Genomic DNA, 72,089 nt, shown 5'->3' on the forward strand with positions numbered 1-72,089 from the left:
TTAAGAATTAGTGGAGAAATTTTTCAGAAGTATATAGACAATGGTTCTAGTAATAGTAAATGGTATTTTGATATGCCCTGTATCTAGGGAATACCGGAGGAACGATTGAAGGATAACCTTAGAGGTTTTACAAGGAGAAAGGTAATATTCAAAATTCTCAAGAATAGAAATGTTGATAAAGGAAATATGACGTCATTATAATGTTGCCAAGTGGGGCACGTGTTAAACCACGAGTAAGTATGGATCGAACCAGTAATGGTCGAAATTGTTCAGGGCAATTTGGACTTAAGATAAAAGATGTTCTAATTATGATTGAGAGTCAGTCATGACAGTGATTAACCTCTAAAGACTGAGGGGATAACTTATGGAAAAACGGTAATTTTTTTTTTACTCATCAGATTTTAAGGAAAGCATTTTCACATAAGCTGTGATTGAAATAAGGTAGAAAATTTATTTGGAGGTGGTTAAAATGACATTAACTGTAAGGAAATTTTACTATCAGGAAAGGCCAAAGAGGTGGCCGACACTTTAAAGGTAAGAGGATAATTATTGGCGCTTGTGCCAAAGGAATACAGTGATGATGGTTAAAGCTATGAAGGTTGTATTATGGTTTGGAAGATTGACATTCCTTCTGATGACTGTGCAATATCCAACCGTAATAGTAGTTGGTAAAGGTTTAATTCGTGTAATCGCCATGAGCGGGCTATCTATCTCAGAAGATACTATCTTGAGATAAGCCAGGACCATGTTTCAAAAAGGACTAGATGAACCCTTGAGTTAAGTCTTCAATTTAAGGCGAATGATTTAGAATGGTATTAACCTGCTATCATTGCTTTGATTGAAACTCTTCTGCAATTTTATCTGCTTCATGTCATGTATGTATGTCAGGATCAGGAGTGTCTTCATGAATCAGAAATGGTGATTATGTTACCTCCTTAGAAGGATTTGATACGACATGTATGGACTCCGTATGGTTAGCTATTAAGACTTCATGGAAAATGAATGACTACAGTAGGTCAGTGGTGGACCATAGTAAGGCAGCAATGATTCTGCGAGTATTGAGCTGATTACAACCGTGAGAGTTGTATTGGAATGGGTGTTGAGATTGAGTACCACTAATCGGGTCGTGGTAGTGTATAAGTTATCATTGATAGAATAATTAAGTAGAGTATCTACCTATTGTATATTTATTCTTTCTTATCAATAGAGAGTCGTATTATTATACGAGGAGGGTTGCGGTGCAAGCATAGAACTCTAGTAACGATGATGTCTAGAATGAGATCCCAGGTTCGATTTTCGAAATCGAGGGAGTTTCAAAGGTAATTGTGTATAAGCTCGAGGAAGAGCATGGGTCCGTAGAATGATGGACGGAATAGAAAATATTTAGGCATGTGAAATATGATGCTATAATACTTGATGTTGATATAAATACTCATATGTTTCGTTCTCCTATGACAAACCTCTATAGTTCAGAGGTAGGTTCCAAGCCAGATATTTTGTGGCAGTATATTTTTTTCATATATACAATTCTCTTCAATTCGTTCTTTTCTCTTCTTTTCATTTCATGTAAGCTGAGAAGAACAACCCTTCCAGAAAGGGGAGGTATTGCCGAATGACTATCTATCTGTGTGATAGAAGCCTAGTAGGATACTATCTATTATTTAATTGCTTGTCAAGTACTAAAGGCTGGCTACCTTCTGTACTAACTATGCGATATAAAAAGTGTTCATGATCATAGTGATCTCTCAACAAATTCCTTTACTTCTATATGAAGGATTAAGCTTTCGAAAATAGAAACAGCTGAAAAAGGAGTAATAAAGTTTTGGTGGTATTCGGAATGGAAACACATTCGTGATACTAAGGTTGACGTGGTTATTAAAAGGTTATAGAACGCTAACGAGCCAAAGGTATAACCAGTATAATATTAGGAACGGAAGGTAATAGCGATTACGAACTGGAAAAGAATGGGTATTGAGAAGCAAAAGCTCTAATGCTAAAAGCTATAATGAGAGTCTGTGCATTAGACTTGAAAGAATTTGGAATGATCACTTAACGCGGATTAAGTTATCTTACGACAATAGATCATATGTCATTATCGAGATGTCGCCTTATGAGATACTTGAGGGAAGACAATGTCGATCTCCCTTATGTTAGGATGAAGATGTAGAGCGCAAGATGCTCAGACCTGCAGTAGTCCAAAGGACCAAGGATATGATAAATCTAATCAGAGGATGGCTGGTAGTAGCCCAAGATGGGAACACGAAGTATGTTGATTTAACACGAAAGGACAAGGAATGGGAAATAGGGGACCTAGTAATGTTATAGGTATCCCTTGGGAAAAGGGTTGATGAGATTCGGAAAGAAAGGAAAGCTAAGTCCACGAATTGTTGGACCCTTGGATATATTAAGACGTATTGGGAGGATAGCATATGAGCTAGCCCTAACCCCGAACATGTAGCAGGTCGTAACATGTTCCACGTATCAATGTTAAGGAAGTGTAATTCAGATGCCAGATAAATATGGGCATATGAGCGCATAGACATGCAACCCGACGTAACCTATATGAAGTGACCAGGAAGGGTTATAGAGTGAAAAGGAACAAGTGCTTAGGAGAAGGATTATCAAACTAGGCAGAGTTTGGTGGTAGGACCACAATGTGGGAAAATTTACTTGAGAGTTAGAAAGTGCAATGCTAAGAGGGTATCCCTATTCATTTTCTATCTGATTCCGGGACGGAATCCTTTTAAGGAGGGGAGACTGTAATAACCCCAATTTTTGGAAATTTTTGAAACCCTTATGAATAGTGTGTTTGCTGAATGAGAAAACTTTTCATGCCACACTATGTAGGGGTTCTGATATGGATATTCTGAGATTTTATTAGTACTCTATATGGTATATAAGTGTATGTAAAGATCGTCAGAATCCAATTCTGAACACTTTGATTTTTTCCCGGAAATCCACTAGATACGGAGAGAATTGAGTATAAGGTAACATGATGAAAAGGATTTAAATTAAAGGATTATAATAGAGGATCATAAAAAGGAATATAATGTATTGAGAAAGGTTAAGGGAACCTAAGTAATAAGATCCCGGGTATGATCCTTCAAACGATAAACGAAAACGAAAGTTAAGCGAACTGTATAACAGATCAGCGGTCATTAGGCAAACAATTAGGAAGTTAATCAAAAGGATAAGAGAGGATGGTGTCATCCAACCAATAGAAAGAGGACAAAGGAGGGGTGATGACATCACAAAGTGATGCAAGCATGACATAAGAGGGAAGGAATTGTGGTGGAATATTAACCACACAAAATCAAGGGTAAATGGGTAATTGACCTAAAACAAAACAAAAACCTAGCAACCAAGCAAAACAAATCACAAAACACCAAACCCTCCATTTCTTCATGAAGCTCTCGGCTTCTTTCTTAAGAAATGGGAAGTCCAAGCTCCTCCACTTGCTATTTTACAAGGTAATTATCCTAGCTTCTCCTAGTTAAGTTACATACTTCCTATAAGTTTAAGCTTCTAATTCCAAGCCAATCTTTTTCTAGAAATCAAGGAAGAAGATGGTAAATAGTACTTTCTTGAAATTAATTTTTGTGTTCTTGATTTCTTTGAAAGAACAAGCTTGTAGAAGGTTAGATTAAGGCTTCCATGGGCATTCCAAGGATCTTTCAGGGATTAAAAGCTTCAAGGAAGGTATAACTCTTCATGATCTTAGTTTTAAGTTCGTTGTTTAGATTTCCTAATGTTGAGATGATGGGTTAGTGTAATGGGTTTGTAATCATGTTTAAAGCTTGTTATGAGTAGTTTAGTTGGTGAGAGGCATGATTATTGTGTGTTTAGAGATGGGTTGATTTTGTGATATTTTTGGAGTTGGAAATCTTGGTTATTAGTTAATGAACCTAAGTAAAGCTTTTAGTTCATGTGGGGAATAAGTATAAATTGTTAATGTGGATTTGTTGGGGCTGTTATGATGTGGTTTGGATGGATGTTGGTTGTATGATTGATTTGAGGTTGAATTGTGGTTGGTTTTAAATGGTTTAAATTTGGGAAATCACGTAAACATAGCCGTCGTAACGTCCGGTTTTCTTTAGACTGTTTTTGTGCATAACATTAGGACCCGAGAACCCCCTGCTAGATTATGACCATTGCCATTTCTAGATAGCTCGTGTTACGAGCTTCGTTTTGATATGTAGTTCGTTCGATTCCGATGCACGGTTTAGGAGAAACGACCGTTTTAAGTAACGGCGTTTCGCGAATGAAACATTTCCCCTCGCCTTACTTTGAAAGATAGGTTAAAGACCAAAAAGGGTTAATTAATGTATGAAACAATTATGGTAAGAGTGTTAGGCAGTTGGTAAGACACTCGCGAAGGAATCGCCTTAAAACTCGTAATGGTTAATTTATTAAAAATGGTGGAGCCGAGGGTACTCGAGTGACTTAAGAAAATCAGTAAGCGCAAAATAAGCATTAGAGTCTAAGTTAGTTAAAGTATAGATTTACAAGTGACTTTGGTTTAATTCCAACTTACTTGTTGTTTATAGGTTACCAGACTCGTCCCGAGCCATTCGTAACCCCCAGTCGCTCAGGCAAGTTTTCTACCCGATATACTGTTGTTGTGATGTAAATATATGTATATGCATTATCTTGTGATAGTGCATGATTGTTATTAGCAAATTTTGCGATATATTGGAGCATGCTAATATGGTATATATGCATGTCTGTTTCGTAATCTGGTTATCTATCTGTTGATTTCAATGCTTATAGTTGCATAATACATATGCTAGAAATAAGCAAGTAGTTGCGTATACCCTTGGTATAGGGGATAAAAGGTGAACATATTTCTAAACCGGGAGTCGATGTTCCCGAGTATATTATATATATATATATATATTTATTTATATATATATGGATATAGTTTTTAAAACTATTGATCGAATAAGGTTTATTCGATACCTTTATTTTACTTAATTGAATATTAATTTGAGTATTCATTCGAGGGCTTATGACTCAGTTTAGTTTATTATTTGAATATTATTTGAATATTCATTCGAGGGCTTATGACTCAGTTTATTTTATTATTTGAATATTATTTGAATATTCATTCGAGGGCTTATGACTCAGTTTATATTATTATTGAATATTACTTGGATATTCATTTGAGGATGTATGACTCCTTTATTTTATGAATATTATTTATAGTATTCATTCGAGGTATTATGACTCCGCTTATTACTTAATAATATTCTTTATTGTATTAAAGAATAGGGTGTCGATAATCAAACTTATTTTTGATTATTCAAATAAAGATATTACTTTCGTATAAGTATATCTTTGATTATTTGCTATTCATTCAAGTATAAGTTTTCCAACTTCTACCTCAATTATTCTTATGGGAATATTATTTAAATAATAATATTCAGATATTTCTTTCATATCGGGACTGATTTATTTTAATAAATCAGTATTACTCCAAACATTCTAAAAAAAAATGTTTTCGAGTCTTCAAAATGATTTTTAAAAGTTAGAGCGGATCCCAAAACTCATTTTTATATTTAAGATCTTCCTTTCAAAGGGGATTTAAATATTCGCTCAAAACCTGGGGAATCCGGCTCAGTGGTGTATTTTATATTCGCAACGAGGTTGCTGTTTTGGTAAATGAATTGATTACTTACCCAACGTTCGGGAAGTAAGTCCATCTATCGAGTCGGCATAAGCAACATGGGCTCAGTGGGCGTCCATGATAGTGTAAGTGGCTCAGTGGGAGTCCATCAAACGCATAAGTGGCTGAGTGGCAGTCCAGCATAAGGTCCTATTGCGACCAGGATGATGACCAGTGGGGAATTCGTCCATCTACTAGTAGAAAAGGTTACTTATTGGTATCTTTGCCAGATCAGCAAGATATCAGGTTTATGCCAAAATTCTTTCCTTTCCAAATTTATTGGATATTGCAATTCTGTTCATACTTTACATGACAGAGGTTTTCAGGAAACGTATGTATACATATAGGTGTATATATATATCGGGACTTAATGAAGTATATCATAACTTCATTTCCTTCAAAATATTTCAAAGATTGAATCTATTCAAGTCTTATCTTGTAGTCTCATCAGTGTGATGAACTTTTGAAATTAATTATAACTTGAACGGTGGTAGTTCAAGTAGTATTTGGAAAAAGATATAAGTATATTGGAGTATCTTGTAACTTCATCTTTTAAACTTATATCTAGTAAATGATTATCTTATATATGACAAAGATTTTCAGAAAAACGTTGAGACAAGGTTAGATGTATTAGATCACCTTGCAACGATATTTTTATACAGTTATAAACTGGAACTTTGTGTATATTATGCATGGAAGAGGACTTCCAAGATTTTGAAAAGTATATATGTATATATACTAAATATTTTGCGACTTCATCGCATTAAAATATCAAACTTGGTTCATTTCTTTTGACCAAGACTTTCATGAGTACTATGAGAAGGCTCATATATTATTAATCATTATACATATTATTTTGGTGGGCTTGCTACTCACCCTTGCTTTCTTCTTTCATCACACAACATCAGATAGACAAGATGAACAGGACCAAGCTCCCAATTCGCGAGCGGATAGGAAATATTCCGCAGTTTCCTATAGGCGTTGATGTCGCTGTAGCTGAGGTAGGAACTACCAATAGGCTAGGCTTTCAACTTTTGATGTACCAGATTTATGTATATTTATGAATTGTAGTAATGGCAAAGAAATGTAAATTTATTCAGAAAACCTTTTAAGGTGTATTGGCAGATAATTGTGGAATAAAATGACTTGTGGTTATTTTTGGATGTTCATCTCTGAGACTATAACGTGTGGTGTGTGTGTTTATTGTGGGGTCACAGTACAGAGTAGTTGAGTAATTATTAAGATTGGGCGTTATTAAGGGAAATGGAACTCGTGACAACCCGGATCCCCGACCCCGGATTTGGGGGCGTTACAGAACCCCTAGATCTTTTACAAATTTACCTTTTTCACGAAAAATGACTTTTCCGGACCCCTTCGAGTACCAAAAACCCCACAAAAATCACATTTTTATTTTTATATGATCATGAAATTATCATACATCATTTTTCTTTACATTTTTGTAATATTCACAATTTTTGGGAATTTTTGACATTTATTTCGTATTTATTGGATATTTAAAAAATTCATTATAAATACCCAAAAATTATAAAAATTGGGGCCAAATTTTTTTATTAGGAGTGTAATTAGCCCCTTAATTTTATTTGGGGGTATTATTTTTCATAAATATAAATAGATAATTATTAGTAATTAATTAGTTAATTAATCATAAAAATAATCAGAAAATTCAGAAAAAGGGAATTAGGGTTCTTGAGTGTTCTTACAGATCAAAGCCAATTTGATCGTGATAGGAGTGTCAGAAATCGAAGTGTGAGTAACCGATTTAAAGCCTGAAACCTGTTCTATCAGATTATCACATCATAATCATCATAAGAGGTATCGATTTTTATTTCTTTATTTTTTGAATTTAATTCGAATTTGGGGATTTTTATTTTGTTGATCGTTGCTATGAATTGATGCTGTAGAATGATAGATCGTTGTGTTTAGAGTCGTTTTATGTTGGTTTCGTAATTTTTGGGTTTGGTTTCGAGTTTTCCGGAGTTGAGGCGGCGCCGGTCGACCCCTCTACTTTCCGTCGATTTCGCGACGGGGTTGACGGTATTTTCTGTTACTAGAGTTAGGATGGAGGATGTGAGGGAGGTTCTGAGTTTCCAAGCGTGCGAAACGAGAGCGGTGTTCGTTGTGGGCCGGTTTCCCGTCGTCACCGGTGGCGTCGTTTCTGGAAAGGAGGCGGAGATCGACGGGGGGATGAGGAACGCCAAGCCTGAGTCGGTGATGCTGCAGTTGAAGGCTCGAAGTTGGGGAAGGGAGTAATCGAGGTTCTGTGGTGTTCGTTTGCTGTGGTTCTGCCGAAAAAATCTCCGGTGGCGGTGCCGGTGAGAAAGCGATGAGGGGGGAGGGGTTGTTTTTGGACGACCCGGGTTCGACCCGGTTCCAGCCTGGTGTTCGACTCGGTTTCGATCCAAAAACCCCCAAATCTTTTCCAGAAATTGTGTTTTTAGAATTTAATTAACTACATTATTTTGTAATTTAGAAATTAGTTTTAATAAATTCTAAAAATCTAATAAAAAAATTAGATTTAAATTCTAAAAATGATTATAAATAATTCCTAAATTATTTTATTAATTTAGAAATTCGAATTTAATTATTTATGTAATTATTTATTTATTTACTTATTATTTAATAATTAAGTAATTAATTAATAAATAAGGATTAAAATAATTGATTAATATGAATAATAATTCATTAATTAGTTAAATATTGCGAGTAACTCGTAATGATTATTCGTATCGAATAATTAAATAGAAATAATTAATTAATTAATCGTATAGTAATAATAATAATAATAATAATAGTTCGATAGATATACGAGGAATGCAAGTAGCTCGTATTTATACGAGTAGTTGATCGTTGAGTTAGATTATGATTCGAGTAATAATTATTTGTTTGATAAATAGCATATCAGTTAATTGAATCGATTGATTATTTATAAATAATCGATCTAATCGAGTAAGTGATAATAATTTGTTATAATTAATCCAAATAATTAAGGATTAATTATTTTAAAATACAATAATTATTAATTAATTATTTAAAAATATAATTAAGGATTATTTATGTATAATTAATTATTTATAATTGATTATTAATTAATAAAATCTTGTTTAATTCATAATAATTAAATTGTTAGTCCGATTTGAGTGAAACGAAGACCCCTAGACTCAGAAAAATGAAACGAATCCAATAAAAATAATTGTAAGTCATAATTTCTCCCGGAAGAGAGTGGTCTTGTGTTAGTTAATTGTTTATATGCCCTAATAGGGTTAGAATCGAGTCAATTAAATCCCGAAAAATTATAATAAAATCAAATAGGGTTAGTTAATACAGGTATGAGTCTAGTATCGATTCTAAAAGCAATTATGAGGTTAAAATCAATTATATGCTTTGTGTGCTATGTGCTTTACGTAGTTATGTGAACCTTATATGTTATATAATTATATGTGTATATATGCGAGTCAGATAGAAACGCATGGGTAGATTGATAGTGTAATAACCCCAAAATTTTGGACTTTTTGTAATCCTTATGAATAGTGATTTTGCTGATTATGCTGAATAAGAAAAATTTTCATGCCACACTTTGTACATGTTCTTTTATTGTTATTCTGAGATCTTATAAGTACTATATATGACATATAAGTGTATGTAAAGATCGTCAGAATCCAAATTCGAACACTTTGATTTTTCCCGAAAACCCACCAGATACCGAAAGAATTAAGTATAAGGTAACATGATTAAAAGAATTTTAATTCAAGGATTATAAGAGAGGATCATAAAAGGAATATAAAATATTGAGAAAGGTTTAAGGGAACCTAAGTAATGAGATCCCGGGGATGATCCCTCAAACGATAAACGAGAACGAAAGTTAAGCGAACCGTATAACAGATCAGCGATCATTAGCCAAGTAATTAGGAGTTAATCAAAGAGGTTAATGGATGATGATGTCATCACACCAACAAGAAGAAGAGAAGTATGGGAAGATGACATAAGTGGATGACATAAGCATGGCCAAATGGGAAGGATTTGTTGGTTGATTATAAGCCACACAATTTTTACCATGGTAACAATTTAATTAAACAAACAAAAGGAAGCAACCAAGCCAAAAACAATTCATAACACAAAAAACACAAGTTGAACTTCATTTTCCAAGCAAGAAGCTCTCGGCCCTTTTCTCTTTTTCAAGAAGAAAAAATCCAAATTCAAGTTCCAAGATTTGATAATTAGTGAGATAATTATCCAAGGTTCCTTGTACATAGATATAGATATCCTATGAATCTAAGCTTCCATTTCCTTCACAATCTTTTCCAATAATTCAGGGAAGAAGAGGGTGAATAGTGTTTTCAAGATCTTAAAAATTTTGATCTTGTGTTTTTGTTTAGATATAGCTTTGGTAAGGATTTTCAAGGGTGATTCCAAGCTCCTTAGTTACTTTTACTCACCAAGGAAGGTATAATCTCATACCCTAGCCCTACTTTTGTATATTTAGAGTTTTTATGCTCGGTTTAGTTCTTGGGAAGTATGATCCATGTATATTTAGAGTTGGGTTGGATTTATAATGAGTTTGGAGTTGTAAATCTTGATTATTGATTAATGAACTTAAGTATAAGCTTTTTGTTCATGATTGAGAGTAGTATAAATTGGAAATATTGAGATGTTGGGGCTGTTGTAGTAGAGTATGGATGGAGTTTGTTTGTAGTAATGATTGTAGGATTGATTGTGGATTGATTTGGAGTTGTACAAATTTGGTAATCGCGTAAACATAGCCGTCGTAATGCCCGATTTACCTTAGACTGCTTTTGTTCTTAACATCAGGACCCGTGAACTCACTGTTAGGTTTTGACCATTGCCATGATTAGATAGCTCATGTTACCAGCTTCATTTTAATTTGTGGTTCGCTGGAATCCGATGTACGGTTTAGGAGAAACGACCATTTTAAGTAACGGCATTTCGCGACCGAACTATTACCCCTCGCCTTACTTTGAAACCTTGGTTAAGGCCCTTAAATGACTAATTGGAGTATGAAACAATTATTTAAAGTGGACTAGGAAGTTGGTAGGGTACTCGAGAAAGAATCGCCTTAAAATTCTTAATGGTTAATTTATTAAAAATGGTGGAGCCGAGGGTACTCGAGCGACTTATGTGAATCGTTAAGCGCAAAAGCGAACGTTAGGGTCTAATTGATTAAATTATAGATTTTTAAGCGACTTTGGTTTAATTCCAACTTATACGATGTTTATAGGTTACCAGACTCGTCCCAGGCCTTTTATCACCCCCAGTCGCTCAGACAAGTTTTCTACCCGTTATACTGTTGTTGTGATGTATATATGTATATGCATTATCTTGAGATAGATGCATGATGGTTATTAGCAAATCTTGCGATATATTGGAGCATGCTGATATGGTTTTTATGCATGTCTATTTCGTAATCTTGATATCTAATTGTTGATTCAATTTCTTATAAACTGCATAATGCCTATGCTAGAGATAAACAATAGTTGCGTATACCCTTAGTATAGGGGACCCAAAGGTGAACATTTTCTAAACAGGGAGTCGATGTTCCCGAGTATATTATATATATATAGTTATAGTTTTCAAAATTATTAATCGAATAAGGTTTATTCCATAACTTTATTTTATTTAATGAATATTATTTTGAATATTCATTCGAGGACTTATGACTCCGCTTATTTTATTTAATGAAAATTATTTTGAATATTCATTCGAGGACTTATGACTCCGCTTATTTTATTTAATGAATATTATTTTGAATGTTCATTCGAGGACTTATGACTCCGCTTATTTATTTAATAATATTCTTTATTTTATTAAAGAATGATGTTTTGATAATCAAACTTATTTTCGATTATTCAAATAAAGATCGTACTTTCGTATAAGTATATCTTTGGTTATTTATTATTCATTTCAAGTATAAGTTTTAAAACTTGTACTTCAAATTATTTTTATAAAGATTATCCTTATGGGAATATTATTTAAATAATAATATTCAGATATTTTCTAATATATCGGGACTGATTTATTTCATTAAATCAGCATTACTCCAAACATTCTTAAAAATGTTTTCGAGTCTTCAAAATGATTTTTAAAAGTTAGAGCGAATCCCAAAACTCATTTTATATTTAAGATCTTCCCTTCGAAGGGGATTTAAATACTCGCTCAAAACCTGAGGGATCCGGCTCTGTGGTGTATTTTATATTCGCAACAAGGTTGCTATTTTGAGAAACCATTTTTGATTACTTACCCAACGTTCGGGAAGTAAGTCCATCTACTTGAGTCGGCATAAGCAACATGGGCTCAGTGGGCGTCCATGAAAGTGTAAGTGGCTCAGTGGGAGTCCATCAATGCGTAAGTGGCTGAGTGGCAGTCCAGCATAGGTCCTAATGCAGCCATGGTGATGACCAGTGGGGAATTCGTCCATCTACTAGTAGAAAAGGTTACTTATTGGTATCTTTGCCTAATCAGCAAGATATCGGGTTTATGCCAAAATTCTTTTCATTCCAAATTTATTGGATATTACATCTCTGTTCATACTTTACATGACAGAGGTTTCCAGGAAATGTATGAGAGATATATATATGGATATATATATCGGGACTTAATGTTGTATCTCGTAACTTTATTTCATTCAATAATATTTCAAAGATTGAATCTATTCAAGTCTTAACTTGTGGTCTCATCTATGGGATGAACTTTTGAAACCTATTATACTTTGAACAGTGGTAGTTCAAGTAGTTTTCTAAAATGGTATAAGTATGGTGAAGTAATTGGTAACTTCATCTTCCTTTGAGCTTATATCCAGTAAGTAATTACCTTACACTTGATAAAGGGTTCTAGTAATATATCCATTTAGATACTTGCATTATTGTTTACACTATATATTATCATGCGAGCTGTAATGCTCACTCTTGCTTCATTTCTTCATCACACAATAACAGTTAGGAAAGATGGCCAGACTCAAGCAGACCCCGCGCAAGCACTTGGGAAGCGTCCCGCGTCTTCCCGTTGATATCGTAGCTGCTATAGCTGCAGAGGTAGATCTATTTGTAGATCAGGCATTCTACTTTTGGGAATCAATTATGTATAATTATAACTTGTGGCAGATAATGGCAATTAACTGTAAACTTATCAAGTAATCATTTTGGGTTGTAATAACTTTTAAATTATGGATTCAAGGACTTGTACTTATTTCAATTTCATCTCTGAGACTATAACGGGTTGTGGTGTATGTTATTGTGGGGTCACAACATGAGGTTATTTTTTTTTGATTAAGTTAAGTTTTAATTATGGAAAGAAAGACCGTGATGACCCGGATCCCCGACCCCGGATCTGGGGGTCTTACAGAAATGGTATCAGAGCTAAGCGTTATAAACCTTAGAGATGATGCGACGATATAATAATAAACTCACAAAGATAATAAGAACTCTTGCCAAGTTCATAGTCGGACTATCTAAAGTAGCACTAACAGTTAAAACCCTTACAGGAAACCTTATAAGTATCGTGATAGTAACTTAGCTCGTTTAATGTGTAGGCACATGCGATAGAGGACCCAGAGATGTTCGAGCGTGAGCATGATGAGGCACTGCTAGATGCCGAGGATTAGGAGGAGCTTGAGATGGAGGAGGAGGAGGAGGACCCCTCAGAGGAGTCAGAGACGGAGGTTATTGCGATTTCAGATGAGGAGGACCCGGATGAGGTCCCAGTAGCTAAGGAGCATATCAGAGCTATGGTAGAGTACACTAATACCCCTTTACCCTCACTTCCGGTGGTCAGAGCTCCTACCCCTCCACCACTATCTTGGAGACCCTATTATGACAGCTCTGAGACCCATACTACCAAGCCTAGGCAGACCGAGGAGGCACCCCCAGCAGTTCCGGATTCACCACCTCTCGACCCTGCTCATAGGCAGTCTTTGTTAGCTCACGGCTATGTTCAGGATGTACTGAGGACTCGAGTGGCTGTTGCTGAGGCCCGACTGGATGAGGTCAGGAGGGAGTTGGAGGTGGAGAGGGCTGGTAGGGTTGCCCGAGCTCATGAGGCTAGAGCTACCATACCCCGATCCCTGAGAAGGGAGCTGAATGGGATAGATCTCACGGCCCGTGCGAGACTCTGATCACTCCAGAGGGACAGACATGGCAGGATCTCTAGGAGGCATGCTGACTATATTTTCCGTCGTGTGATGGAAAGAGTGTGGGAGCTGACCCGCTCCGGTGTGTGATTCATGACCAGTGATATGGTAGTCTAGTCGTCTAGTTAGTTGAGGCCATAGTAAGAGCCAATTTTCCGGGATAGTTGACTTGTATATAGTATCCCTTTCTCTAACTAGATAGATAGACTCTTGTATATCACTTTTGGGCAGATGACTGTAGCACGGTTGTACTTTTGACCAGATCGAACTATGTATTTCTCGCATTATGTATATATTTATTTCCTTTCAGTTCAGTTCTTTAAGTGACGAGATTACTGTTTTTATCATTATTATTACTGCACTTCTTTTTGAACTGTCGTAATATAATAGAATTGCGAGATACGTTCTCCCCATTATAGAACTGTGCAAGGCACAATTTTATGTATGATTGTGACCTAACGTTGAATTTTCCCAAAAAATTATCAGTATCATGCCGCCAAGAAGGATTGAAACTAGGGCGAACCCTGGGTTTGAGGACCAGGGAAGCCATAACCAGGACGGTAGGAACCAAGAACACAGTGAAGAGGAAGATGAGGATTATGTTGAACAGGATGACTCCCTGTATGAAGAGGAGGAGGAAACATTTGATGTTGAAGGATTTGAGATAGCGGCTGAAGAAGGAGAAACTGAGGTTGAGCAACCAGTACCAAACCCAGACATGGATCCCATGGGACAGTTCATGCAACTACTAAGGTAAAACTTGGAATGTCAACCCAACCCACCCCCTCAAGGAAATAACAATATTGTGGCAAACTCTTTCAGGGCTTCCAAGTCCCTTAAGCCTCCTGAGTTCCACGGATCAGCCGACCCAGTTGAGGCAAGGGCATGGCTAAAGGAAATGGAGAAATCCTTTGAGATTCTGAGTACCGATGAGGCACAAAAGACTGTATTTGCTACCTACCTTCTGAAAGGAGAGGCCAACTACAGGTGGGAGGCCAAGAACAACATGGAGACAGATGCTATCATAACCTGGGAGAGGTTCAGTCAGTTGTTTTTGGGAAAATATTTCCTGAGGTTTATGGAGAACCAGATGGAGCTCAAGTTCTTGGAGCTAAAGCAGAATAATTTATCTGTGGCAGAGTACGAAGCAAAATTTATTGAGTTATCAAGGTTTGTGTCGGAGTTTGTGAGCACCGAGGAAATGAAAGCTAGGAGGTTTCAGCAGGGACTGAAACCATGGATTCAGAATAGGGTGGCAATCCTTGAGCTTACAGATTTTGCCACTCTGGTATAAAAGGCAACAATTGTAGAAGCCGAAAGTGAACAGATGTAGAAGGAAAGAGAGAAGACGGGAATAAAAAGGAAAAGTATGAGCATGGGTGGAGGTTCCGCAGGAGGGAGCTTCCCAACTAGATTTAATTGAGGAGCAGTGTCCCTACCAGGAAGGAGTACTGGGTTTAAGCGGCCCATGAGTGTGAATGTGAGCAAGAGCGGCCAGAAGTCAAGAATGTCCTATTCCAACCAGTCTCAACCCCCATTGCCAGACTGTAACACTTGTGGAAGGATGCATTCTGGGGAGTGTAAAGGAAAGCCAGTAACCTGCTTTAAGTGCGGTCGAGAGGGTCACTATTCAACTAAGTGCCCTTCGTCAACCCCTGCTGTCATTCCAACCACCACTTGTCATCAGTGTGGACGCCCGGGTCATTGGAAGAGGGAATGCCCAATGAACAAACCAGCAGCTTCAGGAGCAAGCAGGGCTGATTCTAATAAGCCACCTACTGCGAGGACTTTCAACATGACAGTCCAAGATGCTATGAAAGACTCAGATGTGAGAGCAGGTACCCTTTTCCTAAATTCTGTCAGTGCAAATATTTTATTTGATTTTGGAGCAACTAAATCTTTTATATCAAAGGACTTTGCGCATAAATTAAGACTTAAGGCTGAACCCTTAATAGAACCCTTACAAATAGAAATAGCCAACCATGAAATTATTCATGTTAACCAGATTCACCCCGCCTGTGAGTTAGGCATAGGGGAACAATCTTTTAGTGTTGATCTGATTCCTTTTAAATTAGGGGAGTTTGATGTAATTTTGGGAATGGACTGGCTATCTAGCAACGATACTCAGATAGACTGTAAAGGGAAGAAAGTTAAGTTGAATATCCCAGGGAAGAAAGAAGTCATATTTAGAGGAAAGAGGCAGATGCAGAAATTTTTGACCATGGCCCAGGCCAATAAGATGCTACGAAAAGGAAATGAAGCTTACCTAGCTTATGTGGTGGACACACAGAAGGAGGTGCCCAACTTGCAAGATATTCCGGTAGTCAAAGAATTTGAAGATGTATTCCCACAAGACCTTCCAGGACTACCACCCGATAGAGTGATTGAATTTGCTATTGAGTTGGCCCCAGGGACGGCGCCAGCTTCAAAGGCACCTTACCGGTTAACCCCATTAGAAATGAAGGAATTGGCTACCCAATTGCAAGAGCTTTTGGATAAGGTATGATAAGACCCAGTGTGTCTCCGTGGGGAGCACCAGTATTATTTGTTAAGAAGAAAGATGGGAGCATGAGGCTGTGCATCAACTACCGAGAGTTGAACAAGCTAACCATAAAGAATAGGTACCCGTTACCCAGAATAGACGATCTATTTGATCAACTAAAGGATGCTGTTTACTTTTCCAAGATTGACCTGAGAACTGGATATCACCAATAAAGATTAAACCCGAATATATTCCCAAGACCGCGTTCCGTACTAAGTATGGGCACTATGAGTTCTTGGTAATGTCCTTTGGATTAACCAACGTCCCAGCGGCTTTCATGGATTTAATGAACAGAGTATTCAAGAAGTACTTGGACAAGTGTGTGATAGTTTTTATCGATGATATTTTAATCTACTCAAGGACTAAGGCAGAACATGCAGAGCATTTGAGGATAGCTCTAGGAATATTTAGAGAGGAACAGTTATTTGCCAAATTCTCGAAGTGTGAATTTTGGCGGAATGAAGTACAGTTTTTAGGACATGTGATCAATAAAGAAGGTGTATTGGTCGACCCCTCCAAGATAGAGGCGGTCTCAAATTGGGAAAGGCCAACCACACCCACAGAGGTAAGGAGTTTCATAGGATTGGCCGGCTACTATCGTAGATTTGTACAAGAGTTTGCGAAGATCGCAACCCCTTTGACATGACTTACTCGTAAGACAGAAAAGTTTGAATGGACGGAAAAATGCGAGAACAGTTTTCAAGAATTAAAGAAAAGGTTGGTAACGGCCCCGGTGTTGGCATTGCCAGACGGAAAAGGAGATTTTGTGATATATAGTGACACGTCGCACAAAGGATTAGGGTGTGTGCTTATGCAGCACGGTAAGGTGATTGCGTATACGTCGAGACAACTGAAGGAATACGAGATTAGATATTCTACTCATGACCTGGAGCTCGCGGCAATAGTTTTTGCCTTAAAAATTTGGAGGCACTACTTGTATGAAGAGAAGTGCGAGATTTTCACAGACCATAAGAGCCTCAAGTACATATTTACGCAGAAAGAGCTCAACATGCGCTAGAGGAGATGGTTAGAACTAATCAAGGACTATGATTGTGAGATTCTCTATCATCCAGGGATAGCTAATGTGGTGGCTGACGCCCTTAGCAGGAAGGAAAGACTCAAAATGATAATGACTTCGGAGGAATTGATAAAGAATTTCGAGAGAATGGAAATAGAAGTAAAGGTAATCGGAGCCGGAACTGAAAAGCTGTTTGAGATCTCGATGCAGCCAGAGTTATTGGAAGAGATTAGATTGTGCCAAGAGAAAGTAATGAATGAAGGCAGAGAGTCAATGTCTGGAGAAGAGATCCATACTAAGAGAGATGATGAAGGGATAATGAGGTATTCCTACCAGATTTGGGTTCCGAATGTTCAAGAGCTTAAAGACGAGATTTTGGATGAAAGCCATAGTTGAAGGTATTCCATTCACCCGGGAAGCACCAAGATGTATAGGGATTTGAAGGAGTATTACTGGTGGCCCAACATGAAGAGGGATGTAGCAGAATGGGTAAGCAAATGTTTGACTTGCCAAAGAGTAAAGACAGAGCACCAGAGACCCAGTGGGCTTTTACGACCCCTGGAGATTCCCGGATGGAAATGGGAACAGATATCCATGGATTTTGTTGTCGGCTTACCAAGGACGAAAGCCAATCATGATGCCATATGGGTAATTATAGACCGACTGACAAAGTCAGCTCATTTCATTCCTATCAATGAGAGATACACGGTCGATAGACTGGTGGACATTTACCTTAAGGAAATAGTAACGTGACATGGAGTCCCAGCGTCCATTGTCTCAGATCGAGACCCCAGGTTCAACTCCAGATTTTGGAGGAGCTTTCAAGAAAGTGCGGGGACCAAATTAAACATGAGTACCACTTACCATCCCCAAACGGATGGGCAAGGTGAAAGGACCATCCAGACACTAGAGGATATGTTGAGAGTCTGTGCAATAAACTTTAAAGGAAGTTGGGATGATCACTTGCCGTTGATCGAGTTTTCTTATAACAATAGCTTTCATGCCAGCATCGAAATGCCTCCTTATGAGGCCCTGTATGGAAGAAGGTGTCGACCTCCCTTATACTGGGATGAAGTAGGAGAGCGGAAGATGCTCGGACCCGAAGTGGTCCAAAGGACCAAAGATATAGTGGATCTCATCAGAGGACGGCTGGTAGCAGCCCAAGACAGACAGAAGAAATATGCAGACCTAGCCCGAAAGGACAAGGAGTATGAAGTAGGGGACTTAGTACTGCTAAAAGTATCCCCTTGGAAGGGATTAATGAGGTTCGGAAAGAAAGGGAAACTAAGCCCAAGATACATTGGACCTTTTGAGATACTAAGACGTATTGGGAAGTAAGCTTACGAGCTAGCCTTACCCCCGAACCTACAAAAAGTTCATAATGTGTTCCATGTGTCAATGCTAAGGAAGTATCATCGGGATGCCAGACACATAGTGGAGTACGAGCAGGTGGATATGCAACCGGATCTGACTTACGTGGAGAAACCAGTAAAGATTATGGATAAGAAGGAGCAGGTGCTTCGGAACAAAGTAATCAAGCTAGACAGAGTGCTATGGAAGAATCATAATGTGGAAGAATCAACTTGGGAACTAGAGAGAGCAATGCTAGAAAAGTACCCCCATTTGTTTTCTATCTGATTCCGGGACGGAATCCTTTTAAGGAGGGGAGATCTAATAACCCCAAAATTTTGGACTTGTTGTAACCCTTATGAATAGTGATTTTGCTGATTATGCTGAATAAGAAAAATTTTCATGCCACACTTTGTAGAGGTTCTTTTATTGTTATTCTGATATCTTATTAGTACTCTATATGGCATATAAGTATATGTAAAGATTGTCAGAATCCAAATTCGAACACTTTGATTTTTCCCGAAAACCCACCAGATACCGAAAGAATTAAGTATAAGGTAACATGATTAAAAAGATTTTAATTCAAGGATTATAAGAGAGGGCCATAAAAGGAATATAAAATATTGAGAAAGGTTTAAGGGAACCTAAGTAATGAGATCCCGGGGATGATCCCTCAAACGACAAACGAGAACGAAAGTTAAGCGAACCGTATAACAGATCAGCGATCATTAGCCAAGTAATTAGGAGTTAATCAAAGAGGTTAATGGATGATGATGTCATCACACTAACAAGAAGAAGACAAGTGTGGGAAGATGACATAAGTGGATGACATAAGCATGACCAAATGGGAAGGATTTGTTGGTTGATTATAAGCCACACAATTTTTACCATGGTAACAATTTAATTAAACAAACAAAAGCAAGAAACCAAGCCAAAAACAATTCATAACACAAAAAACACAAGTTGACTTTCATTTTCCAAGCAAGAAGCTCTCGGCCCTTTTCTCTTTTCCAAGAAGAAAAAATTCAAATTCAAGTTCCGAGCTTTGATAATTAGTGAGGTAATTATCCATGGTTCCTTGTATATAGATATAGATATCCTATGAATCTAAGCTTCCATTTCCTTCACAATCTCATCCAGTAATTCATGGAAGAAGTGGGTGAATAGTGTTTCAAGATCTTAAAATTTTTGATCTTGTGTTTTTGTTTAGATATAGCTTTGGTAAGGATTTTCATGGGTGATTCCAAGCTCCTTAGTTACTTTTACTCACCAAGGAAGGTATAATCTCATACCCTAGCCCTACTTTTGTATATTTAGAGTTTTTATGCTTGGTTTAGTTCTTGGGAAGTATGATCCATGTATATTTAGAGTTGGGTTGGATTTATAATGAGTTTGGAGTTGTAAATCTTGATTATTGATTAATGAACTTAAGTATAAGCTTTTAGTTCATGATTGAGAGTAGTATAAATTGGAAATCTTGAGATGTTGGGGCTGTTGTAGTAGAGTATGGATGGAGTTTGGTTGTAGTACTGATTGTGGGATTGATTGTGGATTGATTTGGAGTTGTACAAATTTGGTAATCGCGTAAACATAGCCGTCGTAATGCCCGATTTACCTTAGACTGCTTTTGTTCTTAACATCAGGACCCATGAACTCACTGTTAGGTTTTGACCATTGCCATGATTAGATAGTTCATGTTATGAGCTTCATTTTAATATGTGGTTCGCTTGAATCCGATGTACGGTTTAGGAGAAACGACCATTTTAAGTAACGGCATTTCGCGACAGAACTATTACCCCTCGCCTTACTTTGAAACCTTGGTTAAGGCCCTTAAATGACTAATTGGAGTATGAAACAATTATTTAAAGTTGACTAGGCAGTTGGTAGGGTACTCGTGAAAGAATCGCCTTAAAAATTCTTAATTGGTTAATTTATTAAAACTAGTGGAGCCGAGGGTACTCGAGCGACTTAAATGAATCGTTAAGCGCAAAAGCGAACGTTAGGGTCTAATTGGTTAAAGTATAGATTCTTAAGCGACTTTAGTTTAATTCCAACTTATATGATGTTTATAGGTTACCAGACTCGTCCCAGGCCTTTTATCACCCCCATTCGCTCAGGCAAGTTTTCTACTCGTTATACTGTTGTTGTGATGTATATATGTATATGCATTATCTTGAGATAGATGCATGATGGTTATTAGCAAATCTTGCGATATATTGGAGCATGCTGATATGGTTTTTATGCATATCTGTTTTTATGGGAATATTATTTAAATAATAATATTCAGATATTTTCTCATATATCGGGACTGATTTATTTCATTAAATCAGCATTACTCCAAACATTCTGAAAAATGTTTTCGAGTCTTCAAAATGATTTTTAAAAGTTAGAGCGGATCCCAAAACTCATTTTATATTTAAGATCTTCCTTTCGAAGGGGATTTAAATACTCGCTCAAAACCTGAGGGATCCGGCTCTGTGGTGTATTTTATATTCGCAACGAGGTTGCTATTTTGAGAAACCATTTTTGATTACTTACCCAACGTTCGGGAAGTAAGTTCATCTACTTGAGTCGGCAGAAGCAATATGGGCTCATTGGGAGTCCATGAAACTGTAAGTGGCTCAGTGGGAGTCCATCAATGCGTAAGTGGCTGAGTGGCAGTCCAGCATAGGTCCTAATGCGGCCAGGGTGATGACCAGTGGGGAATTCGTCCATCTACTAGTAGAAAAGGTTACTTATTGGTATCTTTGCCTGATCAGCAAGATATTGGGTTTATGCCAAGATTCTTTTCTTTCCAAATTCATTGGATATTACATCTCTGTTCATACTTTACATGACAGAGGTTTCCAGGAAATGTATGAGAGATATATATGTGGATATATATATCGGGACTTAATGTTGTATCTCATAACTTCATTTCATTCAATAAATTTCAAAGGTTGAATCTATTCAAGTCTTAACTTGTGGTCTCATCTATGGGATGAACTTTTGAAACCTATTATACTTTGAACAGTGGTAGTTCAAGTAGTTTTCTAAAATGGTATAAGTATAGTGAAGTAATTGGTAACTTCATCTTCCCTTAAGCTTATATCCAGTAAGTAATTACCTTACACTTGATAAAGGGTTCTAGTAAGTTATCCATTTAGATACTTGCATTATTGTTTACACTATATATTATCTTGCGAGCTATAATGCTCACTCTTGCTTCATTTCTTCATCACACAACAACAGTTAGGAAAGATGGCCAAAATCAAGCAGACCCAGCGCAAGCACGTGGGAAACGTCCCGCTTCTTCCCGTTGATATCGTAGCTGCTATAGCTGTAGAGGTAGATCTATTTGTAGATCAGGCATTCTACTTTTTGGAATCAATTATGTATAATTATAACTTGTGGCAGATAATGGTAATTAAATGTAAACTTATCAAGTAATCATTTTGTGTTGTAATAACTTTTAAATTATGGATTCAAGGACTTGTACTTATTTCAATTTCATCTCTGAGACTATAACGGGTTATGGTGTGTGTTATTGTGGGGTCACAGTATGAGGTTATTTATTTTTGATTAAGTTAAGTGTTAATTATGTAAAGAAAGACTGTGACGACCCGGATCCCCGACCCCGGATCTGGGGGTGTTACAGAAATGCTATCAGAGCTAAGCGTTATAAACCTTAGAGATGATGCGACGATATAATAATAAACTCACAAAGATAATAAGAACTCTAGTCAAGTTCATAGTCAGACTACTTAAAGTAGCACTGACAGTTAAAACCCTTACGGAAACTCTTATAAGTATCATGATAGTAATTTAGCTCGTTTAATGTGTAGGCACATGAGATAGAGGACACAGAGATGTTCGAGCGTGAGCATGATGAGGCACTGCTAGATGCCGAGGATCAGGAGGAGCCTGAGATGGAGGAGGAGGAGGAGGAGGACCCCTCAGAGGAGTCAGAGACAGAGGTTATTGCGATTTCAGATGAGGAGGACCCGGATGAGGTCCCAGTAGCTGAGGAGCATATCGGAGCTATGGTAGAGTACATTGGTACCCCTTTACCCTCACTTCCGGTGGCAGAGCTCCTACCCCTCCACCACTATCTTGGAGACCCTATAATGACAGCTCTGAGACCCATACTCCCTTGTTCATATACACTAATACACATCTATTGATTCTTGTTTCTATTTCATTTCGATTCTTGATTACTCCCAATTTATTGAATCCTCTATTCATATTCCAATACTTTTACCCTTGTTCATATACTATGATATATCCTGATGTTGGAATACATCAAAAGCATTCTGATTGTTCCGGATGCTAAGCTTTGGACTGGATGGTTACGATACGGGATGGGCATTACCCAGACCTTTAATTAATAGGCCATAGTTTCCTGAGTACTCCTTATGTTGGTTAGATCTATGCAGTTGGGTATAGATCCGCAGTGTATCCTGACTGATCAGCGAGTTATAGTGCATATGTTTCCAGTCTTGTTCATTTGGCACTCGCCAGTAATGGAAAATTATTATTCTTTACAGAAATGGATAGTTGTTCAAACCAACAGATTATCGGTTCATTTATTCTTCTCTCTTTACACTATATATATATATATATTGTTGCAGGCTTATTGAGCAATTTTGGCTCACCCCCTTTTATTGTTATTCATATTGTTTTTTAGTTAAGGTAGAGAATGAAACCCATCAGAACCCGAGTAGTCAAGAAGCAAGTCAAGCAGAGCTTTGAGTTTCTAGATCAGGTGTAGCAGGATAAGTAATAGTTGTAGTTTGAATAAAAGTTGTTTAGTTTAAAATGTGATTAGAATAATGTTTTGTAACAAAGAGAGTTCTTGAGATAGATTGTTTAAAATGGTTTGTAATAAAGTTGGGTTGTCGTTCTTGTTTTCAGTCCTTAACCTTGAAAAGATCCTGAGTAGTAGTAGTTCGGGGTAATTATTTTATTTATATTCCGCTTGTGCAGGTTTAGTGAGTAGTTAATATTAATAATGCCCCAAATCTATACCCCGGATTTGGAGGGTGTTATAGACATGAAAAAAATTTAGAGTTGGCTTCTTGTTCTTGAACAATTGATAGGGAGTCATGCATTTTGATTGATTAACCAGAGAAATATTCTGAGTGTAGCATCCAGTATTTACAGCTTCAGCCCAGAAATATGTTGGTAACTTAGACTCTTCAAGCATTATCTTTACAGCTTCAATAAGTGATATGTTCTTCCTTTCTACTACTCCATTTTGTTGTGGAGTTCTTGCTGCTGAAAACTCATGCAAAATCCCATTTTTTCACAAAATGCTCTCATGACAGAATTCTTGAACTCAGTTCCATTGTCACTCCTGATTCTTCTAACTTTGAAATCAGGATGATTATTGACTTGCCTTATGTGATTGATGATGATTTCACTAGCCTCATTTTTAGACTTTAGGAAATATGTCCAAGAGAACTTTGAGAAATCATCTACAATTACTAGGCAAAATCTTTTGCTTGAGATGGACAACACATTGACTGGTCCAAACAAGTCCATGTGTAGCAGTTGCAAAGTTTCTTCAATTATTGAATCAAGCTTCTTTCTGAATGATGCTTTGATCTGCTTTCCTTTTTGGCAGGCATCACACAATCCATTCTTAGAAAACTCCACTTGAGGAATACCTCTAACCAGTTCTTTCTTTACAAGTTCATTCATGGTCTTGAAGTTTAAATGGGATAACTTCTTGTGCCATAACCAACTTTCATCCTGACTTGCTTTGCTGAGAAGACAAGTAACAGATTCTGCATTTGATGAGTTGAAGTCAGCTAGGTGCACATTTCCTTTTGTTGCTCCTTTTTTTTGTCACAACACAGGCTTCAGAGTTGAAGTTTACTGAATTGCCTTTATCACATAGCTAGCTGATACTCAATAAATTGTGCTTGAGACCATCCACTAAGGCAACCTCCTCAATGATGACATTGTCTTTTGAAATCAAGCCATATCCTACAGTATAACCCTTACTGTCATCTCCAAAAGTAATACTTGGGCCAGCTCTCTCCTTGAACTCTGTGAGCAGGGTAGAATCACCAGTCATGTGTCTTGAACAGCCACTATCCAAGTACCATAGATTATTTATGTTTCCCTGATTACTTGAAGAACTTGTCTTTCTTTCATCAGACTTGTCCATTAGGGCTAGATTGACATAGCTGACATCCTCATCCTCATCCAGACCACCTGCTATCCAGTCATATTCTTGTGTAATGAAAGCCATTTCCTTTTGTTTGGGCAACTCAAAGTATTTCTGTTTATAATCCACAGGATCAAACTTCTTTTTACTGGAATCTGACTTTCTACACTCACTAGCAAAGTGCCCTGCTAAGCCATATTTGAAACATTTAAATTTTGATTTATCCACCATGTTTCTATTTGGCTTAGCTGCTCCAAAGTTCTTCTTGAACTTGATCTTGGAAAATCTTCTGGAAATAAATGCAAGATGTTCATCAATATCCTAAATATCATCTTGGCTCAAAGAATCTTCATTTTCTGCTACCAGCCCCTTGCCCTTGTTTTCACAGACCTTTGAAGTTGATTCAACATCTTCCATCTTCATCTCCTTCTCTTTCTCTAACTCAACAACTAGTGCAATGGATCCTCCTTTCTTCTTTCCTCTCTCTATCCTCTCATCTTGCTCTATTTCAAGCTCATAAGATTTCAGGATGCCATACAATCTCTCCAAAGTAATTTCCTTGTAATCTTGAGAGTTTCTCAATGAGACTGTCATAGGTTTCCATTCCTTTTGAAGAGATCTAAGGAACTTAAGATTGGAGTCTTTTGTCTGATAGACCCTTCCATGCAACTTCAGAGCATTTAGTATTTTTTGAAATCTACTAAAAATGTCAGTGAGAGACTCACTATCTTCACTATGAAGTGCTCATATTGCTGAATTAGCAGCTACATCTTATTTTCCCTGACTTGTTCAGTGCCCTCACAAATAATCTGTATTATATCCTAAACTTCCTTGGCAGTTTTGCAATTGATGATGTTGTCAAACATGTCACCATTAACTCCATTGAATAGAATATTCATGGCCTTCTTATCGTTCCTGACTTGTTCAATATCAGGATCTGACCATTCATGCCTTGGCTTGGGAACTGATGGTTCATTTCCAGTTGTAGCTCTCACTAGTACATGAGGGCCTCTCTCTATGCAATCTATATAAGACTCATCTTGAGAAAGTAAGTGAAAATGCATTTTTACCTTCCAGTGATGGTAATTATCTTTGTCCAGAAAAGGAATCTTGACTCCCACATCCTTCTTGTTCATCTTGCTATTTGTTGTGATCTTTAAACTCTTTGTTCTTCAAGAGCTTGCTCTGATACCAATTGTTAGTCCCTAACAATGCAACAAGAATTACAAAAGGGGGGTTGAATGGAATTCTTGAACCTTTTTCACAAAATATAAAATGTTCTATCTTAATAATATATAAATGTTTGATTTGCCAAGTGCGGAATAAGAAGTTAGTAAAATTAAAACAAAGTAATTAAAAACACAAGTCTTTAAAAACTTTCTGGTGGATTTGAATGTATCCACCAAAGATATATATTATATCAAGAGAACTCTGTGTTGCAAGATTAGCTCACAACTGCTTATAAATATGAACAACTAAGTTTACAGAGAAATGCTAAGGATGCAGCTTACAATTGTTTCTCTGAGTTTATGTTCTTACTCTTGTTCTTGTTATTCTAATTGCTACTTCTTGGTTTATATATCACCAAGATTACAAATTAATAAGATAAGATAATAAAACAAAACCTATCAAGTCTAATACTATGCTGCTTCAATACTCTATTCCGGCATCTTTGAATATCTTCATAATAGCATGGAAATGGCAATGCTTCTTTGTTCTCTAAAACCCAGTTGAATAGGCTTCCACATTCCTTTTTCATACACTCGACGCATGTGACTGTGTTGTCACTATCAACTGATGTTTGAATTGATTATCCGTCGGGTACATGATCATCCGTCGGGTTGCCTTGTTGATCATCCGTCGAGTGGCATTGTTGTTTATCCGTCAGGTAGCTATCTGGCACTTGACTTCATTTCATTTATGCAGAATTACAAGACATCATCTATGTACAATTAATCAACCTATTCTGCATATCTAATTAAAGTCAACATGACTTGAGTGCTACTACAGAATCTAAACAAGGTGTATGCAGAAATGTGCTACAGACTCATTATTACACAAGCTACTCACTCGATGGATAATAAATCATCATCCATCGGGACTATATTGAGTCATCCGTCAGGACTATATTCCTTATCTGTCGAGTGCTACATTTTTCACTAAGTAAAATCTACTAAGGTGTTTTGTTAATGAAATCGTCAAGTTCACAACATATCCACAACACAGTGCACATAATATTTCAAAACTCACTTAATTTTGTATTAAAATTAAGCTAGTGTTTTGCTACCATTTTGGGTTCTTTGTAAGTAAGGAACTCAACTTCTTCCTTGAAAGAGTTACAAGAAAAACTATATCTGTTTGATACAATTTTAAAAGCAAAGGACCAGTATTTACTTTATAATTTAGTAAACACATGTTTACACAACATGCAATAAGATGTACTAAATCCTACTTTAAGTTATCTCTAAAACTTTCCATTTCTCACTTAGTGTATATTTGTAAATCCTATAGATTTGTGACTTTCCTTTGTCAGTTAATCTTGGTCTTTGATCTTGTACTCTTCAAGCTGCTTTTGTAGACTTTTCAATCTAAGTGATTAGATCATTTGTTGATTGATAATATTGAATATTTAACTTATCTGCATTTTGTTTACTTGAGGTTCATATCGAGATCTCCATTTGTTCTATAGAGAACTGACATATCGATAAGTATAATGGCTTATCGAGATCTCTTAGTTCTCTATAAGTGTCTTTGACTTGTCGAGGTCTCTTAGTTCTCTATAAGTGAACTTGGATTGTCGAGGTCTCCAAATTTCTGCATGTGGAAATGACTTGTCGATATCTCCAATCTTCATGTTTTCATTGGCTTGTCGATATCTCTAAGACTTCACTATAAGTTATTTTGGACTTCTCGATAAGTCATTCTGGAGTTCTATAAAGACTTCTCTATATGACTTGATTTGTGACTTGTAGATATCTTGACTTAAAATATATTTCCTAAAACAGATTTATTCAACTCCAAGCTTCTTCACAATTTCTCTGAGGCATGATCTTCTTCCAGAGTTTATTCTTAGGCTTAAGACTTTTTACAGAAAAATACTCCGGTCTAATCTTTCACATTTTTACAGACTCAAGTAATTCAGTACAAAATACAAATTTAGATTATCATACAACTAATTCTTAGGGTTGCCAATTTGACTTAGTCTTGTTATGATACAGGCATGTCTTGCACAATAATCTCCCCCAATTTTTGAGAAGATTGATTATCACAAATTTATGCCTGGTAACAAGACTAACCCCAAGTTAAAATGAAACAATAAAAGATTACATAAAAATTGACAGAAGTACAGCTTTTATACATCAAGTGATTACATGAGTTTGATAAGTACATCTATTACATGAAATCCTCATAGCTTGGCTCCTTTCTAATAAGGTCCTTAAGATTTACTAGCCCTTAAAGTTCTTCTATGATTTCTGTACCTCTTAGAGCTTCCACAAGCTTGAACCTCTCATCTAATGAATAACTATTCAGGTAACCAACTCTAAATCTTGAGAATCTTCCAACCTTTATATTCAGAAAGTGTCCATCCTTAGAAAGTCTGCTCAACCCCTTTGCCTTGAGCTCATTTGATCTTTGTTCAAGTCTTGCAAGTTTTTCTACATACTTTCTATCTTTTTCCTCCTTTTCAGCCTTTGCATTTGCATTTCTTTCATCCCTTTCTCTCACCCATACACATAATACAACCTTCCAAGCTCTTGTAATTGTATATTTGTTAGTCCCTAACAATACAACAAGAATTACAGAAGGGGGGGTTGAATGTAATTCTGGCTACTTTTTGAGATTAAAGAAAATTGGTTCTAACTTAATAATATATAAGTGTTTAATTTGCAAAATACGGAATGAAGAGTTAGATAAATCAAAACACTAGTAATTAAAAACACAAGTCTTTAAAAACTTTCTGGTGGATTTGAATGTATCCACCAGATATATATATATATATATCAAGAGAACCATGTGAGGCTTGAATAGCTCACAGTTGCTTACAAATATGAACAACTAAAATTACAGAGAAATGCTACAGGATACGGCTTACAATTATTTCTCCGAGAATGTATTTGTTTAGTCTTCTTGTTGTTCTACTTGCTATATATTACCAAGATTACATAGTAATAAGACAAGATAATAAAACCAAACCTATCAAGTCTAATACCATGCTGCTTCACTACTCTATTCCAACATCTTTGAATATCTTCATAATAGCATGGAAATTGTAATGCTTCTTTGTTCTCAAAAACCCAGCTGAATAGGCTGCCACATTCCTTTTGCAAACACTCAACGCATGTGACTGTGTTATCACTTTCAACAGATGTTTGAATTAATCATCCATCGGGTACATGATTATCATCCGTCGGGAGCTTTGTTGATCATCCGTCGGTAGCTTTGTTGATCATCCGTCGGGTAACTATTTGACACTTGACTTTATTTCACTTAATGCAGAATTACAAGACATCTTATATTTACAATTAATTAACCTATTCTGCATATCTAATTAAAGTTAACATGACTTATATGCTACTACATAATTTATACAAAGGTGTTTACAGAAATGTGCTACATGACTTATTGTTACATAAGCTACTCACTCGATAGATGTTAAATCATCATCCGTCGGGACTATATTGAGTCATCCGTCGGGACTATATCTGATCATTCGTCGAGTTGAATCTACTAAGGTGTTTTGTTAATGTAATCATCAAGTTCACAACATATTCCCAACAATCTCCCCCAATTTATGTCTACTAGAATTGTAGCCATAAATTAAGAGAAACTTGATGATAACAAAAACTCTAAAAATACAGATTTAAAAAGTAGTAGATAAAACTAAAAAATGCCGCATTAGTTACTGAAAAATTTACAAGACAAAGTGTACAAAGATTTGGTCACAATCATTTTCAAGGTGCTCCTCTAATCTGAGCAGATTGATCTATTTCCTTGATTGTATGGATTTCTTCCCAAGCTTCCTATTGCTTTCTTCTATTTGATTTTGGAGCTGTCAGAGGAATTCAAGTTCATCAGATTCGGAAAGATCTAGCATTCCTTGCATTTTCAGAAGAGTCTCATTGCTAGAGATGCTCAACTGGTCTTCTAATCTGAAGAATCTTCTAACTCCCTTATCATCCATGAATTCTATTAGCCAGTAGGGCCTTAGATGCACTCTATTCCCTGTGTAAGGAATGGTTAAAGTCTTTGGGAGTGCATCTTTGGCTCTAATACTCCTCAGTTCTTCAATCTTCTTTTGAACTAATCTTCTAGCTGTCACATTAAATCCAAAGTTCTTTTTGAAGGATGAATAAACTTTTATCAGTACAGATTGGCTCTCTTGAAGAATCCTGTGAAGTGGCCATGATATCTCTTTTCCTCCCTTGTACTTGAATACTAACCTTTCAGGTAGATTCCTGTAAGCATCAATCCCTCTAACTTCTTCAAGTTCATCCAGATAGAGGTTTAGATCAGAGAATTCCTTGATGTCACAAATGTACATGATATCTCCCTTGTTGCCCTTAGTTTGAGCTTTGGTTAGGGACTTGGATCTGAGAGTTGAGGGCTTCCCTTTCTTGACTGCCCTGGTCTTTATCTTCTTTGGCTTCATGAAATGAGGTAGATTGAGTTCAGGAATTGGTAGATTATCCCAGTCTATTGGCTCATCGTTTGGAATGATAGGTTCACCATGGAAATTCTTGGATGGATCTATCTTGAATTCTTCATGTGCCACAGAGGGCATGAATGTTTGAGTTGATGTACAAGTAGACTTTTTGGGAAACTGATCTTCCAATCCTTCTTCATCAAAGTTCACTTTTCTCTCGGAGTGAAGTTTGTATCTAAACCTTCTTTTCTGTTGTGATTCTTCTTGCATTTTCAGATCCTTAGATCCAGTGGTTCAAGATGGTTGTTCAGGAATTTGTTGTGTGGGTTTTACAGCTTGCAGCTTGGCCAAGATAGCAGCTTGCTCCTTCTTTTTCTTGAGCTTTTTAGCATCTAGAGCAGCTTGCTTCTTTTCTTGCTTCAATCTTGCCTTTTCTTCCCTTTTTGCTTCAGCAAATTGAGGGTGTCCAGCCACCACACAGATTTCCTTACCATTTCTGAAAAGTTTGGCAATTCTTCTTTTCAATGCTAAATCAGTTGGATCCTTGTAGAATGCAATAGATCTTGACAACAGTTTCTTTTCATCAGGCTTTGGTGTCTCATACACTGTATCTAAAGGATTCTTTAGTGAAGATTTTGGGTAGTTCACCTTTGGCTTCATGATTAGATCTGCCTTTGGAGACTTGATACAGGATGTCTGCCCTCTTTCCAGATAGTTCATGCTCATTTCATTCACAGAAATTTACCTGACTTGAGAGTGATGAATGGTTGATTTTTCTGGCTTCTTTGCTAGACCAAATTTCTTTTGAATATCCTCATCAATTTTCTCCCAGTTTATAGTACAAAACTGCTTCTTCTCAGTTGCTCTGAAAGTGGTTGCTGCTTCATTAATTAGATCTATGCTATCTTTAGCTGGTGCCTTTGTGAAAGCAATTGTTGGCATAATTGTTTTACTCACTTGAATGTTGAGCACTTTTTGCTCCCTCTCACTCCTAGAACTCTCTTTCTCTCCCTTTTTGTTATCATCAAGCTGAGTAGATGAGGAGGTTTATGCAGCCACCAGTTTCTGAAGCAAGTCTGTTTATTGAGCTTGGTGTAGATGGATTGCTGTAAGAGATGCTTCCATTACTGTCATTCTTGTATCCAAGGCATCTATCTTTGTGGCAAGATCAGAATTTTTCCTGAGTTGTCTCTTAATGTCAAGCATTGTAGCTTCTGGAAGTTTAGAGTCCATCCTGTCAGAAATGTCCTTTTTCATCTGATCAATATCACCTTTGATAGTGTTGACATCTTGAGCATGTTGAAGACCTTGGATTTGTTATAGTTGCGGAGAAGCAAGATGTGCTTGAAGGAGCTTTTTGGTGCTGGCATTTGTGGTGGTTTGAAGAGCAAAATTTGTCTGATTTATAAGTTGAATCAGGGTTATCTTAAAGTAGTGTTCATCATATTGATTTGAAAATGCCCAAGATGGCATACCTGATCTTGAACTAGGGCCTACTTCCCCCTATTTCCAATGGCTCTTCTTCACTATCTCTACCCTCACCTCCAAAGAATTCTTCTGAACCACCAGTCTCATAATCAACATCACCACCTGTTGAAGACAAAGCTGTGATGGCATCCTTAGCTCTTTGCATGGACTGTGTGGTATGCACCAAGTTTAGCATCCTTTCTGCATTGACATTGCCCTATCCAGCTAGAAGTTGTTAGGATGGAACAGGGTGAGTAAATGTCTCAGCATCTAAGGACGTGGAATCTATAATAGCTTGAGTTTGCTGAGATAGTCCCTCCCTGTCTGCATCCTGGACATTCATTAACTCACTTATAATGATATTCACCCTTATATCTCCTACACCTGCATTTCTCTCATAATCTCTCTTTTCTTGCATCAAGGTCTCACCTTGGCTCCCCACCCTCACACCCTCACCTTCACCATCTAAGGTGGGACTCCTCACACTCACTTTTGCCAGTCCTGAAGAAATGGACTACATTAGATCACTCTTTTTCTCTCCTTTTTCCTAGGAGTAACCCAGACTCTCACTCATGTCACTACCTTCCCTCAATTCTAATAGTGATTGCACAATTACTAAGTCATCTGCACTTGTGACTATGGTTGAACTTTGGAGTTGTGCAGAGACACCCGACGGATGAGAAATATCCATCGGGGTAGTAATTTGACAATCCGACGGATGACTGCTATTAGGCACATCCATCGGGATACAATCAGTACTAGACGGATGAACAATATCCATCGAGTGAGTAGAAATGAATGAGTTTGGAGTGGAAACTATTTTGGACTCTGTGCAGATTGATGAAAATTTTGGCACAGATGACTCAACAGTCTCAGAAAGAAATGGCAAGTGAGCCAACAAATTATCTAGAAGATGATGCTCACTTGCATTGATTTTTGGCTTCTCCAACAGAGTTAAAGATGGAGAATATGGTTGTGATGTTTGAATCATGTCAACATCCAAAGATTGTGTGGGAGAATTTGGTGTTTGAGGTGTTTCAATTTGTACAGATTTTGGCTGTGACCCCACATTTGTTGGAGCCACATCAATTTGACTTTGAGATGGTGAAGTGACTGGGACTTTAGCTCCAGTTTGCACTTTGTGTGTACCCTGTGCATCTCCAAGGGTTTTAGATTTCTTCTTTCTTGTATAGGTTTATGGTGAACTTGTGTCCCTACCCCTTTTGTTCTGTGCTCCTGGTTGAGAGCTTGTTTCAATAGTTACATCCTTTTTGGAGGATGAAACTAGAATTGAGCTTTTATCCTTATTAACAACCACAGTTTGTTGGGAAACTGTAGTGTGGCTTGGTTTGGGTACACTATGCGCACCATCCTTGTTGTGTATATGTTATGTACTTGATAATTTCATGAACAAAACACCTTGGTAGATTTTACTTAGTGAAAATGTAGCACTCGACGGATAAGGATTATAGTCCCGACGGATAACTCATTTTGGTCCCGACGGTTGATGACTTATTATCCATCGAGTGAGTAGCTTATGTAACAATAAGTCTGTAGCACATTTCTGCATACACATTGTTTAGAATCTGTAGTACTAAACTCATTTTGACTTTAACTAAATATGCAGAATAGGTTGATTAATTGTACATAGATGATGTCTTGTAATTCTGCATAAATGAAATGAAGTCAAGTGCCTGATTGCTACCCGACGAATAAATAACAATGAATTCGACGGATGATCAACAACTCGACGGATGATCAATAACTCGACGGATGATCATAAACCCGACGGATAAAGAATTCAAATATCTGTTGACAGTGACTACACAGACACATGCATCGAGTGTATGCAAATGAAATGTGGTAGCCTATTCAACTGGGTTTTGGAGAACAAAGAAGCATTGCCATTTCCATGCTATTATGAAGATATTCAAAGATGTTGGAATAGAGTAATGAAGTAGCATTGTAATTAGACTTGATAGTTTTTGTTTTATGATCCTGTCTTATTACTTTGTAATCTTGGTGATATATAAACCAAGAAGCAGCAATAGAATAGTAATTAAGAAACTCAGATAGAAAGAGAGAAACATTTGTAAGCTGTATTCTTAGCATTTCTCTCATTCTTAGTTGTTATCACTTTGTAAGCAGCTGTGAGCTTTTTGCATACAGAGTTCTCTCGATATATATTATATATCTTTGGTGGAATCATTCAAATCCACCAGAAAGTTTTTAAAGACTCTTGTTTTTAATTAGTTGTGTTTTGATTTATTTCAAATAACTATTCCGCATTCTGCTAATCAATTCACACTTATATATATATTTGAGTTAGAACATTTTACTCAAGAAAAAGTTTCAAGAATTCCATTCAACCCCCCTTCTGTAATTCTTATTACATTGTTAAGGGACTAACAATTGGTATCAAAGCAAGCTCTTGAAGAACAAAAAGTTTAAAGATCAAAACAATATAATAAGATTAACAAGAAGGATGTTGGAGTCAAGATTCCTTTTCTGGATAAAGATAATTACCATCATTGGAAGGTAAAGATGCATCTTCATTTACTTTCTCAAGATGAGGCCTATGTGGACTGCATAGAAAGAGGCCCTCATGTTCCAATGAGAGTTGTAACTGGAAATGAGCCATCTGTCCCCAAGCCAAGGCATGAATGGTCTGATCCTGATATTGAACAAGTTAGGACGGATAAAAAGGCCATGAATATCCTGTTTAATGGAGTTGATGGTGATATGTTTGACAACATTATCAACTGTAAAACTGCGAAGGATGTTTGGGATACAATACAGATCATCTGTGATGGCACTGAGCAAGTTAGAGAAAAAAAGATGCAGCTACTGATTCAGCAATATGAGCATTTTCATAATGAAAAAAGTGAGTCTCTCACTGACATTTTTAGTAGGTTTCAAAAACTGCTAAATGCTCTAAAGTTGCATGGTAGGGTCTATCAGATAAAAGACTCCAATATGAAATTCCTTAGATCTCTTCCAAAGGAATGAAAACCAATGACAGTCTCATTAAGAAAATCACAAGATTATAAGGAGTTTACTTTGGAGAGACTGTATGGCATCCTAAAAACTTATGAGCTTGAAATAGAGCAAGATGAGAGGATGGAGAGAGGAAAGAAGAAAGGAGGGTCCATTGCACTAGTTGCTGAGTTAGAGAAAGAGAAGGAGATGAAGATGGAAGCTGTTGAGTCAACTTCAAGGGTCTGGGAAAATAAGGGCAAGGGGCTTGCAGTAGAAAGTGAAGATTCTTTGAGCCAAGATGACATGAAAGACATTGATGAACATTTAGCATTTCTTTCCAGAAGATTTGCCAAGCTCATGTTCAAAAAGAACTTTGGAGCAGCTAAGCCAAATAGAAACATGGTGGATAAATCAAAATTCAAATGTTTCAAATGTGGCTTGGCAAGGCACTTTTCCAGTGAGTGTAGGAAGTCAGATTCCAGTAAGAAAAAGTTTGAGCCTGTGGATTATAAGTAAAAATACTTTGAGCTGCTCAAACAAAAGGAAAGGGCTTTCATTACACAAGAAAACGACTGGGAAGCAGATGGTCTGGATGAAGATGAAGATGTCAGCTATGTCAATCTAGCCCTAATGGCCAAGTCTGATGAAACAGAAACAAGTTCTTCAAGTAATCAGGTAATTACTACAAACCTTGCACATTTATCTAAAGCTGAGTGTAATGATGCTATAAATGACATATCTACAGAGTTATATCATTTGCATGTTACACTTAAGTCTCCTACTAAAGAAAATACTAAAATCAAAGAAAACAATTTGTTTTTGAGTGAGAGAAATAATGTGCTAGAGTCTCAGTTCATTGATTTTGAAAAATTAAGAATTGAGTGTAAGATTGCCAAGGAGGAATTAACCGAGTCCTTGAAGAAAGAAGAAATTTTGAAGAAGCAGCTCGAACATGAACAAGAGGTAATTAAGGTAATTAAAGCATGGAAAACATCTAGAGATGTCCATGCTCAAATTACCAAGGATCAAGGAATCGAGTCATTCTGTGATGCAGCCTGGAAAAATAACAAGGAGAAACTAGAACCAAATTTGGTGGATGGAGTGCTAACAGATGTAGACTCGACGGATGATGAGGATCATCCGTCGGATAACAAAAAGGGTTATGCATCGACCGATGAAAATCCTCATCCATCGACAGCAAGCAAGCCTATCTGTAAAGCCAAACTTGTTAAGCTAAATGAAAAGTATGGATCTGTTTCCAAGAACTTTGGTTCAAGAGAATCGAGTCAAGTTAAGAAAGGGAAAAAGGCTAATGTTGGTCACATGATTGTCAAACAGTTAAGTGACAGACTTGAAAAGATTGAGGTGAAAACAGAGGTTAAAAAGAAAAATAATAGAAATGGTAAAGTAGGGATTAACAAACACAATAACTACACACCTGATAAATATGCTCCTAGAAAAATCTGTCAAGTGTGGTAGTGTAAATCATTTGTCTGTTAATTGCAAATCTGCCATGCCTATTTCCATGTCTGTGCCACCTCACTTTCCTAACATGAATGCCATGCCTCCCATGCCTATAAATGCTATGTCTACACAGAATTTGAATGCACAGTTTGCTAATATGCCATTTGCACCTAATCCTTATTATGCTGCATTTAGTATGCCATAAATGCCATTTAGCATGCTTTACTGGAATACCATGTTCACTAATAGCATGCCATTCCCTGTTGATTATAATATGCATGATAATTCTGTTGCAATGAATGGCTTCAAAGGACCATTTCAAATGACCAAGGATGAATCTGATATCCCCAAGTCAAATGAGATAAAGCCTAAGAAACAGAAAAAGAAAGCTAACAAGGCAGGACCTAAGGAAACTTGGGTACCAAAATCAACTTGATTTGATTTTGATGTGTGCAGGGAAATAGAAAGAATCTTTGGTACTTGGATAGTGGTTGTTCAAGACACATGACTGGTGATTCTACCCTGCTCACAGAGTTCAAGGAGAGAGCTGGCCCAAGTATTACTTTTGGGGATGACAACAAGGGTTATACTGTGGGATATGGCTTGATTTCAAAGGACAATGTCATCATTGAGGAAGTTGCCTTAGTGGATGGTCTCAACACAACTTGTTGAGTATCAGCCAGCTTTGTGATAAAGGCAACTCAGTAATCTTCAACTCAGAAGCCTGTGTTGTGACTAACAAAAGAAGCAACAAAGTGGTTCTCACTGGTGTGAGAAAAGGAAATGTGTACCTAGCTGACTTCAACTCATCTAATACAGAATCTGTTACTTGTCTTCTCAGTAAAGCAAGTCAGGATGAAAGTTGGCTATGGCACAAGAAGCTATCCCATTTAAACTTCAAGACCATGAATGAGCTAGTAAAGAAAGAACTAGTTAGAGGCATTCCTCTAGTGGAGTTTTCTAAGGATGAACTTTGTGATGCCTGTCAAAAAGGGAAGCAGATTAAAGCATCATTCAGGAAGAAACTTGATTCAACAATTGAAGAACCTTTGCAACTGCTACACATGGATTTGTTTGGACCAGTAATGTGTTGTCCATCTCAAGGAAAAGATTTTGCCTAGTAATTGTAGATGATTTCTCAAAGTTCTCTTGGACATATTTTCTAAAGTCTAAAGATGACGCTAGTGAAATCATCATCAATCACATAAGGCAAGTCAATAATCATCCTGATTTCAAGTTTAGAAGAATCAGGAGTGACAATGGAACTGAGTTCAAGAATTCTGTCATGAGAGCATTTTGTGAGGAAAATGGGACTCTGCATGAGTTTTCTGCAACAAGAACTCCACAACAGAATGTAGTAGTGGAAAGGAAGAACAGATCACTTATTGAAGCTTCCAGGACAATGCTTGAAGAATCTAAACTGCCAACATATTTTTTGGCTGAAGCTGTAAATACTGTATGCTACACTCAGAATATTTCCCTGGTTAATCAAGCAAGATGCATGACTCCCTATCAATTGTTCAAGAACAAGAAGCCAACTCTAAATTTTCTTCATGTCTTTGGCTGCAAATGCTATATTTAGGGAAATCAAACTGATCAAAATGGGAAGTTTGATGCTAAAGCAGATGAAGGAATATTTGTTGGATATGCTGTTGGTAAAGCATATAGAGTCTACAATCTAAGAACCAACATTGTTGTGGAATCAATACATGTTGTGTTTGATGATAAAAAATATTGAAGGACTTCAAGATGGAGATTACCATGAGAGCCTCAAATTTGACAATGTGGAGATGGTTACTGATGACAGTGATGATGAAAGTGATCAAGAAACAGTATCAAATGATAATGCAGAAAAATCTACTACCAATGAATCACAAAACTCAACATCTGTCGAGTTGCATAATGCTTCATCCGTCGGGAGGCAATCTGCGTTATCCGTCGGGAGACAACCAGCTTCATCCGTCGGTACTCAAAATTCACCATCCGTCGGGTTATTAAAAGGAGCAGGAAGTCAGGATAGATCACCTATAGAAAGTTCCCCTTTCTCAAATCAAAGATTCACAAACTCAGGGGGAGTTTCTAACAATCAAAACTCAATCACACATCAAGACAATAATGAGGCCTCTTCATCTAGAGCTAATCTACCTCAACAAAGGAAATGGACAAAAGATCATCCCTTTGAGCTCATAATTGGTGATGTTTCTTCTAGAGTTCAAACCAGGAGAGCAACTCAAGAAGAATGTATATACATTAGCTTTCTTTCCAAGGAAGAACCAAAGAAGGTAGAAGAAGCTTTGTTGGATCCTGATTGGATTTTAGCTATGCAGGAGGAGCTAAACCAATTTGAATGGAATAATGTATGGAAGCTGGTGCCCAAGCCTAAAGGAAAAAATTCAATAGACACCAAATGGGTATTCAGAAACAAGATGGATGAAAATGGCATAGTAGTCAGGAATAAAGCTAGATTGGTTGCTAAGGGCTATTGTCAACAAGAGGGAATAGATTTTGATGAAACATTTGCTCCTGTTGCAAGACTTGAAGCCATCAGAATCTTTTTAGCCTATGCAGCCCATGCCAATTTCAAGGTCTATCAAATGGATGTCAAAAGTGCCTTTCTGAATGGAGATTTGGAGGAGGAAGTCTATGTCAGTCAACCTCCTTGTTTTGAAGATCCAAATTTTCTAGAACATGTCTATTATCTTTTGAAAGCACTTTATGGATTGAAGCAAGCACCTAGAGCCTAGTATGACACTTTATCAAAGTTCCTTTTAGAAAATCATTTCACAAGAGGTACTGTAGATAAAACTTTATTTTTTAGAAATGTTAATGGCTCTAGTATACTTGTTCAAATTTATGTAGATGATATTATTTTTGGCTCTACAGATGAGAAACTTTGCAAAAAGTTTGCCAAATTGATGCAAAGTAAGTATAAAATGAGTATGATGGGAGAACTAACTTACTTTCTTGGTTTGCAAGTTAAGCAAGTTAGTGATGGAATATTCATTAGTCAAACTAAATATATTTTTGATCTTTTAAAGAAGTTTGATCTAATGGATTGCACATCTGCAAAAACTCACATGGCTACTGCAACTAAGCTTGAATTAAACACTACTGAAAAGTCTGTGGATATTTCAAGTTATAGGGGCATGGTTGGCTCACTTCTGTACTTAACATCTAGTAGGCCAGATATAATGTTTGCTACATATTTATGTGCTAGATTTCAGGCTGATCCTAGAGAATCTCACTTAATAGCAATTAAGAGAATTTTCAGATATCTCAAGGGAACACCAAAACTTGGCATTTGGTACCCTAGAGATTCTGGTTTTGATCTAACTGGTTATTCAGATGCAGATTATGCAGGTTGTAGAATTGATAGAAAAAGTACAACATGAACCTGTCAATTTTTAGGAAATAAGCTTGTGTCCTGGTTCAGTAAAAAGCAAAATTCAGTTTCTACTTCTACAGCTGAAGCTGAATATATTGCTGCTGGTAGTTGTTATGCACAGATTTTTGGATGAAAAATCAATTGCTAGACTATGGTTTGCAAGTTGAAAGGATTCCTATTTAACAATCTGATTAACAATTAATAAAGAAATGAAATTAAACCCCTTTAACACTAACCAGGATCTTTTTAGGTTGAAGTATGAAAAACAAGAACCACTAACTATTTTTATTACAAACCAACATTCAAAGTCTCACAAACTCTCTTTATTACAAACCATTGTCTAATTCATTTTAAGCTAAGTTCAACTTTTATTCAACCACACACACATACTATCTATCAACACTCCACCTGCTCGGGCAACTCAAAGCTTTCTTTCTGGATTGGGATCAACACCTTGGGTATAAGAGGACCCCGAGGCTTGACTCACTTCTTTACCACTCGAGTCCTGATTGGTTTCATATTCCTTCTTAACTGAAAACAATAAGGTGAATAACAACAAAAGGGGTGAGCCAAAAGTTGCTCAACAAGTCCACAAACATATAAACAATGTTAAAGCATTTTAAATGAATCCACCATCCCAGGTATATCTGCCAAGATATAACCTCACGAGAATAGAAAGAAGGCCATTACTGGCGAGTACAAATAAACTAAATTGGACACAAGTTCGCATCTATATTCTGCTGATCAGTCAGAATATAATGCAGATCCATATTTCAATATATAGATCCAGTCGGGTACTCAGGCACTACGGCCCACGTCGAGGCACCAGTCATCCCGGTCCTCAGGATTAAGACACACTCAATTCCAAAATATCATTATCCAGTCCATCGCTTAGCAACCGGGACAATCGGTATGCTTTGATATATTCCAAACACTAGAATATATCAATCTCCATGTGATACCAATAGAATATGAATCAAGAATCCAAAGAAACGGAGAAATCAAGAATTGGAATGAAATATGAACAAAGGAATAGGGATTTTATATTAGTGATCAAGAACAATAATCAAGAGAATGTAAATGTGATAAATATTTGAATCAATATCACTATTCCGAAAGTGGAATAGAGGAAAAACTTGCCTTCTGCGCGACTTACTGTAATTGAATCACTTATGTCTATCACCTTGGACTATTACCGACTCAACTGGCCTGGCTGGCTTAGCTTCTATTGGCAAAACAGACTGGTTAAGTCACGTCGTACTTCATTTGCATCTTGAATCGACTTCAAACCGATCCTAACATCTACCCATGCGCTTATGACTGACTCATGTATTATATATAAGCAAGTAAGACTCGATTAACCACGTAATACAAATAAGCACATAAGCACATAATCATTTTTATGGTTAAAATAATTTTTAAAACCAAAATCGACTCGCTGATCGCTCAACTGATCGTTATCTGACTCGTTTCCCATTTTTCCGGAATTTTTCGGACTCGTCTCGGCACGTAACTTGACTGATAATCAAACAAGTCACAAAATCAATTAACTTCTAAAAGAAATTAAGCTTTGATATTATTTTTAATGAAAAGGATTCATTTTTCTGAGTTAACAGGCTTTCGTTTCACGCAAAACGGACTAACGGTTGAATTATTATTAATTATATACTGATAATTCCATTTATTAATCATTATAAATAATTATTACTAATTTTTAAAACCCAAAAATAATTTTTTAAATCATTATATAAGAAAATCAGAATTAAAAATAATTTTTCTATAATTTTTGAAATTAAAATGAATTTATTATGATTTATTGAAAATTATTTGATTAATTATCAAAATAATTAATCACTTTTAAATAATTAATAAGTAATAAATAAATAATAAATAATTAAGAAAATAATTCAATCTGATTTTTAGAAAATAATTCAGAATTATTTATAATATAAATTAATTAATTAATTAATTAATTAATCAATTTACAAAATAAATAAAACTGATTTTTAAAATTAATAAAAATAATAAGTAAAAATAATTTCCAGAAACAGTTGTCAGAAAACCATCCCTGACAAAATCAGATCAAACCCGGGTATTTTACACGGGTCAAAAGGGTCAAAATCCGGGTCTGTGAAGAACACCACTGGAATCTGGGTTTAAACCCAGAATCCGGCGACTTCACCGGACTCCGGCGAGTCCAATTCCTGGCCAAACGGACACCGTTTGGTTCCGTTTTTGATCCCAAAGCATCCCAAACTACTTCCCCAATCTGTTTCAGGCCAAAATCGACCAGAAACATCCCTGGATATCATTCTCCGATCAAAATCATCAAGAACTCCGGCCAAAAATCCAAATCACTCATTTGTACATAATATCAAACGTTATATAGTGCAAAATGAAGCTAAGAACATATACAATCAAAGCCCTAACATTACAAGAACCAAATATTCACAGAAATCATCGAGTTGTGTTTTGAAAATTCGACCTAAACCCTAGAAATCGTGAATCATTATCCAAGCATCGTTTGTTCAATTAAACACCATGAATCGACTGTAAATCATCTAACAAAGCTATATCAATCATCAAAACATCAAAATAACCCCAGAATCAAAAAGCCCTAATTCGAACATAAACCCTAGAAATCAAAAATCAAAAACGATGCAATAAAACGTGAAATTGATGCAAGAAACAGAAAGAACGGATCAAAACCTTCGATTTGAGTACTTGAATCACACGATTTGATGCTGTAATCAGTGAGAAATCACGACTTGATTCTTCGACCCGAACCTGTTCTTCCCGACCCGATTTCAGAGAATTTTTGGTAATTTTACAGATTTTAACGATTAATTATAATTAATTAAATAAAAATTAGGCTATTTATAGTAGTAAAAATAATACTCCTAATTAAAATTAAGGGCTAATTATACATTAAATAGAAATATTGGGCCCTAATTTTTATAATTTTTGAGTATTAAAATTTAATTTATAAATATTTTATATATGCAATATATATGCCAAAAATTCCCAAAAATTGTGAATAATGCAAAAATGCAAAGAAATAATATAAATGAAAGTCCTATAATTTTATAAAAATAAAAATATGATTTTTGTGGGGTTTTTGATACCCAATGGGGCCCGGAAAAATCATTTTTCGCAAAACGAGAAAATTTATAAATTATCTAGATGTTCTTTTCAAGGCGATTGTAAAAGCCATTTGATGAAAAAATAAGGCCCATTATTTTATTTGAAATACTGGCTTTAAAATCATCATTTGGGTCGTAAAATGTTTGAAATAAAACCTATAAATGTATAATAAAATATCTGAAAAATACCTTAAAAATACAGTAATGACATGGAATACACGTATCACGTAACAGTTAGGGTTTATCAGATAATCACACATAAATGACATATTAATTCACATATTTTATTATAATCATGATATAATATAAACGTAAAGTTCCCAGTCGTTACATCCTTCCCCCCTTAAAAGGATTCTGTCCTCAGAATCTTCTATGAAAACAAATGAGGGTATTTCTCTAATATTTCACTTTCGAGTTCCCAGGTTGATTCTTCAACCATAGGATTTCTCCACAACACTCGCACTAAATATACAGACTTATTTCTCAACACTTTCTCTCACCGATCTAAAATTCTTACCGGCTGTTCTATAAAAGACAAATCAGGTTGGATTTCTATCGGCTCATACTCGATTACATGCCTAGAATCAGGATTATATCGCTTAAGCATGGACACGTGAAACACATTGTGAATATGCTGCATATGAGGCGGTAAAGCTAATTCGTATGCAACTTTTCCCACTTTCTTCAAAATTTCAAACGGTCCAACGTATCGTGGTTTCAATTTACCCTTATTGCTAAATCTGGTTAATCCTTTCCATGGCGATATTTTGAGTAGTACGTTTTCTCCTTCCTGATAGTCCATATATTTCCTAGCTTGATCTGCATATTTGCGTTGCCTGTTTTGCGCTGCATCGAGTCGTTTTCGAATGAGTTCAATTTTTTCTTTCATCTGTTGAATTAGTTCTGGACCCAAAATTTTGCGTTCTCCAACTTCATCCCAATATACTGGTGATCTGCATTTTCTCCCATACAATGCTTCATACGGTGGCATTCCAATGCTGGCGTGATAACTGTTATTATAAGAAAATTCCACTAGGGGTAGATGTTCATCCCAACTGCCTTCAAAATCGATCGCACAAACTCGTAGCATGTCTTCAATCGTTTGGATAGTTCTTTCACTTTTCCCGTCGGTTTGCGGATGATAAGCGGTACTCATGTTCAATTTAGTTCCAAGAATTCTTGAAATTGTCTCCAAAATCTTGAGTTGAAACGAGGATCTCGATCAGACACGATAGATACTGGAACTCCATGTCGCATCACAATTTCTTTGAGATATATGTGCACTAGCTTATCAAGTGAAAATCTTTCATTGATTGGTAGAAAATGTGCCGACTTCGTGAGTCTGTCAATGATTACCCATATCGCATCATGATTTGCCTTTGTCCTTGGTAGTCCTACCACAAAATCCATCGCTAGATGGTCCCATTTCCATTCTGGAATGTCTAATGGTTGCAATAATCCACTCGGACGTTGATGTTCCGCTTTAACTCGCTGGCATGTATAGCACTTACTTATCCATTCAGCTATTTCCTTCTTCATGTTCGGCCACCAGAAGTTTTCTTTCAGATCACGATACATTTTTGTACTTCCTGGATGAATGGAATACTTCGAATTATGCGCATCTCGCATTATTTCTTCTTTTAATTCTACTACGTTAGGGATCCAGATTCTCGACGCAAAGCATAAAATTCCTTCATTATCTTTCTAAGTTGTGATTTCTTCCCCCGTCAGGTCGTCATCTTGACTCATCACTTCATTTTGACAACGGCGAATCTTTTCTAACAATTCCGGTTGGAAAGTCATAGTGTAGATAGCTTCTGCAGATTCATTGGGAATACGAATCTCAATTTCCAATTTGTCGAATTCCTTGATTAAGTCTTCACATGAAGTTAACCGATTCAATCTTTCTTTCCTGCTCAGTGTATCTGCTACAACATTTGCTTTCCCTGGATGATAACTAATCGTGACTTCATAATCCTTTATCAATTCCAGCCATCGACGTTGTCGCATGTTCAGCTCCTTTTGCGTAAAAATATACTTTAGACTTTTATGATCTGTATAAATTTCACATTTTTCACCGTAGAGATAATGTCTCCAAAGCTTCAACGCAAATACGATCGCTGCCAATTCCAGATCATGAGTGGGATATTTTTGTTCATGAGGTTTAAGTTGTCTCGAAGCATATGCGATGACGTTACCGTGCTGCATCAGTACACATCCTAACCCGCGATACGAAGCGTCGCTGAAAATGACGAAATTTCCTAGCTGGTCTGGCAATACAAGTACTGGTGCGGTTACTAACCGATTTTTCAACTCTTGAAAACTTTCTTCACACTTATCACTCCATTCAAACTTTTCACTTTTTCGAGTTAACTTGGTCAGCGGTGTTGCTATTTTCACAAAATCTTTGACAAACCTTCGATAATATCCTGCCAATCCCAAGAAACTTCGAACTTCTGTCGGTGTCCTTGGTCTTTCCCAATTTAACACAGCTTCAATCTTCGCTGGATCGACTTGGATGCCTTCTCTACTGATAATATGCCCTAGAAATTGTACTTCTCTTAACCAGAATTCACATTTCAAATATTTTGCGTATAGTTGCTCTTTCCTCAGAATTTCCAAAGCTATTCTCAAGTGTTCTGCATGCTCTTCTTCTGACTTGGAGTAAATCAAGATGTCATCAATGAATACAATCACGAATTTATCCAAATATTTCTTGAATACTTTGTTCATCAAATCCATGAATGCTGCTGGCGCATTTGTCAGACCGAATGCCATTACCAAAAACTCGTAATGCCCATATCTTGTACGAAACGCAGTCTTTGGAATATCTTCAGCTTTAATCTTCAATTGATGATAGCCTGATCGCAAATCTATCTTTGAAAACCATGCTGCTCCTTTTAGCTGATCAAACAAATCGTCGATTCTCGGTAAGGGATACTTGTTCTTGATAGTGAGTTTATTCAGTTCCCTATAGTCAATGCATAATCACATGCTGCCGTCCTTCTTCTTCACAAATAACACTGGTGCACCCCATGGAGATACACTAGGTCGTATGACGCCTCGGTCTAGAAGATCTTACAGTTGCGTTGACAATTCCTTCATTTCGACTGGAGCCATCCGATATGGAGCTTTCGAAACTGGTTTTGTACCTGGTGCTAGATCAATTGTGAACTCAATTTCTCGATCTGGTGGTAACCCTGGAAGCTCGTCTGGAAAGACGTCTGGAAACTCGCACACAATTGGAATGTCTTCTATTCTAAGACTTCCTCTTTTATTATCTAACACGTAAGCTATGTACGCCTCACATCCTTGTCGATGCAATCATTTAGTCTGCATCACAGTAAGAAATTTCTTCTGCTGTTTTTCGCCTTTGAATATTACCGTTGCATTCTCCGCACTTCGCAATTTGACTCTCTTATTCGCGCAATCTATCTGAGCGTTATGACATGCTAACCAATCCATTCCCAAGATAATATCAAATTCTCCTAGCTTAAAAGGAATTAAGTCTACCGAAAAATGATGTCTGGCTATTTCTATATCACACGCAGGACATACTCGATCTACCGGAACTTGGTCGTCATTCGCTAATTTTATAATTAATGTTTCGCTCAACCATTCGATTTCACAATGTAACTTATCAAGAAATTCTTCAGAAACAAATGAACGAGTAGCTCCAGAATCAATTAATACCTTTGAAATTACGGAATTCACCAAAAGCGTACCTGCAATAACACTCGGACTCTGCACCGCTTCTTTCGTGGTCATGTTAAAAGTTCTTGCTTTGGGTTGATTAGGCGACGGCGGAGGTAATGCTAACACTCTCGGAACACTGGCTTCCATAGCTGATCCTTTGCAATTTCTGGCGATATGCCTTTCTTTCCACACTGGAAACAAGTCATCTCTGCTGTTCTACCTGTTGGACATTCGTTAGAATAATGCCCTTTCTGCTTACACTCGGAACACGTTACATCCCTTTTGATACATACACCAGTATGCTTTCAATTACATGTCTTGCAGTACGGCACTGGAACTCTGACCATTCCCTGCTGACTGGAGGTTTGGAAACGATTACTTGCCTTCTGTGAACCTTGTCCTATCCTTTTAAAATTCAAATTTGCCCGGGCTTGGAATCCCGGCTTTCTGCTAGAGCGATCTTGGAAACTTCCCTGTCCCTTGTCTTGCTGAGATCTTTCATTTTCCCCTTCTATAATCAAAGCTTTCTGAACTACGGCGGTATACGTCGTTAATTCGAAAACTGTAACTTGGCCACGAATGCATGGTCTTAACCCTTCTTGAAACCTTTGAACTAGTTTTTCTTCAGTGTCAACCTGTTTAGGAACAAACCTAGCCAACTCAGTATATTTGGCTTCATATTCTGCCACGGATATATTTCCCTACTTCAGTTCTAGAAACTTAATCTGCATTTGATTCTTCACATAGCGAGGAAAATGCTTTTCTAAAAACAACTCTTTAAACCTATCCCATGCAATAACTTCTTCACCCTCTAAGGCCTTTTTAGATTCCCACCAATAATTCGCCTCTCCTTTCAACAAGTAACTAGCAAAATCAGTCTTCTGGTCCTCACCTATCTTCACTAGTGCGAACGCTTTCTCTACTTCTTTTAACCAGGTGGTAGCTTTAATAGGATCAGTAGTCCCTTCAAACTCTGGAGGTTTAACTGACTGGAACTGCTTAAAAGTAACAACAGGTAATACTTGTGGTAATTGAAGCTCAGGACCAGGTGGCGGTTGTAACATTTGTTGTTGTATCTGCTGTTGTTGATGCTGCATCTGCTGCTGCATCATTACCATCTGTTGTTGTATCAGATGGAACATTTGGTTCATGGTCTCATTAGTCTGATTTTCAGAATTGCTGTTAGAGGTCTCAGCCCTAGTCTTTCTTTTTGGTGCCATCTTCTTCTGATAATAAAACAGGTTATATTTATTTAACAGTTTAATAAACAATCGACAATATGTATGGATAACAATTTATCCTGTATTCATAACATGGTTTATTTAAAGAAAACAGTTGCTGAGTGTACAGACCGGAAACGTAAACAGTTAAATAAAATAATTTTTTTTTCAACAGGAATTATAATATGAAAAACTGTAAAGTGAAAGTAAATGCTATAAAACTGTAAAGACTGAAATTTAAATAAAAGAATTTGAAAAAGTTCATCTTATATATATGTGACACCAGCTTCAGGTGTAAATGCTTGATACAAAAAGTCTCGGGCTACTGGTCATCACTACGGCTACAAGTCACACTATCGCTACAAGTTAAACTACTACTACAAGTTAAACTACTGATACACACATACACACTACTCACTAGGTTATACTATGCTGCCTCTATATACACATGTATTCTGGAGTCACCGTCTCAAACCCTCTCAGAACCCTGGAAGAATATGCCTAAGCTCCTCTCTAAGTGCCTGGACCAAAGTCTGTGCCAAGCAAAAAACCCTGTAGAACTCTGCAAAAGAAGGAGGTCCATCATGAGTCAAATCATCCAGCTCCCAAGTAGCACTCATTAACACTGACTGTAATCGCTGTCTCATATAATAATCCGGCCGTAGGGCCGCTAACGGTCCTCTGTCCCTCTGATCAAACAGATACATAATCTCCCGACACTGTGCCCGCCAATACTCCACATCATCCCTCATAACTCTATACTCATGGTATGGTACCATATGCGGCTGAGCAACCTGACCTACTGACTCCTGAGAAGGAACCCTCGGAATACCTGCACCCTGCTGGGGTATACCTAACTGTAGATCCACATCATGCTCTCCCATCCCCTCTACTGGAATCATCTGAACTATGTCCGGCTCTGGGGCATGCACTGGTATAGGAGGTAACAATGGTGGTGGTGGTAACTCCTGCTCAATACCTAGTATAAACTGGTGCTCAATAGGTAAAGGAACCATCGGCTCGAAGAACTCAAATGGATCAAACATCTCTATGGGGTCATGCACTATCCCTAGTACTGGTGGTACCGGCTCCTGTGGCAATGGTGGTGGAGGTGGTAGAGGAGGAAATATATACTCAGATACTGGAGGTATGGCTGGTGCTACTGACCCAGTGACTGTCCTCTCGGAAGATGCAGAATAACCATAAGATGCCATCTGATAATATACCAAAGAAAAGAAAAGGTCATTAACAATCCTAAGATTATTTCCCTATTCTAATCTGACCTAAATCCTAACACTATTCATCCTAATTTGACTATCCCTATCTTATGTGATCTCACTATCCTATCTTAATCCTAATGTTCTTGTTTTCAGGGACCAAACCTATAGCTCTGATGCCAAACCTGTAACGCCCTCCAGACCCGGGGTATAAGTCTGGGGGTTACTAGCTAATCACCAAACCTGTACAATCTGATTAACAATTAATAAAGAAATGAAATTAAACCCCTTTAACACTAACCAGGATCTTTTTAGGTTGAAATATGAAAACAAGAACCACTAACTACTTTTATTACAAACCAACATTTAAAGTCTCACAAACTCTCTTTATTACAAACCATTGTCTAATTCATTTTAAGCTAAGTTCAACTTTTATTCAACCACACACACATACTATCTATCAACACTGCACCTGCTCGGGCAACTCAAAGCTTTCTTCCTGGATTGGGATCAACACCTTGGGTATAAGAGGATCCCGAGGCTTGACTCGCTTCTTTACCACTCGAGTCTTGATTGGTTTCATATTCCTTCTTAATTGAAAACAATAAGGTGAATAACAACAAAAGGGGTGAGCCAAAAGTTGCTCAACAAGTCCACAAACATATAAATAGTGTTAAAGCATTTTAAATGAATCTGCTATCCCAGGTATATCTGCCAAGATATAACCTCACGAGAATAAAAAGAAGGCCATTACTGGCGAGTACAAATAAACTAAACTGGACACAAGTTCGCATCTATATTCTGCTGATCAGTCAGAATATAATGCAGATCCATATCTCAATATATAGATCCAGTCGGGTACCCAGGCACTACGGCCCACGTCGAGGCACCAGTCATCCCGGTGCTCAGGATTAAGACACACTCAATCCCAAAATATCATTATCCAGTCCATCGCTTAGTAACCGGGACAATCGGTATGCTTTGATATATTCCAAACACTAGAATATATCAATCTCCATGTGATACCAATAGAATAGGAATCAAGAATCCAAAGAAACAGAGAAATCAAGAATTGAAATGAAATATGAACAAAGGAATAGGGATTGTATATTAGTGATCAAGAACAATAATCAAGAGAATGTAAATGTGATAAATATTTGAATCAATATCACTATTCCAAAAGTAGAATAGAGGAAAAACTTGCCTTCTGCGTGACTTACTCCAATTGAATAACTTATGTCTATCACCTTGGACTATTACCGACTCAACTGGCCTGGCTGGCTTAGCTTCTGTTGGCAAAACAGACTGGTTAAGTCACGTCGTACTTTATTTGCATCTTGAATCGACTTCAAACCGATCCTAACATCTACCCATGCGCTTATGACTGACTCATGTATTACATATAAGCAAGTAAGACTCGATTAACCGCGTAATACACATAAGCACATAAGCACATAATCATTTTTATGGTTAAAATAATTTTTAAAACCAAAATCGACTCGCTGATCGCTCAACTGATCGTTATCTGACTCGTTTCCCATTTTTCCGGAATTTTTCGGACTCGTCTCGGCACGTAACTTGACTGATAATCAAACAAGTCTCAAAATCAATTAACTTCTAAAAGAAATTAAGCTTTGATATTATTTTTAATGAAAAGGATTCATTTTTCTGAGTTAACAGGCTTTCGTTTCACGCAAAACGGACTAACGGTTGAATTATTATTAATTAAATACTGATAATTCCATTTATTAATCATTATAAATAATTATTACTAATTTTTAAAACCGAAAAATAATTTTTTTAAATCATTATTTAAGAAAATCAGAATTAAAAATAATTTTTCTATAATTTTTGAAATTAAAATGAATTTATTATGATTTATTGAAAATTATTTGATTAATTATCAAAATAATTAATCACTTTTAAATAATTAATAAGTAATAGATAAATAATAAATAATTAAGAAAATAATTCAATCTGATTTTTAGAAAATAATTCAGAATTATTTATAATATAAATTAATTAATTAAATAATTAATTAATCAATTTACAAAATAAATAAAACTGATTTTTAAAATTAATAAAAATAAAAAGTAAAAATAATTTCCAGAAAAAGTTGTCAGAAAACCATCCCTGAAAAAATCAGATCAAACCCGGGTATTTTACACGGGTCAAACGGGTCAAAATCCGGGTCTGTGAAGAACACCACCGGAATCTGGGTTTAAACCCAGAATCCGGCGACTTCACCGGACTCCGGCGAGTCCAATTCCTGGCCAAACGGACACCGTTTGGTTCCGTTTTTGATCCCAAAACATCCCAAACTACTTCCCCAATCTGTTTCTGGCGAAAATCGACCAGAAACATCCCTGGATATCATTCTCCGATCAAAATCATCAAGAACTCCGGCCAAAAATCCAAATCACTCATTTGTACATAACATCAAACGTTATATAGTGCAAAATGAAGCTAAGTACATATACAATCAAAGCCCTAACATTACAAGAACCAAATATTCACAGAAATCATCAAGTTGTGTTTTGAAAATTCGACCTAAACCCTAGAAATCGTGAATCATTATCCAAGCATCGTTTGTTCAATTAAACACCATGAATCGACTGTAAATCATCTAAAAAGCTATATCAATCATCAAAATATCAAAATAACCCCAGAATCAAAAAGCCCTAATTCGAACATAAACCCTAGAAATCAAAAATCAAAAACGATGCAATAAAACGTGAAATTGATGCAAGAAACAGAAAGAGCGGAGCAAAACCTTCGATTTGAGTACTTGAATCACACGATTTGATGCTGTAATCAGTGAGAAATCACGACTTAATTCTTCGACCCGAACCTGTTCTTCCCGACCCGATTTCAGAGAATTTTTGGTAATTTTGCAGATTTTAATGATTAATTATAATTAATTAAATAAAAATTAGGCTATTTATATTAGTAAAAATAATACTCCTAATTAAAATTAAGGGCTAATTATACATTAAATAAAAATATTGGGCCCTAATTTTTATAATTTTTGAGTATTAAAATTTAATTTATAAATATTTTATATATGCAATATATATGCCAAAAATTCCCAAAAATTGTGAATAATGCAAAAATGCAAAGAAATAATATAAATGAAAGTCCTATAATTTTATAAAAATAAAAATGTGATTTTTGTGGGGTTTTTGACACCTAATGGGGCCCGGAAAAATCATTTTTCGCAAAACGAGAAAATTTATAAATTATCTAGATGTTCAGAACAAGGCGATTGTAAAAGCCATTTGATGAAAAAATAAGGCCCGTTATTTTATTTGAAATACTTGCTTTAAAATCATCGTTTGGGTCATAAAACGTTTGAAATAAAACCTATAAATGCATAATAAAATATCTGAAAAATACCTTAAAAATACAGTAATGACATGGAATACACGTATCACGTAACAGTTAGGGTTTATCAGATAATCACACATAAATGACACATTAATTCACATATTATATTATAATCATGATATAATATAAACGTAAAGTTCCCAGTCGTTATAAAGCACATAGATATCAAGTACCACTTCATAAGGGAACATGTAATGAAAGGTACTGTGGAACTACATTTTGTTCCAAGTGAGAAGCAGCTTGCAGATATTTTTACCAAGCCACTGGATGAATCCACCTTTTCAAGGTTGGTAAGTGAGTTAGGTATGCTTAATTATTCTTAAATCTATATGAGATAATTTGCAAGTTAAAATGTAGCCAGAAATTTAATTAATTTTTCAGTCTTGGATGAAATTTTGGCTAAGTCAAAATTTACATCTCGACGGATGATCCTTATCCATCGAGTTTGATCATCCGTCGGTATACTATTTGCTAATAAAAATAAATTATTTTCCTGGAATATTTTATGACTCGACGTATAACAGTCTATCCTCATCCGTCGAATTGTCTTAATATCAGCCTTTAATTCCTTGAACATTATCCATCGAGTATACGTACAGTTTGTAAGCATAACACGACGGATAATGGGTGGAATTTTTACAGTTTATTTTTAAACGGCTATTTTAGGCAATTTTCATTGATTACTTTATTTTACTTTATTATTTTTAGCAGTTATTTTTGAGATAGTATAAAAGCTTATTTTATTTCAATTGCTTTTCTTTTATCATTCTCAAATCAACTGCTCAAATTTCTTTCTCTTTCAAAGCATTTACTCTTTCTCTTCAAGCTCTCATTCTCTAACAATGTCGCCCGTTGTAAAGATTATGTCTCAAACTGGGTCTATTTATGAGAAGAACAATTGTACTGCATTATTAAACAAGGGTATTCAGCAATCTGGTGACTATCACAAGATGATGGACTTTGTGAAGAATTGCAAGCTTAGCTATGCCATGCTGGAATCTCCTACAATCTTTTGTGAAGTTGTTGAAGAGATGCGGACCACTGCTACATACAACTCAACATATAAGACAATCACACTCACCATTAAAGGTAAAGAATTTTGTATCATTAGTGATGTTATAAAAGCATGTTTCAAGATTCCTGATAACACTGTGACCTCACCACACACTGACACTGATATAATCAATATGCTTAATTCCATGAACTATGCTCTTTCTACTTCTAAGTTAAGCGACATTAGGAGATTGGGCCTTAGGAAAGAATGGAGTTTTATGTGTGATGTAGTGAGAAAGGTCTTTTCAGGTAAAGTCAGTAATTTTGATTCAGTCAATATCTCCTTGCTTAACATGCTCCACATGCTAGTTACAGATAAATTCTATAATTTCAGTGACCTTGTTTTGTTTGAGTTAGGTTTTAAACTAGGATAGTTAAATAGGAGAGGTAAGAATGTGTATTATGCTAGATTCTTTATGATGTTAGCTAACCATCTCTCTGAGGGTATTGTGCTTAAGAACCCTAACAACAAAATAGATTGTTGGGTTCAAGAGAGAAGGCTCATTGCAGATTTGAACAGGGCCAATCATCACAAGGAGGTGCCACTTTTCTATTTCCCTGTAATGGAAGCACCTCAGGTAAGTGAGGTAAGTTCATCTATTTTTACCACTATTCCAATCTCACTAATTTCTTTGAGTTCTAGTGTGGCTATGGCAACTGTGTCAATGACCCAACAGTTGCCTACCCAAGCCACCAAACCTGCAAATATTTCAAAATCGAAATCAAAGAAAGCCCCATCTGGTATCTCTCACAAGATGCCAGTTGCAAAATCCACTAAAACCAAAGAGGGGAGTGTGCAGGTGGGTAAGACAGGTGAGGGAAGGGGTGAATATAAAAGAAACCCTAAGGATAACGATGGAAAGTTGAGTGGTTCCCAGCCTAGCCACACTACAGTTTTCCAACAAACTGCAGTGCTTAAAAAGGATAAAAGCTCATTTCTAGCTGCATCCTCCCAAAAGGATGTAGTTATTGAACATACCTCTCAACCAAGAGCACAGGCCAAGAGTGTTAGGGACACAAGCTCACCCCAAACTTATGCCAGAAAGAAGAAATCTAAAACCCTTGGGGATGCACAGGGTACACACACTGCGCAAACTGGTGCTAAAGACACAGTCACTGCACCTTCACAAATTCAGTTTGATATGACTCCAATAAATGTGGAGTCACAGCCAAAATCTCTAGTAATAGAAGCACCTCAAACACCAAACTCACCCACAAACTCACTGGATGTGGATATGATAAACACATCAATTCCTAATTCCCCTTCTTTAACTTTTTTGGGGAAGCCAAAATCTAGTGCAAGTGAGCATCATCTTTTAGATGATTTGTTGGCTCATTTTCCCATTCTTTCAGGAACTATTGAATCATCTGTGCCCAAAATAACTTCAATCAGCACAGAGTCCACAATTGTTTCCATTCATAGTTCATTCTTTTCTACTCTCTCGATGGATATTGTTCATCCGTCGAGTAGTGATTATATCCTGACGGATAAGCTTAACAACAGTTATCCGTCGGATAGCAAAACCACTCACCCGATGGATATCACTCATCCGTCGAGTATCTCTACACAGCTTTAAACTTCATTTATTTCAAGTGCAGAAGAATTAGTGGTTGTACAGTCACTATTAGGATTGAGAGAGAAGAGTGTTTTGAGTGAGAGTCTAGGTTGCTCCCAGGAAAAAGGAGAGGAAATGAGTGAAATTATGCAATCCATTTCTTCAGGATTGGCAAAAGAAAGTGAGAGGAGTCCCACCTTAGATGGTGAAGGTGAGGGTGTGAGGGTGGGGAGCCAGGGTGAGACCCTGATGCAACAAAAGAGAGAAAACGAGAGAAATGCAGGTACTGGAGCTATAAGGATGCATGGCATTACTAGTGAGTTAAAGAATGTCCAGGATTCAGACAGGGAGGGACTATCTCAGCAACATAAAGCTGTTATAGATTCCACCTCCCTTGATGCTGAGGCATTTACTCACCCTGTTCCAGCTTATCAATTTCTAGCTGAACAGAGCAATGACAATGCAGAAAGGATGCTCAATCTGGTGCATACCACACAGTCTATGATAAGAGCTAAGGATGCCATCACAGCTTTTCCCTCTATAACTGGTGATGTGGATTATGAAACTGGTGGTTCAGCTGATTTCTTTGGTGATGAAAGTGGGGATAGTGAAGATGAAGCAATGGACATAGGGGGAGAAGTAGGTTCCAGTTCAAGATCAGGTATGCCATCATGGGCGTTTTCAAAGCATTGTGATGAGCACTACTTCAAGACAACCCTGATCCAACTAATCAATCAGACAAATACCGCTCTTCAAACCACTTCAAATACCAGCACCAAGAAGCTCCTTCAGGCACATCTAGCCTCTCTGTAACTTCAACAAATTCAAGGCTTCCAACATGCTAGGGATGTAAACACCATCAAGGGTGATATTGAGGAGATGAAGAAGGCTATTTCAGACAAGATGGATTCTAAGCTTCCAGAAGCTACAATGCTTGACATCAAGAGGTAATTAAGGAAAAATTCTGATCTTGCAACCAAGATAGATGCCTTGGATACAAGAATGTCAGCCATGGAAGCATTTTTAGCAGCCATTCATCTTCATCAAGCCCAACAGACAGATTTACTTCAGAAACTGATGGCTGCTCAAACCCCCTCCTCTGCTCAACTTGATGATAACAAAAAGGGGGAGAAAGGACCATGTGAGGGGGAGAAGCTTCAAATTCAAATCAGTAAAGTAATTGTGCCTTCAATTGCTATCTCAAAGCCACCAGTTACAAATAGTATAGATCTGATAAATGAAGCAGCAGCCAACATTAGAGTAGCTGAAATGAAGCAGTTGAAGCCACTCAACTGGGAGAAGATTGATGAGGATATACAAAAGAAGTTTGGACTAGTCAAGGAGCCAGTAAAGTCAGCCATCCATCACTCTCAAGTCAAGCAAATTTCTGTGAATGAGATAAGCATGGACTATCTGGAAAGGGGACAGTCATCCTGCACCAAATCTCTAAAGGATGAAATAATTTTGAAACCAAGGGTAAGTTATCCAAAATTATCATTGAAGAACCCTTTGGATACTGTGTATGAGACACCTAAGCCTAATGAAAAGAAGCTTCTGTCAAGGTCAATTGCTTTCTACAAAGATCCAGCTGATTCAGCTTCCAAAAAGAGAATTGCTAAAATTTTCAGGAATGGGAAAGAAATTTGTGTGGTGGCTGGACATCCTCAATTTGCTCAAGCAAAGAGAGAAGAAAAGGCTAGATTGAAGCAGGAAAAGAATCAAGCTGCTCTAGATGCTAAAAAGGCTAAACAAAAGAAAGAGCAAATTGCTATCTTGGCCAAGCTACATGCTGTAAATTCATCACAACAAATTCCTGCTCATTCATCTGAAATCATTGAATCTCAAGATCCAAAGAAGCAAGTTGAACAACAGAAGAAGTCTCCAAGAATCAAGGAATTGGCTAAAAGAACTAAAAGGAAACTGGACATTGTTGATAAGGAATTGGAGAATCAGTTTCCCAAGGAGTCAACTTCAACTACAACTCAAGGATCAAAACCCTCTGTGGTATTTGAAGATATCAAGGTGGGGGATCCTTACAGGAACATTCATGGTGAACCTATTGTGCCTAAGGATGAGCCAATAGAATGGGAGAACATACCATTTCCTGATTTCAATTTACCAATCCTCAGCAAGCCAAAAAGAACAAAGTCAAGAGCAGTCAAGAAAGTGAAGTTGTCACCCCTCAAATCCAGATCTCTAGTCAAAGCTCAATCTAAAGTCAACAAAGGAGATTATATGTACTTGTGTGACATCAAGGAGTTTTCTGATCTAAACCTCTATCTAGATGAACTAGATGAAGTGAGAGGAATTGATGCACATAGAAACCTACCTGAAAGGTTAGTGTTCAAGTACAAGGGAGGAAAGGAGATTCAGTGGCCACTTCACATGATCCTTCTCTTAAAGCCAAGCTGTACTGATTAAGGTTTATTCATCTTTCAAGAAGAACTTTGGGTTCATGTTACTGCAAGAAGATTGGTACTGAAGAAGATTGAAGAACTAAGGAGTGTTAGAGCTAAAGATGCACTCCCAAAGACTCTAATCATCCCTTACACAGAGAGAAGAGTGCATCTAAGGCCCTACTGGCTGATGGAGTTCATAGATGACAAAGGTGTGAGAAGATTTTTCAGATTAGAAGACCAATTGAGTATCCCTAGCAATGAGACTCTCTTGGAAATGCAAGGAAAGCTAAATCTCTCAGAATCTGATGAACTAGAATTCCACAAGGAGCTCTAAAATCAGATTGAGGAAAACAACAGAAAGCTTGGAAAGAGATCCAGACCTTCAAGGAACTAGATAAATCTGCTCAGGCTAGAGGAGCATCTTGAAAATGACTGTGAGCTAAACTTTGTACATTTTGTTAATTGAAGCACTTTTCAGTATTATCTATTGTCTCTTAAAGTTGTATTTTTAGGGTGTTTTGTTATCATCAAGTATCTCTTAATTTATGGCTACAATTCCGGTAGACATAAATTGGGGGAGATTGTTGTGTATATCTTTTATACTTGATGATTTCATGAACAAAATACCTTGGTAGATTTTACTCAGTGAAAATGTAGCACTCGACGGATAAGGATTATAGTCCCGACGAATAACTCATTTTGGTCCCGACGGATGATGACTTATTATCCATCGAGTAAGTAGCTTATGTAACAATAAGTCTGTAGCACATTTCTGCATACACATTATTTAGAATCTGTAGTACTAAAGTCATTTTGACTTTAACTAGATATGTAGAATAGGTTGATTAATTGTACATAGATGATGTCTTGTAATTCTGCATAAATGAAATGAAGTCAAGTGCCTGATTGCTACCCGACGGATAAACAACAATGAATTCGACGGATGATCAATAACCCGACGGATGATCAATAACTCGACGGATGATCATAAACCGGACGGATAAAGAATTCAAATATCTGTTGACAGTGACAACACAGTCACATGCGTCGAGTGTATGCAAATAGAATGTGGTAGCCTATTCAACTGGGTTTTCGAGAATAAAGAAGCATTGCCATTTCCATGCTATTATGAAGATATTCAAAGATGCTGGAATAAAGTAATGAAGTAGCATTGTAATTAGACTTGATAGTTTTTGTTTTATGATCCTGTCTTATTACTTTGTAATCTTGGTGATATATAAACCAAGAAGTAGCAATAAAATAGTAACTAAGAAACTCAGATAGAAAGAGAGAAACATTTGTAAGCTGTATTCTTAGCATTTCTCTCATTCTTAGTTGTTATCACTTTGTAAGCAGCTGTGAGCTTTTTGCACACAGAGTTCTCTCGATATATATTATATATCTCTGGTGGAATCATTCAAATCCACCAGAAAGTTTTCAAAGACTCTTGTTTTTAATTACTTGTATTTTGATTCATTTCAAATAACTATTCCGCATTCTGCTAATCAATTCACACTTATTTATATATTTGAGTTAGAACATTTTATTCAAGAAAAAGTTTTAAGAATTCCATTCAACCCCCCTTCTGTAATTCTTGTTACATTGTTAAGGGACTAACAATCCTTATCCTTAGGGCTTCTTTAATTTTCACCCTGTACCTCACCTTTCTTTCCCACCTTCACACTCCCCTCTTTGTGTTTAGTGGATTTTACAACTGGCATCTTGTGAGAGACACCAGAGGGGGCTTTCTTTGTCTTTGGTTTTGAAACTTTGGTTTTGGTAGCTTGGGTAGGCATCTCTCTGGTCATTGACATAGATGCCACTACTACACTAGAAGGCAAAGAAATGGTTGAGGTTGGAAGAGTAGAGACAGTTGAAATTACCTCACTTACCAAAGGTGCCTCCATTACAGGAAAGTAGAAGAGTGACACCTTTTTGTGATGATCTGCTCTATTGAGATCTGCAATAATTCTCCTTTCTTGAAACCAACAATTTAACTTGTTGGTTGGGTTCCCAAGCACAATATCCTCAGAGAGGTGGTTAGCAAGCATCATGAAAAATCTAGCATAATAAACATTCTTACCCCTCTTATTAAGCTCCCCTAACTTAAACCCCAACTCAAACAAGATAAGATCACTAAAGTTGAAGTATTTATCAGTTACTAGCATGTAAAGCATGTTGAGCATGAAGATATTAACAGAATCAAAATTGTTAATTTTACCAAAAAATACTTTAGTAACTACATCACACAGATAACTCCATTCTTTCCTAAGACCCAATCTCCTAATTTCACTTAATTTAGAGATGCTGAGTGCATAACCCTTGGAGTTTAACATGTTAACAATATCAGCGTCTGTGTGTGGAGTAGTGATAGTATTATCAGGAATCTTAAAGCATGCTTTAACAATGTCACTATTAACACATAATTCCTTACCTTTAATAGTGAAGTGATGGTCTTGTCAGTTGAGTTGTACACTGCAGTCATCCATATTTCCTCCATAACCTCACAGTAGATAGTGGGAGACTCCAATATGGCATATTTGAGCTTACAGCCTTGCACAAATTCCATTATTTTGTGGTAGTCACCAGACTGCTGAATCCCCTTGTTCACTAGAGCCGTGAAATTGTTCTTCTCATAGATAAAGCCAGTTTGAGACATGATTTTGACGACTGGTGCCATTGTTAAAGAGTAAAAGTTGCAGAGAGAGAGAGGGTAATTGCTTTTAAGAAAGAAAGAAGTTAGAGCAGATGAATTGAGAATGATAAAAGAAAAGAAATGAAAATAAATTTTGCCTTTATACTATCTCAAAAATAACTGTCAAAAGTAATAAAGTAAAATAAAGGGACCAATAAAAATTGCCAAAATAGCCATTTAAAAAATAAAATGTAAAAATTCCATCACTTATTCGTCGTGTTATGCTTACAAACTGTAAGTATACTCGATGAATAATGTTAAGAAAATCAACGGCTAAAAAAGAGACAATTCGACGGATGAGGATAAATCAGTTATCCGTCGAGTTATAAAAATTCCAGAAAAATAATTGATTTTATTAACAAATTGTATTCCGACGAATGATCAGACTCGATGGATAATGATCATCCGTCGGGATGTAAATTTTGACTTAGCCAAAATTTCATCCAACACTGAAAAATTAATTAAATTTCTGGCTGCATTACAACTTGCAAAATATCTGAAAAGATTCAAGAGTAATTAAGCATACCCAACTCACTTACCAACTTTGAAAATGTGGATTCATCCAGTGGCTTGGTAAATATATTTGCAAGCTGTTTTTCACTTGGAACAAAATGTAGTTCCACAGTACCATTCATTACATATTCCATTATGAAGTGGTACTTGATGTCTATGTGCTTTGTTCTTGAATGCTGTACTGGATTCTCAGTGATGGTAATTACACTTGTGTTATCACAGAAAATAGGAATTCTTTCCACTTACAGACCATAGTCTAGCAATTGGTTTTTCATCCATAAAATCTGTGCACAGCAACTGCCAGTAGCAATATATTTAGCTTCAACTGTAGCAGTAGAAACTGAATTTTGCTTTTTACTGAACCAGGACACAAGCTTGTTTCCTAGAAATTGACAGGTTCCTGTTGTACTTTTTCGATCAATTCTACAACCTGCATAATCTGCATCTGAATAACCAGTTAGATCAAAAACAGAATCTCTAGGGTACCAAATGCCAAGTTTTGGTGTACCTTTGAGATATCTGAAAATTCTCTTAATAACAACTATATGAGATTCTCTAGGATCAGCCTGAAATCTAGCACAAAGACATGTAGCAAACATTATATCTGGCCTACTAGCTGCTAAGTATAGAAGTGAGCCAACCATGCCTCTATAACTTGAAATATCCGCAGACTTTTCAGTAGTGTTTAATTCAAGTTTAGTTGCAGTGACCATGGGAGTTTTTGCAGATGTGCAATCCATTAGTTCAAACTTCTTGAAAAGATCATAAATGTATTTAGTTTGACTAATAAATATTCCATCACTGACTTGCTTAACTTGCAAACCAAGAAAGTAAGTTAGTTCTCCCATCATGCTCATTTCATACTTACTTTGCATCAATTTGGAAAACTTTTTGCAAAGTTTTCATCTGTAGAACCAAAAATAATATCATCTACATAAATTTGAACAAGTATGCTAGAGCCATTAACATTTCTAAAGAATAAAGTTTTGTCTACAATACCTCTAGTGAAGTGATTCTCTAAAAGAAACTTTGACAAAGTGTCATACCAGGCTCTAGGTGCTTGCTTCAATCCATAGAGTGCTTTCAAAAGATAGTATACATGATCAGGTAGATATGGATCTTCAAAACCAGGAGGCTGACTGACATAAACTTCCTCCTCCAAATCTCTATTTAGAAAAGCACTCTTGACATCTATTTGATAGACCTTGAAATTGGCATGAGCTGCATAGGCTAAGAAAATTCTGATGGCCTCAAGTCTTGCAACAGGAGCAAAGGTTTCATCAAAATCTATTCCTTCTTGTTAACAGTAGCCTTTAGCAACCAATCTAGCTTTATTCCTGACTACTATGCCATTTGCATCCATCTTGTTTCTGAATACCCATTTGGTGTCTATTGGATTCTTTCCTTTAGGCTTGGGTACCAGCTTCCAAACATTGTTCCTTTCAAATTGGTTTAGCTCCTCCTGCATAGCTAAAATCCAATCAGGATCCAACAAAGCTTCTTCTACCTTCTTTGGTTCTTCCTTGGATAGGAAACTGCTATATAGACATTCTTCTTGAGTTACTCTCCTTGTTTGAACTCTAGAAGATACATCACCAGTGATGAGCTTAAAGGGGTGATCCTTTGTCCATTTTCTTTGTTGAGGTAGATTAGCTCTAGATGAAGAGGCCTCATTGTTGTCTTGATGTGTGATTGAGTTTTCATTATTAGAAACTCCCCCCGAGTTTGTAATTCTATGATTTGAGAAAGAGGGACTTTCTGTAAGTGATCTATTCTGACTTTCAGCTTCTTTTAATGACCCGACGGATGGTGTATTTTGAGTTCCGACGGATGAGGCTGATTGTCTCCCGATGGATGATGCAGATTGTCTGTCGACGGATGAAGTATTTTATAACTCGATGGATGTTGAGTTATTGGCTTCATTGGTTGTAGATTTTTCTGCACTATCCTTAGTTGTAGTTTATTGATCACTTTCATCATCACTGTCATCACTAACCATCTCCACATTGTCAAATTTGAGGCTCTCATGATAATCTCCATCTTGTAGTCCTTCAATCTTTTTATCATCAAACACAACATGTATTGATTCCATAACAATGTTGGTTCTCAGATTGTAGACTCTGTATGCTTTACCAACAGCATATCCAACAAAACTTCCTTCATCTGCTTTAGCATCAAACTCCCCATTTTGATCAGTTTGATTTCTCAAGATATAACATATGCCGCCAAAGACATAGAAAATTTAGAGTTGGCTTCTTGTTCTTAAACAATTGGTAGGGAGTCATGCATTTTTCCTGATTAACCAAAGAAATATTCTGAGTGTAGCATGCAGTATTTACAGCTTCCGCCCAGAAATATGTTGGTAACTTTGATTCTTCAAGCTTTGTCCTTGCAGCTTCAATAAGTGATATGTTCTTTCTTTCTACTACTCCATTTTGTTATGGAGTTCTTGCTGCCAAAAACTCATGCATAATCCCATTCTCTTCATAAAATACTCTCATAACAGAATTCTTGAACTCAGTTTCATTGTCACTCCTGATTCTTCTAACTTTAAAATCAGGATGATTATTGACTTGCCTTATGTGATTGATGATGATTTCACTAGACTCATCTTTAGACTTTAGGAAATATGTCCAAGAGAACTTTGAGAAATCATCTACAATTACTAGGCAAAATCTTTTCCTTGAGATGGACAACACATTGACTGGTCCAAACAAATCCATGTGTAGCAGTTGCAAAGGTTCTTCAATTGTTGAATCAAGCTTCTTTCTGAATGATGCTTTGATTTGTTTTCCCTTTTGGAAAGCATCACACAGTCCATCCTTAGAAAACTCCACTTGATGAATACCTCTAACCAGTTCATTCTTTATAAGTTCATTCATGGTCTTGAAGTTTGGATGGGATAGCTTCTTGTGCCATAGCCAACTTTCATCTTGACTTGCTTTACTGAGAAGACAAGTAACATATTCTGCATTTGATGAGTTGAAGTCAGCTAGGTACAGATTTCCTTTTCTCACTCCAGTGAGAACCACTTTGTTGCTCCTCTTGTTTGTCACAACACAGGCTTCTGTAGTGAAGGTTACTGAATTGCCTTTATCACAAAGCTGGCTGATACTCAACAAATTGTGCTTGAGACCATCCACTAAGGCAACCTCCTCAATGATGATATTGTCTTTTGAAATCAAGCCATATCCCACAATATAACCCTTGCTGTCATCTCCAAAAGTAATACTTGGGCCAACTCTTTCCTTGAACCCTGTGAGCAGGGTAGAATCTCCAGTCATGTGTCTTGAGCAACCACTATCCAAGTACAACAGATTCTTTCTATTTCCCTACACAGATTAAATTCAAATCAAGTTGATTTTGGTACCCAAGTTTCCTTGGGTCCTGCCTTGTTAGCTTTCTTCTTTTGTTTCTTAGGTTTGATCTCATTTGACTTGGGGATATCAGATTCATCCTTAGTCATATGAGTTGGACCTTTGCAACCATTCATTAAAAAAGAATTATCATGCACATTTTGATTGACAGGAAATGGCATGCTATTTGCAAACATGTTATTCTAGTAGGGCATGCTAAATGGCATTTGAGGCATATTAAATGCAGCATAATAAGGATTAGGTGCAAATGGCATATTAGCAAATTGTGCATTCATATTCTGTGTAGACATAACATTCAAAGGCATAGAAGGCATAACACTCATATTGGGAAAAGAAGGTGGTACAGTCATGGAAGTAGGCATGGGAAGTTTGCAATTAACAGACAGATGATTAGCACTACCACACTTAACACGGATTTTTCGAGGAACATACTTATGAGGTGTGTAGTTGTTATGTTTGTTAATCCCTACTTTCCCAATTCTATTGTTTTTCTTTTTAGCCTCTGTTTTAACCTCAATCTTTTCTAGTCTGTCATTCAATTGCTTGATGGACAGATGACCAACATTCACTTTCTTCTCCTTCTTCACTTGACTAGATTCTCCTGAAATAAAGTTTTTGGAAACTGATCCATATTTTTCATTTAACTTGGCAAGTTTGGCTTTACTCACGGGTTTGCTCACAGCCGACATATGAGGATTTATGTCACTCGACGGATAACCTTTTTGATTATCCGACGGATGACTCTCATCATCCGTCGAGTCTACATCTGTTAGCAATCCTTCAACCAAATTGGATTCTAGCTTCTCTTTATTCTTTTTCCAGGCTGTATCACAGAAAGACTCAATACCTTGAACTTTGGTGATTTGAGCATGGACATATCTATATGATTTCTATGCCTTAATCACCTTCTGTTCACGATCAAGCTGCTTCTTCAAAATTTCTTCTTTCTTCATGGACTCAGTTAATTCCTCCTGATAGGGATAAATAAATCCTGATTACATAATTAAATATTACAGTTTGGGCTGCAAGGCCCAATAAAAAGATGTATGACATACCAGAAAGGTTAACATGTTGATCAGGCCTGATGGACCAGATCAGGCCTAATGGAACAAAGAAGGCCCAAAAGCCCTGATTATTTATTAATTTCGTAATTAATAGATAAGGGAGAAAAATAGCTATTAAGATAAGTCCTAATGAGGATATAAATCCTTGTAGATTGGCCTCCAAGGAACCTAATGGGATAAGGAATCAGCTTCCTACTCCCTAGGACTCCTAAGTCTATCCTAATTCAGAGACTTGACCACCAAGTCTCCTATACCAAGTCCAATTCAAGGACTCCCACATCTATATAAGGGGTCTCACCCCACAAATCATAACTACGTTTTTTGACTTGATCCTTGGAAATCAGCAAGGTACGTAGGCATCTTGTTAAGGCAGATTGAGTCATGAAACACAAGAGCAGTCAAAACGAGCCTTGAAGCTCACGTTCCTCAGTACTAAATTAGCAATTATATATGTATATTAGTTTTTAATCCATAACATTTGGCGCCGTCTGTGGGAAGGCACAACAACAACCATGGCGAGAACACGGAGAACAATTAGAGCTCTGGAGGAAGGAACACCATCAGGTACAACCCAGGTGATTTTGTCAACCGTGGAGATTCCTCCCCACTCAACTTATGCATCTACTCAAGCGGAAGCCCAGATAGGGGCAACTCAACCTCAGCCACAAGGGACGACTCCCCCGACTATTCAAGGTACGAATCCTCAAGTTCAACAAATACATGTACCTGTGACTTCTCGGCCCATCGGGTATGAATATTCAACTGTTGTTACTACTAACCCCCCTTATGAGATGGCCCTTTACCCCGAGGTTGGAGGAAGTGGACATGTTGGGTGAAGTGAAGCACGAGGGAAATCGCCCCCCTATATACGAAGTTTGGCTCCTATCCCCGAGGATCAGGAATTTTCTAGTCCTTATACTGAGAGAGACTCCAAATCTTCGGATGATGAAGTGGCCCTAAGAAGGAAGCGTCCTGGAAAAGAGCCGATGGCCGATGGAAGGGAACGCCCTCGAAGCACCCAAGGGGCGAATCTCCAAGAAGTGCAGGAAATGATCAGGGCTCATGAGGCCGAGATCCAAAGGCTGAGGCGTGACTTGGAGGCTCATCAGGCCACTAGACCCCAGATACCTCCTAGGGGGAGAAATCCTCCTCCCATCATAGACCTGGATGGTCCGGTACGGAGAAGAGCTGTTGTCCCAAGAACTGACCCAAGCAATCTCCTTCCCCTTGGAGATCCTGATGATCCAACTCCGCCCTTCACTGAAGAGATAATGAATTCCCATATCTCAAGGAAATTCAAGATGCCCACTATCAAAGCCTATGATGGCACGGGAGACCCCGCCAATCATGTTAGGCCATTCTCTAATGCACTGCTGTTGCAACCCGTGAATGATGCTATAAAGTGTCGGGCCTTCCCTCAAACCCTATCGGGTATGTCTCAAAGATGGTACAGTCGCTTGCCCCCAAACTCTATTGGGTCATTTAGAGAATTAAGCCAGGCTTTTATTAAGCAATTCATCAGTGGAAGAGTTCATGAGAAAAGTTCTGCATCTCTTATGAGCATTATCCAGGGGGCAAAGGAATCCTTGAGAGATTACCTGAATCGTTTCACAAAGGAGGCTTTAAAAGTCCCAGACCTTGATGACAAGCTAGCCATGATAGCACTGCAACAAAGAACTAGGGATGAGTTTTTTAAGATGTCCTTGGCCAAACGCCCCCTGAAAGTATGTTGCAGCTTCAGGAGAGGGCAGGGAGTATATCAAAGTTGAAGAAAGCATGAGGAAGACCGTAGTAAGTAATGAGCCCACTGGAGGCAAGAAGCGAAAAACTGATCTGGAATATATCGCTAAGGACAAGTATCCTAGAACCGAGCAAAGTCCTGATTCAACCCCCAAGAAGGGAGGACCTGGGCAAAAGTTCACCGAATACGCTAAGCTGAATGCTCCTAGAAGCCAGATCTTGATGGAAATCGAGAAAGATCGAGATATTCGTTGGCCTAAGCCCCTGAAGGCTGATCCTACCAAGCTAGACAAAAGCAAATATTGCAGATTTCACAAAGATGTTGGTCACGACACCGATGAGTGTAGGCAGCTGAAAGATGAAATTGAGTTCCTCATTCGAAAAGGAAGATTGAACAAATACACTGGAGAAAAAGGGGACAGGAATAATAATGGAAGGAAGAACTTTGAGGATCGTAGGAGGGACCAAGACGATCAGGGGCAAAACCCCCAGCCTAGAGGCCCGGTTATAAATGCAATTTTTGGAGGGTCGCGACCTCGAGGGCCTGTGATAAATACGATCTTTAGAGGTCCAACTGCTGCTGGATTGTCCGAAAATTCCAGAAAGGCATATACTAGAGAGGTTATGCATATTGTTGGAGAAGCCTCGAAGAGGGCCAGGACAGAAGTAACATTGGCTTTTGATGATTCTGACCTAGAGGGTGTGAAGTTTCCTCATGACGACCCACTGGTCATAACACCAGTAATAGGAAATAGCCCAGTTAAGAGGGTCCTTGTGGATAATGGTGCTTCTGTGGATATCTTGCTCCACGACGCCTTTCTAAGGATGGGGTATAACGACTCCCAGTTGACACCAACCGACATGCCGATATATGGATTTGCCGGAGTAGAATGTCCTGTGGAAGGGATAATCAAATTGCCAACCACCATAGGTACGGAACTAAGGCAAGCAACGCAGATGCTGGATTTCGTGGTGGTAAAGGCTAGTTCAACTTATAATGCTATCATGGGGAGAACAGGGATATATGCCTTCAAGGTAGTCCCCTCTTCCTACCATTAAGTTATGAAGTTTCCCACCCGGAATGGGATTGGAGAGGAGAGAGGAGATCAAAAAATGGCTAGAAGCTGTTACGTGGCCTCTTTGAGGGCAGATGAAGTCGGGGGGCAGGTTCTTCCTATTGAAGATATGGATGTCCGAGAAAATGATGAGAAGAGAGGAAAGCCAGCAGAAGACTTGGTTTCGATTCTTTTAGACCCAAAGAATCCTGAGAGGATGACTTTCATTGGAGCCACATTAGAGGAGCCCCTTAGAGGGAAGTTGGTGAAATTTTTGGAAGAAAATAGTGATATTTTCGCATGGTCAGCAGCTGATATGCCAGGCATAGACCCGGAGCTGATTACTCACAAGTTAAATGTGGATCCAAGTAGGAAGATAGTGAAACAAAAGAAAAGAAACTTTGCCCCAGAAAGACAAGAAGCTATAAAGCAGGAAGTAGAGAAGCTCTTAGAGGCTGGTTTCATTGAGGAGATTCAATTTCTGGAATGGTTAGCAAACCCTGTAATGGTGAAGAAGGCTAATGGAAAGTGGAGGATGTGTATAGACTTTACTGATGTGAATGATGCATGCCCTAAAGACTGTTTTCCGTTGCCAAGGGATTGATACTTTGATTGATGCCACTGCTGGGCATGAGATGCTGAGTTTCATGGATGGATTTAGCGGATACAATCAGATCAAGATGCATAAAGATGACATTCCAAAGGTATCATTCATCACTGACTTTGGTGTTTATTGTTATCTTGTTATGGCATTTGGTCTTAAGAATGCAGGAGCCACCTATCAAAGGCTGGTAAATAAAATTTTTAAGGATCTTATTGGTAAGACTATGGAAGTCTATGTTGATGACATGTTAGTCAAGAGTCTAGGAAAGACTGATCATATAACCCATATGAGGGAAGCTTTTGAGGTCCTGAGGTACCACAAGATGATGTTAAATCCTACAAAATGTGCTTTCGGAGTAGGATCTGGAAAATTTTTGGGATTGATGGTCTCCAAGAGAGGGATAGAGGCTAACCCCAACAAAATAAAGGCAATCCTAGACATGGAACCACCAAAAACCGTCAAGGATGTTCAGAAGCTCACGGGAAGGGTTGCTGCGCTAGGACGATTCATCTCCAAGTCAGGAGACAAGTGTTTATCATTCTTCAAGTCACTAAAGAACATCAAGCACTTTGTATGGAATGAGGAAAACCAGAAGGCATTCGAAGAGTTAAAGAAGTATATGGCCCAAGCCCCGTTGTTGGCCAACACTACTAGAAATATGGGATCAGACATCGGTTCAAAACCGATATTAAAAAAAATCTAAACCGATGTCTTCGCGTGTGATGTTAAATGTCATCAGCCTTTGACATCGGTTAACAGCCGATGTCTATTACAGTGCTATACATCGGTTTTAAGATTACATGTGATGTCTTTGCGATAAATTTCAGCTTATATTACAGTATTTTTAGGTGAATATGAGTATTTTAAGAGGTATTTATCCATTAAAATATGAAATCTACAAGCTCTAAAAGCCATTTATTAATTTTTTTTCGAACAAACCGATGTGAAATGCTAGATCAGACATCGGTTAGATTAGTTGCCCGATGTGAAATGTTTGATCAGACATCGGTTAAATTAGCCCCCGATGTGAAATGATGGATAAGACATGGGTGTTCTCCACGAAACCAATGTTAAATCTTTTTGTTTAACATCAGCCAATTTCTCTAACCGATGTTATTTGACTTAAAATACATTGAGTTTCTTTTCAGAACCGATGTTAAATGTCTATTTCACATCGGTTTTTTTAGTTCTTTTTCATTTAATATTATTTTACATGATGTCTTTTGTACATTTTTTATATCGGTTTACATTTATCATTGTGATGTAAATTTGGTGTAAATTACATGTCATCCTGGTCCTGTTTTACAACCACATGAACCGATTGCATTTACACAACCAAAATAATACCAAACAATGCAACATCCAACCAAAAATATCCAACAGAAACATAAAGCTACATTGATACCAAATTTCTTAACATACAATATTCCAACAATTAATTCTGACATTCATTGCAAGTCGAAAATAAACATCCCAACCAATAACAATAAAATAACTTAGTTATCGAGACTCTTTTAACTAAGGACTTGTCAAGAGTTTATACATGACCAAAAAAATTAAAGTAAAATGCATACTTGAATACACAAGTTCAGGAATGGGATAATCTCTTTCTTCAAGCTATCACGGATTAGTCCATATATTTTTTCAATACTAGCCGTTAAGTGCTGCTTAAACAATAGATCTGTATACTTGGCTTCCATTTTCAATTATGTGTTTGGCTTTCCCTCAATTCCACTGTACCCACTGGAAATTTCCCTTCCCATTAAAGATGCACGAAACCCCTGTACATACAAGTAGACTTTTAAAAATAGAGTCAACACATTTATATGGTAATTTCCTACTATAAAAATTTAAGCTCTATTTTGAAAAGCTAACTTGTGCCATTCTGCCAAATAGGGTTGTAGGAGAAGTTCGATGACGCTGACGAAGAACCTGGTTCTCAGATTCGAGGTTGGACACATTCAGTTCTAGCCTAAGTACGCGCATAGACCATATAATTAGATAATTATAAAACAGTCACTGCAGGTATTTTGTTTCCTCTGAATTACAATTGCGCAACTACCTTTCAAGGGTAGTCTGTAGTTGTGCCAGTTTCAACTGGGATTCCTCTATTTCTTTAAGTCTGTCTTTGCTCTCATTTTGAACTTCATTAAACATGCACAGAAACTCAGGTCTCTTTCTCAACTCTGTTATCTCTTCCTGCATGAATAGAATCTGTATTATAATAAAACAAATAATCACATGTTTTTGCAGGACTAACAAATGTGTTCTTAATTGGACTTTATAGAAAATGGAATAACTATATAAGATATAATGCATTGTACGAGAGTCTTTAATTAAACAAACAAATTTGCCAAAGCTCATGAAAGTAGTAAAATTTTAAACTACTGCAATGATGATGGCATTTCCAGGCCTGATACTCTGCTAAAATGTTTCATTTTTATTTGCATGATTACAACTGGAATAGGCTTCTATTGCTGTACGTTTAACCAAATTATTTCTCCGAATCAAATTGTGTAGCAGTTAGCCAGTACCCTATTCCCCTTTAAAATTGCAATATATACATATTTACCTTGCACTGTTACTGTTACTTATAAGAATATATGTTAAAATGATATGATAGCATAAGAATTGCTTATATAATCGTTATAATACAACATGCAATATTGTTTCCAATGAATTAAACAAAGTTGTGGTTAGAGTCTACTAGTTCCTAAGTTGTACTAATTTTTTTTCCACTACAAATTATTTGTACAGAATTTGTATTACACGTAGAAAATTTAAATATATTCTTATCACCTGCTCAAATTGAGAACATTGAACAATATATCACATGTTTTTGCAGGACTAACAAGGTTTAGCAAATGTTGTTGCCCGGATTCAAAGAAAAACTAAATAGACATTTATGTTTGTTGGAATGGTCATTTATACCAAGTGTTAAATGGATTTTATAGTATAGCCTTAAATATGACATTATCTTGTAGCCCATATAGCCAAATTATATGAATTTAAGTCCTTACTAGAAATGAAGAGATCAACTAGTGTTGAATTGCACAAGATAGGAGAGCAAAGCACATACCAAATATCAATGAAGCCATGGATTTGAAAAGCATGAAGTTGAACATTAAAACCATATTTTCAGTACAAGCAAGGCAAACGATCTAGCTGCCATAGAATGTGTAAGGATATTTAAGAACTGTCATCAGATGCTGTCAATAAGAGATGTAATCATAAATATACCGACTCGTTTTACAGAACCAAAGTTGTAGCCAGAGTCTTTACTTACCAAAGCATGTTGCAGTCGTGCATTCTCTTCTTTTAAAACCTATAGTTCTGCTTCCAGATCACATGTATGAGCCTAGCCAATCAGAAATTGTGAAAACTAACATTAGAAACAGACTTGGCTTAGCCCTTTTAAATATAGTGGTTTTAATCTAAATTATTTACAGTCATACTTTATTTTTTATGAATATTTTTTCTCACATAGAAATTAAAACATAAGTTAATTTTTCTGCAACCACTTAACTAAGTATTAAGTATCACT

This window comes from Apium graveolens, chromosome 4 (assembly GCF_009905375.1).
Source record: "Apium graveolens cultivar Ventura chromosome 4, ASM990537v1, whole genome shotgun sequence".
Taxonomy (NCBI): domain Eukaryota; kingdom Viridiplantae; phylum Streptophyta; class Magnoliopsida; order Apiales; family Apiaceae; genus Apium; species Apium graveolens.